The sequence below is a fragment of the Papaver somniferum genome, chromosome 10, assembly GCF_003573695.1.
Source record: "Papaver somniferum cultivar HN1 chromosome 10, ASM357369v1, whole genome shotgun sequence".
Lineage (NCBI taxonomy): Eukaryota > Viridiplantae > Streptophyta > Magnoliopsida > Ranunculales > Papaveraceae > Papaver > Papaver somniferum.
The window spans coordinates 12,733,290-12,805,378 of NC_039367.1; the positions used below are offsets into that span (position 1 = coordinate 12,733,290).

General features: G+C 37.8%; 1 protein-coding gene and 1 pseudogene across 2 annotated transcripts; one reads left to right on the forward strand and one right to left on the reverse strand.

The window, feature by feature from the left end:
* Window positions 1-11,865: 11,865 nt before the first annotated feature.
* Window positions 11,866-15,177, forward strand: LOC113319303. 2 transcript variants are annotated; one of them, XM_026567566.1, is made up of 7 exons: window positions 11,866-12,292; window positions 12,381-12,464; window positions 12,564-12,740; window positions 13,332-13,502; window positions 13,736-13,948; window positions 14,055-14,143; window positions 14,287-15,177. In XM_026567566.1, the coding sequence occupies exons 1-7, from the start codon at window positions 12,208-12,210 to the stop codon at window positions 14,989-14,991; spliced, it is 1,524 nt and encodes a 507-aa protein (XP_026423351.1). In that variant the 5' UTR covers window positions 11,866-12,207; the 3' UTR covers window positions 14,992-15,177. The 2 variants fall into 2 exon arrangements, with proteins under 2 accessions (XP_026423351.1, XP_026423352.1); XM_026567567.1 differs by having other exon boundaries at window positions 11,866-12,288.
* An 18,160-nt stretch (window positions 15,178-33,337) lies between these two features.
* Window positions 33,338-50,809, reverse strand: LOC113315331 (annotated as a pseudogene).
* Window positions 50,810-72,089: the final 21,280 nt, after the last annotated feature.

The window sequence follows — 72,089 nt, forward strand, 5'->3', positions numbered from 1 at the left end:
AAAAGGCGCTACCCATCTTCTTTATCCCGTATCATCAGTTTTATTCCCTCGTCTTGGATCTAGTAGCAACACCACGAGCATACTCCAGGTATGTATTCCAACGTTCATCCTTTAGGTTGTTCTTCCATCTTGGTGCAAACCCTAGCCGTAGGCATGTCCGCCGTAGTTTTATGGGTGACGCTGTCCTGACCGCGATAAGTCCCCAGTCATTCCTCGTCGTGTGATAACTGATAACTGAGACATTGATTCCCGAGCGGATTGTTTGCTTCTACCATCTTGAGATCGGAATTGAAAGGTGAAACTAGAAATTGGAAATCGATATTACAACCGAGAGATTGATCTCCCACTGTGGTCGCCAATTGTTTGAGGGTGAAAACGGTTTCTGCTGATTTTGGTAATTTCTTGTATGGGTGAGAAACGAGTCTAAACCCTAAATAATGTACTACACGGGAGTACTTTAGATTCGAGATATCAATCTGTACAAATCCGGCCTAAACCAAGAAATGGTCGTTCCAGACTTGTTTCGTTCACAAAGTGAAGGAGAAGGGTTGGTCTTGGGGAGGGAAGCGGATAGAGTGTTGAGACCAGAATAGTTGATTCTGGAAGAGTGGTTGTTTTACGACTTGTATCAGAAAGTGGAAAGCTAACAGATGGGAAAGATAACAAGTGATTCCTGAGTGTTGTATTCTCCTGACCAAAACTTGTTCTTTGGTGGAAATAGGTGAGACCTATTTATACAAGTCGCAACGAAACGTACCCTGGTCTCGTAATAAGTGGAAACAGTTGAGTAAATGGAAGAAAGCAGTAACGGGTAACGCCTGGAATTGATGTTTCCATAATGAAGGAAACGTTTCACCATTACTTCTTGTATTTACTAACCGCCTCACTCTTATGTCACTTTCTTCTAACGGGCGTAGTGTACGCCGCACGCTTTAAACCGCCATACCAATACCTTGATGAGCATCCCCCAGTTTGTGACATGTTTTGATGTCTCGAGTGTTTTGTGTAGCATGTTACTATTATTTGGCAAGTTGAGCTTGGGAGGCTTGCCGGCTAGGTGGTGACCTTCGACAGTCGAGATTTTGCATCTTGAGAGGAAGGTTAGCCGTTGATTGTGGTTACCTTCCGTTGGTAGCCAGTGGCGTTGCCACGGTGCTGGCATGGCTTGCGCATGCTCTTGGCGTGGCTAATTAGGGTTTGGTGCCGTGACCATAGAATTAGCATAGCTAAGTGTGCGCCGTGGCCAAAGAGTTGGAAGCGTAGCCGAAAGTTGCCACAAGTCGTTCGGTTTAGTGGCGAGCTTGTACGGCTGAGATTTGCATCTCAGAAGGAAGGATAGCCGTCGATTGTTGCAACCTTCTGTTTGGAAGCCAGCGGCATGGAGGCATGGCCGGCATGGCTTTGGCGTGGCCAAATTAGGGTTTTGGCACCGTGGCCAAGAGTTGGCACCGTAGCCAAGAGATTGCCACAAGTCGTTCGATGCCAATTTTTCTCTCTGAGATTTTCATCTCAGAGGGAAGGGTAGCCGTTGATTGTTGCAACCCTCCGTTTGGCAGCAGCGGCATGGAGTCATGGCCGGCGTGGCCAAATTAGGGCTTTGGCATCGTGACCAAATTAGGGTTTTGACACCGTGGCCAAGAGTTGGCACCGTAGCCAAGAGATTGCCACAAGTCGTTTGGTGGCAAGTTTGTACGGCTGAGATTTGCATCTCAGAGGGAAGGGTAGCCGTTGATTGTTGCAACCCTTTTTTTGGAAGCTAGCGGCATGGAGGCATAGTCGGCGTGGCTTTGGCATGGTTTAGGCGCGGCCAAGCTAAGATTTTGGCATAGTTTTAGGCGCGGCCAAAATTAGAGTTTTGGCATAGTTTGGCGCGGCCAAAATTAGGGCTTGGCATTGGGCCAAAAGTTGCCACGCGTTTGGTGGCGAATTTGGACGGCTGAGATTTGCATCTCAGAAGGAAGGGTGGTCGTTGATTGTTGCAACCCTTCGTTTGGCAGCCAGCGGCATGGAGGCATGGCTGGCATGGCTTTAGTGCGAAGGTGTGGCTGGCATGGCATGCCATTGGCACTATGGTGCAGCTGGCATGGTTGGTATGCCGTTGGCGCAGAGATGTGGCTGGCATGGCATGCCATTGGCACGGTGGTGCGGCTGGCATGGTTGGCATGCCTTTGGCGCAGAGATGTGGATGGCATGGTGGTGCGGCTGGCATGGTTGGCATGCCTTTGGCGCGGAGATGTGGCCGGCATGGCATGCCATTGGAACGGTGGTGCGGATGTCATGGTTGGCATGCCTTTGTCGCGGAGATGTGGCTGGAATGGTGGTGCGGCTGGCATGGCTGGCATGCCTTTGGAACGGAGATGTGGCTGGAATGGCATGTCATTGGCACGGTGGTGCAGCTGGCATGCATTTGGCGCGGAGATGTGGCTGGCATGCATGTCATTGGCACGGTGGTGCGACTGTCATGGTTGGCATGCCATTGGCACGGTGGTGCGGCTGGCATGGTTGGCATGCCTTTGGAACAGAGATATGGCTATTAGGGTTTAGCGAGTTGAAACCCTAGTTTAAAATATGTGGCACGCGTGATTGGCACGTTTGGCTAGGATGCACGGCTGGCATGTGCAGAGATGATGTCAGTCAGTAACGAGGGCTCTGCGGTGGAGCAAGACATATAAAAAAGGTACCCCGGTAATTTTACGCAGACATGTTGAACGGTTCAATAAATGTGCTAGTGGCGACATTATTACTCAAGTGTGACGTCACTGTCTGACTAAGGTTTTACGATTTTAACCCTAAGCTAAAAACCACCATCAACAGATGTAGGCTCAGAATGTTTCGTATTGATCAGTTGATCACTTGAAAATTGCTTATAAGCTAATAGTTTGTGTGAGACAGCTATTATCGTCTTCTAAGAATGTTTCAATGATTGAAATGGGAGTTAAGAGCTAAAACCTATAATGTCTGGATACATTACGGTTTGTGTACTTAGTGTACGAACTGTTTTGATGGAATCCAGGACCGGAAGTTTGCATAACCGTTCGCAAACTTATTTAACTATTTAATTCAGGGTACTTAAGTTTGCATACCCGTTCACAAGCTGATTTAACTGTTGAATTCTGGGAACCAAGTTTGCGTACCCGTTCGCAAACGGTTTCAACTGAGTTCGATCCGGAGATAAAGTTTGCTTACCCGTTTGCAAACTATCGGCTTGTGACCAACGTCCGGAACTTAAGTTCGCGTACCTAAGTGGTTCAAGTTCTTAAATCGGTTAAGTATAATTTCATGAACAAATACATTTATAAATTAAGGAATGCAATCTTTGCAAACCGTGGCTAAAATATTCATGAACTGATTCTTTTGAATTAATCTGATTTTGCTTCAATTGTGTCTTGTATACTTCTATGATAATATAAACAATTGAACAACTCTATGAGTAACACAATTAGATTCATTTGATTATCAATTGATCTGGAAGTGTTAAGATTAACAAGGTTAAGAGAAAAGTTTTCATATGGCTAACTTCGGTTAACTGTAATTGAGCCAACTCAATATACACGTTTAGGTACGGTTACCGATATCTAAATGAAGGTATATTTCATTTGTGTATAACAAGCTAAAGATCATCTAACAGTGGAAAGATATTAGCTTGAATCTTAAACCAGGTTTCATCTAACGGTGAATATTGATTGCTTTGTTCCAAAGTTATCAAATCCTGATTTGAAGACTGGAAACCTAATCCGCACACCTCCTGTGTGATACTAGTTGCGACTATAGTCGATTCTCCTTTAACCTAGTTTTTTCCTAAAACATTATAGGTTAACGACTTAAAGACTTCATTGGGATTCTGAAGCCATACCCAACTATTTTATCTGTAGTTGCGTGTCATGATCTTACTTTGTTATATCGTATTGAGTACTATCTTCTCTAAGATTTACTCGAGATTTATCTCCGATAAGTAAGATATAAAAAGTAATCACAAATCTCTTCTTATCATTCTTTTTGATTCCACAATAACTTGTTCTACTACCATATCGTTAAGTTATTGTGAGGTGATTGATATTTCTAGGATATTCTTCGGGAATATAAGACTGGATTATCAGTTGGTTCCTATTCACCTTGATTTATCAAAAGACGTAACAAAACTTCGTAGGTAGTTTTGTGGAAGACAGATTTATCTATTCAAACAGACTTTTCTATGTGAGACAAATTTGTTTATCAAGTCTTCAACTTTGGGTCGTAGCAACTCTTAGTTGTGGGTGAGATCAGCTAAGGGAATCAAGTGCATAGAGTCCTGCTGGGATTCAGAGGCGTAAGGAATGCGACTGTACCTTAATCAGTGTGAGATTGGCTAGGGCTCAACAACATTCCAGTCCGAAGTTAACTTGTAGTAGGCTAGAGTCTATAGCGGCTTAATATAGCGTGGTGTCCAAATCTGGACTAGGTCCCGAGGTTTTTCTGCATTTGCGGTTTCCTCATTAACAAAACTTCTGGTGTTTGTGTTATTTCTTTTCCACATTATATTTTCTACATAATTAAAATATCACAGGTTGTGCGTAATTCAGTGGATTGGTAAATCCAACCTTTGGTTGTTGATTGAAATTGATTGACGATTGTATATTGGTCTTTGATGCCATCCAAGTTATTTCTCATATTGATCTGGCTCACAGATTTCTATCTGTTCGATTGTAGATTGTTTTGACAAACTGAGATATAACTATTGGATATATTTTCCTTGATTGAGTATTACTGTCTAGTTGATTCTCTTGGAATTATATTGGACTTAGTCCATACAGATTGCCTAAACGAAATATTGAGTGTGGTTGTTAGACCCCCACTTTTTCAAATACTAATAGAGGACTTTTTAATTTGACTAACTAAGATGCGTAAGATTGTCCCCTATGGAAGTTATTATGAAGAATAATCCTAATGATTTAGCCTTGACATATTCGTATTGCTGACATACACTCAGTGTCATACCATGTTAAATTCAAATTAGATCGAGACGATCAATGACAAATTTCTCTCAACCCTGGAAAAATGATACAAGCGATCATGAAATGAACTACTTGAAGGCGCAACGACAGATTATCGTAAAATAATTCAACACAGGGTCTATCTCCATCGAAAATGATCACATTATTTAGACATGTTTTACACGCCACACAATCTTCAAATTATAGCTAAATTCATTTATTTAGGAATCAAATCTATTTATTGTTGTTGTAGAGAAATTTTATTTTCTAGGGAAAGTTTGTTCAAGCGCCACTAAGAAGGCTTAATTGTTCGGGTCGCCGTATTCGGTATTTTAGAGTTTTATTTTGCACAATATTCGTTACTCGGTAAAATCTTAAATTTGTTAAAAATAACAAATTTTGATTGTTATTTTTTTCCTATTATGTCCAAATTAGAGATTTATTAAGTATATCTAACAGCCCGTTCGGTTGGGAGAATTGGAAACCTAAGAATTCAATTATGGGGTAATCCAACTCTTGGAATTGGATTCCAAGGAATGCAATTCAAATCCTAAAAATTAATGTTCGGTTGAGGTAATTCAATTATCTTTGTTTTTACCCCAGAATCCAATTCCATTGCACTATTGGACCAATACAATGGAATTCTACTATTTTAGAGGGATTGGATTTCTAGGAATCAAAATTCTTAACTACAAAAAGTTCATTTGCACCGTTCGCTTCAAGAAATTGGGTGCATTCCCTAGGAATTGGATTCCCCGAAATCCGATTCCTTGAAACGAACATGTTGTTAGTGTCTTAAACTTTTTATACAACATAATTGAGCTTGATTAGTAATATTATTGATTTCGTTAAACTTGTGCCATGTAATGCTGATTTTTATGGCCGCGAAACCGATATTTAAATAGTTATTATTCGTTCGTAGTCTGTTATTTCAGTAAACGTTTTTGTTTCCTACTTGATTTTTTATTTTATTATTATATCTCTCTCTTTAATATCTGGTTTTTTATATTCTTGTCCTCTAATGTGAAGTTATCTTCGACCTTTATCAGGTAGGTAAATAATCATTTTCCTTGAACAAATGGTTTGTGATGAATGAAAAGAAACTAAGGTCTTACTAAAGAAAATGTAAATGAAAGCCGGAAATCTCAATTTCATCGTAGAAAAATGGAAATAATTCGAGTCTTGAATTTTAATTGTGATGTGTTAAGTTTGTTCAACTTCTTATGCAACAATGTTCTCTTTACTCTAAGCGATTGAGAACCCGTTAACCGAAAAACTCTTTCTAGTTAGATTCGCTCATTTGGAGCTGGTCTGAGCAGTTTCAAACCATTCTAAACCTCTTCTGTTAGAGCATAGCTCGGTTGAACCCACCAAGCGTTGGTATGTCAAGTTTGGTTGTCATATTTTAGTGAGCCAAAACTCATTTAAGAGTCGCTTGATTATGTACTAGAGTCAACTTCGTATAGGTTAGCTTGAAAGTATTAGGATATGAGATATTACAAGTATTGCGAAGACTTGAAAAAGTAAGGATCTACAACGATAACATCATCCTTCCACTTGAGGTTAGTGATATTTGACTTGAACTGTTTCATTGCCTAACGTATCTTTCAAGTCGTGCATATTGAAAACAAAACCGCGAAGCATGAATGATTATACTCTAGTTAGACATAGTATTAAGGAATACAATACGAGGTTTATTGCTTAACCATTAAATTTTGTAGATAAGACACCGACATAATCGTTTGAATGCTATTGTGATTATGTATGGGTATAAGGTGAAAATTTCATCCTATGAAACAATGTTTTACATTTGTTTTAAGGAAGTGAATTCATGAACTTGTTTTGTGAATCGAAAGAGAAATTGCCAGGCATTATTGGTATTGTTATTCATTGCATATATTTTGAACTACAAATATGTGTGATTAGTATAACCGCTCATGACTTGTTTATGTTCTTGGTAAAACTATTCACAAAGGCCTGACTTTTGTATTGGTATGACTTTTATTAGTGAAATCGATCCTAAGTAATCACCTGAGATGGTATGATCGATTTTGTGTTATTGGTATGACCGACTCTGGGTAAAGGGGAACCGATCCTAGTAAGAGGTGCAACCTATCACAAAGGGGAATCGATCCTTGTATGAGGTGCAACAAGTTTTTAGCAAAAAGGGGAACCGATCCTATAGACATGTGCAACACATTTTTAGGCAAAGGGGAACCGATCCTATGGACATGTGCAACAAGTACAAGTTAGATATCATATATATGTGGGGAACCGATCCTAGTACCTAGTCAACCGAATTTTAGAAATCTAGTGTGACTATGCACAATACTCACCTGGAGGTAGAACCACAACTTGTTTTTGTAGAACCGTTAAACCCATGATTTGTAATTGAGTGTTCTTGATCAATCACGTAGTTCTTGAAAGTCAGATGAACCAATTCTAAACTTGTTTGGAAGTGTGGAAAATCGGTTTCAAGATTGTAAGTATGAAAGAGGACTTACAAAGTAAGGATGTCGACATACTTTGAACATATGCAATGACGCTAATCTTTAATTGTTCAAAGTTATTCCTTAATAGCTAAAGGAAGAAAATCCCGGATCGAATAAAATAAATTGAGAATCTTTTATTTAAGGTTTTTATTTTTATTTTTGGAAAATGAAAATTAGTAATGTGCATTTGCTAGTTGGAGATTTTCTAAGAGATTTTCGGTCAATATTTGGACGAAGCATTTCCAGGAATTATGGAAACCGAATCTGGAATATATTGCATATGTTGATATATTTTTGGTTTTGGAAATTCCTTGGTGTCCAAACTTCCTTGATCTATAAATATGAAAGTTTGCATTTAGAGCAAACTAATCCTCGTACAGCAAGAACTATCTCAGTTGTGCTGGTACTGGTGAAGCCGCCTATTCGGAGAGGAGAGTAACCTAATTAGGCGAAATCTCTTACGGCCGCTCAGTTTAAAATATTCTTTGGGATTGATAAGCTCTATTAGTACCGTTGGTGGGAAGCTAGATAATTGTGGTTTGTCTTTTGTTTTCGATTGATTTGATTGACTAACGGTGGTTGAACTTTGATTGCATCTAGTTTTCTTATGCTTGAGAATCTTCTCTTGTGATATAAGATTCACTCAAACTAGATCGAAGTTTCGACGGGAATTTTTAGACTGTTTGTAGATCTAAAGACGTCTTGTGATAATCCATTGTTAACAGACTCCATTTTATGCGTGATTGATCACAAGAGATTCAAGTTGATTGTGTGCAGGTGTTTATTGAAGATCTAAGAAGATTTGAAGACAAAGAAGACTTTGAAGATTTCTGATTTGGGATTCATAATATTTGGTGTGCACAGTACTTGTTTCGGTAAAAGAGGATCCAACTATAATCGGTTTATCCTTGTGGTAGATTAGATTGATTAATTGTGCAGATCGGCATCAATACAATTCTTTGTGATTAAAAGTATTGATTGCAAAATCTTAACAATTACTTCGGTAGTTAATAATAAGATAGATCTAACAACCTGACGAAGGAGTTTATTGAGATATACAGAAGAGCCTTTGTCGAACTCATATCACTTGGTTGAAAAGAGTTGATACCAAACAGGTTTGTTGTTCCTTTACTGTTTGGAATACGAACCAAAGGAATTGTTCCAAGTACGTAACTTATTACAGGTCGGAGGCGTGGGAATACAGACGGAACTAGGTGGACTATAAGTTTAATTGCTTGGTCTCAACTATACGAAGTTGGTTTGATTTTGTATTGCGGCTTAATCCTGAGAGTATTCAATTCTGGACAAGGTCCCGAGATTTTTTTGCATTTGCGGTTTCCTCGTTAACACAATCTTGCTGTGTCATTTACTTTTATTTTCCGCAATTATAATTGTTGTTATTATAATTTAAAATAAATTACACAAACGTTAATTCCTATTTACTTGATAAGTAATCATATTGTGTTTGGTTAAGTCCGAACCTTTTATCAAGTAAACATACTTCGTTGTTGTATTGTCTCGATCTCGTATCCATAGACGATCACACAAAGTGTGAACCGATTTGTTGTATTGTCTCGACTCAGTCCATAGACAATCACTTTCGGAGAAAGGACTTATAGGTGGAAAAGTTTTAGATTGAAGTATATTTGGGTACCCTCGTCTTTTCATCTTTTTTCTGTAATCTCCATCCTCATCTAAGCTTCTAACACCCCTTTTTAGGTTTTCGGCTTTTTTTTTCATTTGATTTTAAATCCAGTTTATGTTCATGTGTAATTATTTAGGGTTTGCTTTGATCTCAAATTAGTAGGTGTTTACTTTTCTCGTATTGTTTATGCTAATTAGGGTATAGGTTTTAGTTTTGTTAACAAAAACAAAATCTTTAACAACAAAAAGTAAATCTAATACAACACAAAAAGTAAATCTAATAGAACAACAAAAATATCAACATTAAAACGAAGATCATCGACAACTTCATCAACTATAACAACAATATCTACTAAGAATTCAATGCCGGTTCAGACCGATTACGATTGATTTCAACCGGTTCAGATGACCCGAAAGACTTTTGTTATTATTTCCAATTTAGAGTTAGTTTTAGCTTGCGTTACCTTAGTTTAAAAATCAATAGGTAAACCTGGTCGAATTTGATCCTATTGGTGCTATGCGCAATAATGCAAATGAGTCTTGTATTTCATTAAAAAAAACTTGCTTTTCCTATTGATGCGAAAGTTAGAGAAAAAACCTGGTTGAATCTTTTCAAGACCCATCATTACTTTACGTAGTGATGCAAATAAGTTTTTCTTGGTATAGCTGGAACAATTGTAATGTCAGAAGTATCAATCAAGAATTGGTGTTGTATAATCATATCAAACTATGTAATAATAGTTATATTAGGGCTTTTCTAAGAAAACAAAAATATTGGTCAACCATGAAGTGGTGTGATTGTTGGCATGCTCTCTACCTCCGTATCACAATCGTAAGAAATAACTCCCTGTAAGGAGTTACGATGTAGCCCAAAGCCAATGTTCGCGACCATTACAAAAAAAAAAAAAAAAAATATATATATATATATATGAAAGAAAAACTTAAACTGTGACAACCAATAAACCAGTTCCATAAGACATACCCTTCTTCCGGAGTCCACCACCTTATCACTTGGTAAAAACTTAAGGGATGAACAAGTAGCCTAGGTAACATGAAAACATGTGATGTGAGTATAATATTCATTCAGCCCACCAAACTAGCTCTTTTTAGTATTTAAAGTCAAGTTAGGCACTTACCATTGCAAATCTAGAGAAAGAGAGAGGGTTTTGGATGGGGAACGGCTTCAACATCATCATCTGCTAACACTCGAGTAGAAATCATATTGTATGACTCATTACTGCCATCTTTACGTATGAGATTCTAAGGCAGGCACGTGTTATGGGGAGAGCTAAGAGACACTAATTTCTGATTAAGTTGTTATTAAACCTCTACTTATGCCCCTAAAGAAGCTCATCAGGGAATTTCTAAAAAAGAAGAAGAATTGAAATGTGATAAAAAGAGGCAGTGACTAAATGCAATCCCTCCTTATGTTAAATACAACCTTTAACTTAAAGCAAAAAGTTTAGTAACCAAATTTAATATGGGTAAACCGCACCCATCTTCATCGTCCCACACATAATTTCACACAGTACGAATAGGGATTCTCTTTTAAGATTTGTTAACATCCTTGGTTGTGGCCATCATTCTTTGCTTTGGAATTTAACCAGCATGGATGGATGGATGGATGGATGATGTTGTTTGAGCCGAACTTTCGGTATGTTGGGCAGGGGTGTGTTGGGAGGCGGATTAGTGCGGAGATTGAAAGCGAGATGAAAAGCCGAACTTTCGGTATCGTTGGTTGAGCGAAGAGTGCTCCCCTTGGACGGTTATCAGCCTTGGGCGTTGAGGCGATCTGGCCACGCCGGTGAGACATCAAATGTCTGCAGCACTCACGGTCTTATCGGGGTGGCTTAGCTCCCCCTCCCAAAACCACCCAACCTAATAAGCATAAAGGGAATCAAGGGTAATTTTCATAGGATGATGTTGTTTGAATTTCACTAGGTTTTTCCTAACGCTAGGTCGTAAATGTTAACTTCACTTTGAACGTCATTATTGACAAAACCATATGCAATCTTGATAAATAAATTTTTATACCACCATCAATATTATTACGTGGCGTTCTTCACAATCTACATAAACACTGACTTTTCATCAAAACCCAGAGTTTGATAGATTTTATTTTTTTATTATTAGTCGTTTAGTTAATTCTCTAGTTTAGATTTAGAATAGTAAGTTAAGAAATCGTTGTAAATTTATGCAATCCAATCGCATCTACTTCAAAAAAAAAAATTGAAGGAAAAAATAAGAAGAAAATGATCATATTCATGTCCGGTAATAATGAATCAGATCCCTAATTTATTTTCAGCAGAAAGAAAAAGAAACATTAGTTTGGTTAATCCCGTAACAAGTCCTACAACAGGTTTTGATTACCCACTTAAAGTTGGTTATCAAAATTTATTATCTTTATGGAGAGGTTGTATTTAATCAAATTTAGACTTGTATTTAGTCACTGCCTAAAAAGAAGTAAAAAGCTATTGTGCCTCGAGCTTTTTCTTTTCTTGTATTACCAATTTCTTCCGGAGAAGAAAAAATTACAAAAAATATATATATTTGTAATATCGCTGAATATTTTGAAGTGTGTGAACAAGTGGGTAGTTAATTCCTTACCAATCCGAAAATTTAAAGAATGTCTTTAGCAAGCCATTTTTTAACAACTTTAGTAATTCGTATCAGAAAATATTTATTATTAATGGCAAGAAGAAAATTAAAGTTTAACTAAGCCAAAATAATTAGTACTAAGATAGGAAAGTAAGAACTGAATTAAGACATAACAATCAGAAGAATACGATTCTTTCACTGTTAAAACATTCAAATCTTCCATACTCTTTACTTTCTTTACTAAATTAATCTTCTTCAAGACTTCAACACATCTTGATAACTAAATTTCCTATTAAAAATAAACACATCCTCTTCATTGTCTCTTTCTAACCCCTCTTTGTCCCTCTTCTTATTATTACCCCCACTCACTCAACAAAGGTTCTTCTTCTTCTTCTTGTTCATCACTAACAACCCAAAAAGCAGCATAGATAACCCATTTCAGATGAAGGGTTTCCTCTGATGATGAACAGCTTGAATATCAGATAATTTTGAGGATTTGTATCATGGGGAAACATGGGGTTGCTTTAATTTTCATCTTTTTCGTTTTATCTGCTGGTTTCTCTTCAGTTGCAGCGGAAGCTCCTGTAAGTAAGTAACTTTTTTCTCTTTTTTCTCTGAGTGTGTTTTCTTTTCTGATTATGACTCAAAATTTCATCTTTTATTTGTTTGTTTGTAGTAATTGTGAGCAGATTTGTGTCAACTGCACTATCTCCACTTATAAAATGGTTATGGTCACTAAAATCTAGTAACACCAAAACAGGTAAAAGGGTCTAAAACATGCCACATTGTTTTTGTTTACTTCTTTTGATTAAATTCTAGTGGTTATTGCTAATAATTGTTAATGGGTTTCGTGTTACAGCAATTTCTGGTCGTTCAATGATGAAATTCGAGAGTGGGTATAATGTAGAGACAGTTTTTGATGGGAGTAAACTTGGGATTGAGCCATACTCAGTTGAAGTGTTGCCTACTGGAGAAGTTTTGGTTTTGGATTCTGCTAGTAGTAATCTTTATAAGATTTCACAACCGTTATCTCGTTGTAAGTGTTGTTTCAATTTTATCTACTCCTGGCATTGCTTGATTTTGTTGAGACAGGATTGTTTCTTGAATTTGATATCTTGGTACTGCAAATCAAACACTGGATCCCAACTTCATTGGATCTTTAAGTTGGTTTTAGTGAATATCCAAGTACATCAGTTGTACTCTTTTACTTTTCTTTTTGTAGTTAAGATTCTCTAATTGCTTTCTTCTTCTGTTTGTGAACCTTTTTTCTTTTATTTTGTACTTAGATTTTATATGAAGCTTCTTACTTTTGTTTTAAGTTAAAGTTAAAGCTCTACTCTTGCTGAAAAGCTTTTTCGTACAGCTGCTGCATAGACCGCCAAACTAACTTTGGAACATTAAAGTTCTGATCTTTGTAATGGCATATATATTGATTCACCATTTTATCTTAAACTTTGATGTCTTGGTATATGTACAGTTTGTAATCTGTGATTTTCTGAAAGATATGCTTGTATGTAGGTCCTCTCGAGATCCTAATCAGTTTGTAGCATACGGTTTTGTTGAATTTATATGTTTAGTTATTTTCATTTCATTGTTGCTTCTGGTTTAAAAGAACGCGTAAATGCAGATAGCAGACCGAAGCTTATAGCCGGTTCCGCTGATGGATATTCAGGGCATGTAGATGGGAAGCCAAGAGAGGCAAGGATGAGCAATCCGAAAGGGCTTACAGTTGATGATAGAGGGAACATTTACATAGCTGACACTACAAACATGGTAATAAGGAAGATTAGTGATACAGGTATATATAAGTTCTATATTCATCTGGAATCAGTATTTATTTAATCCAAAATAAAGAATCTTAATAGCTCATCTGGTATGAGGGATGTATTTGTTTCTTCCGTCCTTCTTTTTGTCCTCTACCGCTGAGGCATAAATTAAGAACTTAGATACAGGACAAAAAGAACAAAATGCAGCCGGACTCGCAGATGTGAATTAGTCTGATTTACTCCATTTCTGTTTTGGTGTGTGTAGGGGTTACAACAATTGCTGGAGGGAATTGGGGCAGAGGTGGGGGACATGTCGATGGGCCAAGCGAAGATGCAAAATTTTCAACCGATTTTGATGTGTTTTATGTAGGAAGCAGTTGTTCCCTCCTGGTCATAGACAGAGGTAACCAAGCAATTCGAGAGATACAGCTCCAAGACGATGATTGCACCAACGAATATGAAACTGATTTTCCCTTAGGTAACTCGAAACTGTCAAACTTCCAACTATCTGAGTTTTATATGTTCTTTGTTAACGTTGGAGATGGGTTATTGGTTTTGTGGATGACATGGAGTTCCCACTGTAGGAATTGTGGTGCTAGCTGCAGCAGTATTCTTTGGTTACATGCTAGCATTGCTTCAACGCCGAGTAGGTTCACTGTTCTATTCCCAAAGAGTAAGTACTCACTCTTCTTTTCCTATTCCGTGTCTTTCCCTGTTTGGGTTGTACTTTGTTGTTGCCATTTGAGTATCTTACATCCAAATGTACTTTATAGAGAAAAGTTGCAAACAAGCTCATACGTTCATTTTCTTTTCTAGGACCCAGCAAGTTATAGAAAAGCGAACTTCCCCGCCAGCCACTATGAGAAATCACTGAGACCATCAGTAAGGCCACCATTGATTCCTAATGAATATGAAGAGAACCAAGAAGAAGGCTTCTTTGGTTCAGCGTGGAGGCTCGTCTCTGTCACAGGAGCAGTGATCACTGAAATTATTGGAGGGGTGTTTAGTTTTAGAAAGAAGGCTGTTAACTTTCAACAAGAACAATACTACTTCCAGCAAAAGCAAAACCTTCAGAACCAGTGGCCTTTGCAGGAAAGTTTTGTGATACCTGATGAAGACGAACCCCCACCTTCATTAGAAGCGAGGACTCCAAGAAAATCTTATCCTTTTATGGCTAAGGATACAGAGAGAAGTTATCCATACTGTCAAAGCCGAGGTCATCAGCACAGTGGATGGAACAGTGAATTTCATCCACAACAGCAGCTTGAGCAGAAACTGCAGCATAAGCAGCAACAACAAAAACACCATAGGCATCAGCAACAGCATTATCCATCAGGCCCACAGACAGTTTATGAGCAGAGCAGTGAGACTACCAAGGAGATTGTCTTTGGGGCAGTTCAGGAACAAAATGGAAGGCATGAGGCAGTTGTGATAAAAGCTGTCGACTACGGAAATCCTATGTATAATCATCATAATATCCACTCGCGGATAAATTATATGACTTATAATAATGGTTACTGATAACTAATGTTTAGTATATGAAAGCTAGGACATATGGTGTTAGTCATTTCCAATATTTCGATCCTCAAAATCTTAGATGTGATATATATGTATTTTAATTAGCCGTTTCTTCGATTTCGTCCCAAGGGAGAAATTTTGTATTCACCTCTGCTAGATTGGTTTACCTAGTCTATCTCAGATTTCACATACAGTTCTTAAACGGTTTGCAGAATAGGCAAGCATATTTAAACAAACATAAAACAAAAGAGATTGTTCACTATTTTGGTGGAAGAGGCAAACTCCTGTGTTGTAGCAGCTACTTGAATTGTGCAGAATTATACTCCCTCTGTTTTTGGAAAAGAAATACTTTCACTTTTGCATTTTAGACTAAAAATAAGTTAAATTGAAAAAGTAAAAGTATCTCTTTTCCAGAAACAGAGGGAGTACTGTATAGGCCGTCTTGTAAACTCACTTTGAATCGTCTTTTCTCTAAAAACGGTGAAGATTCAGGAAGGAAAAGGAGGCATTGTGCCTTAAAATCTGCATGGTGATAGGTAGTATACATGTAGCTAGTGCTCGTGGGCTAGCCACACTCAGGCATGGCGGTACACCTGACGTGAAATTTCAGGAATTCTCTGAAAATCTGGCATCTCTAATCTATAGACCTCCCCCGGCACTAGCTATGTAGTTTGAAATAACTTAGTATCACCTTCTACCACGACATACATGAGACATTATCAGTTTGGTAGCAGAAAGGGCAGCTAAGCTTTATGCTTCATGATTTGCGTTCATCACGGAAGTAACGACTATGTATGAGAAAAATGAGAAACTATAATCATCACTGGAAACACATTATTAAGGTTATGTAACTATTAGAGTGTATCTGTATAGTCAAGTCAACTAAATATTGACTTGACTAAGTCCTGTAATAAGTGTCAAATAAATACCTCCTATTCTGGTGTCTGTAAGATTATCAAATCATTATCTGTAATAATACTTTACTACTTTCTTTATCATCTTCACATGGTATCACTGAAGGTACGACCTAGGTCAAATTCTGCAACATTTTTCAACAACTTTTTCAACAGAATTGTGATTATTTCACTCTATTAAGATCAAATATCCTTCTCAATAATTTTATGATCTTCATTCAACTTTGATTGCTCAATTTTTCATCCAAAGTTTTCAAAATCTTGATCTTCTTTGAGTTTTGAATCTTGGTTCTTTCTTCATCTTACAATGCAGAATACCAGAGGTTCAATGAATATTCAACACATTCAACAACAACAACCACAACAACATCAAGAAATTCCAGATTCACAGAGTGGAATTCCTAATTCTGCTGCTCATATGTCTGGTAATGATAGCTATTTTGCTTTGCCGTTCAATAATATAGGAAATTTTGTTTCTTTGAAATTAGATCACACCAACTTTCTTCTATGGCAAGATCAATTCGAATCTGTGTTGATTTCTACTGATCTATATGGTCATGTCACTGGTGAGATTGTGGAACCTCCATCTCAAATTTTAATCAATGTTGTTAGTAGTGTTAATCCAAGATGGGTCTACTGGAGAAAGGCATATAGGTTTTTTGTTTCTTGTTAAAAGGCTACATTTACTGAAACAATTTCTGGTGATGTTTTTGGGTTGTCTACTGCTCGAGAGATCTGGCAATATCTTGAATCTAGTTTTCGATCTCAATATGGTGCAAGACGTGATATGCTACTCCAACAATTATACGGTATTAGAATGGTTTCTCAATCAATTTGTGATTACTTACATAATTTGAAGCCAATCACGGATTCTCTGGCTGCTATTAATGATCGAGTTTCAGATGCAGATTTGATGATGTATGTTCTTAATGGTCTGGGTAGGGAGTATGATACCTTTGTAATCTCTGCACAAAATCGTGAAACACCATATACTTTTGGTGAATTAAAAGCTATACTGTTAACACATGAACAATGGCTAAGTGCACAAACTCAAGATTCAAGTATCTTTCTGGATAACCCATCAGCCTTTTATGGGAGAAATGTTACTACTGGTAACAAGAATGGGAAGAATAAGGGAAAGAACAAGAACAATCAAGGGCATTTTTCTGAATCTGGTTCTAGTAATGTTCACTTTAAGAGTGTTGCTGGCTCTACTAGTTCAAGTGAAGATGCTTCAGATGGTGGTTCTAATACTATCCTTTGTAGATTTCTCTAATGTTGAATGTCAAATATGTCGTAAAACAAGACATTATGCTTCTAGATGTTTCTTCAGATACCATCCTCCACCTAGTTCTGAGACAAAGTCTACTGCAAATGTGGCTTAGGTTGAAACAACTTTTAGTGGTGTGCAAGTTCATACTGCTGATTTGTGTGATGATCCTTCTGGTGCCTCTACTTCAACAACTTGGATTTCAGATTCTGGTGCATCAAGACACATGACTAGTGACAAGGGGTTTCTTCAAAATACTTCTAATTATCATGGAAAAGATCAAGTCATTGTTGGTAATGGTAAGACCTTACAAATCTCTCAAACCGGTACTTCTATTTTACAAACACCTGAAGTTAGTTTTGACCTTAAGCATATCTTACTAGTACCTGAGATCAAACAAAATCTTTTATCAGTTGCACAATTTACTAAGGATAATTGCTGCTATTTTGTTTTTGATCCATGGAGTTTTGAGATTAGAGACCTAAGTTCGCATGCTCTTTTAGCTCAAGGGAAAATGGTTAACAACTTGTATCCTCTCTCTCATATCTCTGTTTACTTCATATTCATCCATTATTGCTTCTCCATCCCTGTGGCATAATAGGTTGGGTCATCCCTCTAAGAAAATTATTCAACACTTGCATTCCACTAAAGTCATTTCTCTTAATTCTGATCATGAGAATCAATTATGTCATCCTTGTCAAATTGTTAAAAATAAAAAGTTACCATTTCATCTCTCTACTTCTCATGAATCTAAGCCATTGAATCTTATTCATTGTGATGTTTGGGGACCCTCTCCAATCACTTCTCATGCTGGTTTTAAATATTATATTCTTTCTGTGGATGATGCCAGTAGATTTCACTGGATTTATCTTATGAAACTCAAAACCGATGTTGTTCATTGTTTTACACATTTCAAAACTCTTACTGAAAACTTGTTTTCTACAAAGATTTTGTATTTTCAAACAGATAATGCTTGTGAACTTGCTAAGGGATCTTTTAAACAATTTCTTGATTCTAATGGAATTCATCTTAGATTGTCTTGTACTAATACACCTGAGCAAAATGGCTTAGCAGAAAGAAAGTACATGCATATTACAGAAATGGGTAATACCCTTTTGTTTAGTTCCTTAACTCCTAATTTTTTTTGGTATGATGCTTTTCTTACTGTTACATATCTTATTAATAGAACTCCTACTCCTGTTTTATCTATGAAATCTCCTTATGAAATTTTATTTCAAACTCTTCTAGATTACTCCTTTTTAAGAGTTTTTGGTTCCATTTGTTTTCCTTTTTGTTGATGGTGGATTTTCAGCAACGGTAAAAATCGTAAAATCATGATACTGCATGTTTCTGACACGGCTTCAGGAATCCATGTGACGATTCATGTTTTACGAAGTATGATGCATATGTCGCTCGAAAGGCCTCTCCGGAGTGTTCGACACCGGGCATGTCATCGTAGCCTCTATGTAGAATAACGTAATTGGGCGGTTCTCCGTAAGATTGAGAGCTTAACGCCTTCAGTATGTCGGTGACACTCACTGTTCCCTGACTACATAGAGGAATTCGCCTCTACATAGAAGAACGATTGGGCGGTTCTCCGTAAGATTGAGAGCAATAACGCCTTCAGGAGGCCGGTGACACTCATTGTTCCCTGACTATGTAGAGTGTCCATGTATAGACTCAAGCGGTCCTCCATACATGAAATGTTGAGAGGGCAAAACTTCTTCGGGACATTGGCAACACTCTCTGATTCACTGACTATACGCAAGAGATTAAATTCTATGTCATATTCACCTCTGAATTCCTAGAAGATAATATATCTTATCTCATTACTCCTATTTCATGATCGAAATGGTAATAGATAAATGTATTACTCCGACTTCATGATCGAATCCGCGGCTGATCTCATGAAATTGTAATAGATGTTACTCTGATTTCATGGTCGAACCCTCGGCTGGTCTCATGAAATGGTAATATCACCACTTATTTTATTACTCCGATTTCATGGTCGAATCCACGATCCCATGGAATGGTAATACCTATTTTATTATTCCGAATTCATGGTCGAATCCACGGCTGATCCTATGGATTGATAATAAAAAACTACTCACTTTTATTACTCAGTTTCATGAATCATTCTCCACTGAATTTCTTAAATTAGTGATAAATACTCAACAATCGGGCATATGGACCACCACTGACTAGTAAGCCCCATAAAGTGGTGCAAGTGTACTCGACAATGATGCATGACTGAGCACTCGGATGCACAAACGAGTATTCAAAAATATGGAAAACGAGGAATCCTTTACAAAACAGGAGAGATAAACAAATAATATAATAAAATAATGGAAAGGCGCCCACCGGCCGTGCTCTAGCTGTGGCCGGTCCCATGCCTCTCCCATTATTTTTCTTATTTTATCATTTTCATGAACTCATGAAAACTCCCTCATCCCAACAACTTTCCTTGTTTGAGCAAAACTCAAGGTTTCTCCATATTTTGATGAACTCATGGAAAATAATATAAAATTAGGAAAAGGTGTGCGGGACCGGGCAACATAGCCGGCCGGCCATGCCCAAGCCGTGGCCGGTCCCACACCTTGCCAACCCTAACTTTTCAAAATTATAATTTCACTCAACTCATGAAACTCCCTTGTTTCAACAAAAACTCATGGATTCTCAATAACTTCAAAGATTCTCCATAACTTCAAGGATTCATGAAGAATAATATTATAAAATAGGGAAAGGTGTGCGAGATCGGGCAATCTATCCGGTCGGCCATGCCCAAGCCGTGGCCGTTCCCACACCTTGCAAATCCTAACTTTTCATAATTATTATTTTCCTCAATTCATGAAACTCTTGGGTTTGAGCAAAATTCATGATTTCTTCATATTTTCTCATATATTGCTCAAATCACGAAAACCAAAAGCCAACATGGTCACACAACTGGCTAGCCTCTCACAACAATTTTTAATATTAAAAGACTTTTATTTTAATATTTTCAAAATATTGATGAATTGAGCATACATGCTCATTCCAACAAAAATCAAGAATTTCAGTCAAGATGAAACTCTTCTGAAAATTCACAATGTTGCTCGAACGCACATCAGAAAATACTGAAACTCTCAGTACGGAGATACGGACACCACGGAAACACGTGCATGCCTTCATGACCAACCAGAGTCATCCCTAGGTCTTGCAAAAAGCTAGTCCCGCACGTTTTCATAATTCTGACCTAATTTGCTCAATTGCTCATATTAGGCCCAAACTCTCTCCAACCAACCTGGGGATTGCTCAAACGGCCAACAACTGGTCACGTGCCCACCAAGAGCTGGTCACATGCTCTCTTGGCCGGTCCCCATCTTTCATACCTAGGTTTTATCATCTAATGCTGAACCCAGCAATATTTCAGTAAATGATGAAACTGACATTTAATCATCATTCTTTCACCAACTCTCGAACTGAGGACCCTGGTGCATGCTCATTCGAGCACTGGGAACCACATGGACGCCCATCATCCCATGTGGTCGGTCCCAATATCACTGATGACCTATTTTCATCGACCCATCAACTATGATCTGAAATTAGGGTTTCGAATAAAATGTTCTACGAATCATCATTCTGAGCAAGATTCAAGAACTAATGAATTTATAGTGATTCAGCAACCAACGTCTGAATTAATCATATAATATTTGGTAATCTACCAATATTTTAATATTTTATTGGGTCATGTCACCAATAAATATTTCGTCGAATTGAGCATACTTGCTCAATTGCTCAAATATTGATCCAGCTATCAATATGTAGTGAATTATCAGTAATTTGTCGAATTGAGCATACTTGCTCGATTGCACGATAAATTATCAACATTTAGTATTTTGTCGAATTGAGCAATACTTTCTCAGTCGCTCGTCAAATTCTCAATATTCAGTAATTCATCGAATCGAGTGATACTTGCTCTCGCTGGTCAGTAATTCATCATTGAATCTACAATACTGACACCATTTCAGAGAATTACATGTTCGATCCATGAATCGCTGAGCATTCACCACTTATGCTCGATTCAACAAAACCTAGAGTCATTGTCTAATCAGTCAACAACTGACTAATAAATACACGTCTGTCACTCAGACTCCACGATTCGTGAGACATCAATCACGTCAAATTGGGGGATAACAACTAGGGTTTTGGTCTGGCGTCCTACAACACGTGGATTCATCCACAACGAGAAATGTGAGTAAGTCGTGTCAACAGTTGGAGGAGTTAGCAAAGTAGTGGGTAAATGATCAACCCAGTGTCCGCACGACCTGGAACTGGTTGTACCACGATCTCCCACTTTCCCACTCTTTCACTCAAGAAACCGTTACACTTACAGGGATCAAGGTGTTCACAACTATGATAATATAAATAAGTCTCTGAATCCATGATTGAAGAAGAACAAACAAGGAACGATCACTAGTTATCAACAATCGTCCAGAATTTCTCGAGTAACCACTCTCAAGAATTCATCAATCCATCAGAACTTATTCGAACTTACCAGTTCATCAATATTGCAGAAACCCTCAACACACTCACAATCCTTGATCATCATTGATCCCACGCAATTCTCAGCTTTTCTCCTAAATATCAACCCATTTTCCTCTTTGCGACTGAATTGACTCTGGAACGGCCATTGTCTTGGTTTAGCCCGGAGTCATACAGATTGATTTCCCGAATCTAAGCACCCCCTTTGCAGCGGTGCATCTGTGTGAGGTCAAATAGTTTGCTCGGTTGAGGAGTCCTGACTTACGCTCGGCTCTTCGTTTCCCTAAAAACCATCAAATCGTTTTTCCCCATCTACAGATTGGCGACCACAGTGGGAGATCATTCCCTCAGTTGCAATCTCAATTCTCACAAAAATGGTCCATCTTAGGTCTGTTTCAGTTACCAATCCGGGTTCAACACCCGACTCTAACATCGCAAGTTCTAGTGGTGCTGCCACCGCAAATACTACTGCTCTCAACGTTGCAGGCTCCAGTAGTACCACTAATACCACTCCTCCGCCCAGCAATGTCACGCCACATGTTACTACCACTCTTACGAGTGCTGGTGCTCCAGTGATCACTCTTGTCAATGCTGCAAGAAATACTACTAGCACTATCAACAATTCACCTCCTAGATAATCTCCTGAAGAAACCAGAGGAAAGATTATCTCATGAAGGTGTAAGAGACTCTCGCCAAAAACCAGATTGACATGGCTGTAAACCAAAAGAGTTGTGCAATCATCTCAAAACCCTCACTGAAAAGATGTCAGAGAAAACTCAGGAGAAGGGAAAATCCAAAGAAACATCTTCGACTGCTGATCCTGAAGCCACTCCGATCCATGTAGTAGACGATGATGAAGTTCACAAGTCTGCATACAATCCACCAACGAAGAAACCTACATGCTTCATCACCCGTGAAGTCCTGGAACGCTTTATGGAGGATCGATGAAAAGACAAGACACCGATTCATCGTCATCAAATTCCATATCTTGCTGCTACGCAGAGAATTCCTCTCCCGAAGGGATACACTTACCCAACGTCCACACTACAACGGAATAGGAACACTCGAGAACACGTCTGTCGATTCATGGAGGCATTAGAAGAGCATGAAAACAACAGAATGATCCCAATCTACAGAGCCCTGCCGTAGAATCTGCGATTCCATACTTTTTCAGAACTTCATGAAGCAGGCAAGCGATCAGCAACTACCGCGCATGCTTTACTGGAAAGAGAAAGACCTAGACTGAGAACCTCGTGATACTCAGCGTCTCTTCAACAGACAATACAACCTCCAACCTTCCATGAACATTGTTGCTGAAGGAAGCAGAAGGAAAGCTGAAGCACCACAGCAAAAGCATACTTCTCCAATCTCTCAGGATCCTTCGGAAGCGCAAAGAAAGGTAACCAATCCTGAAATGCACAAACCTCAACCCTGCATCAACAAACAAGGAGATGCACGACTGGGGACTGCTTACCAGTCCATCTCAGAGGAAACGAATTCGAAAGAATGTTGATCGATGTTGTCACCGTCATCAACATTGTTCCACTGAAAACCCTCAGAGCCGCTGACATCACTCGAAAAGAATCTACTTGTCATCCCATCATTAGAGCACTTGGAGAAATTTTGAACTTTGACGAGATTGAAGCAAGAACCTGCAAAATATGCATAGACATTCATCAAGAGGTTCCGCACTCAGGCAAGTCTCATTCCTTCCATTTCTATGTCATTTATTTCCTCACATGTTATCCTATCATGGGGACTCAATTCTGTTAGTAACTTTGCAATACGTCATGAATGGTAGCTTCAACGCATTAGTATTTCACCAAGTGGTTGAATATGACACCGCTTCGAATCGAGCATCTCACCAAGACATTCACTACTGAGAGTGATGATGGAAGCATGGAAAAGAACGCTTTGGGAATTTCTCCATAGACTTGTAGGAATGTCCACGAGTATCAGAAATCTCTGATATCTACACAAGTGTTGGGTCCCGCTATCGCAACAGAATGTCGAATCAATAGAAGATACACGGGCCGAGACGATCAAGCCTAAGACATTCGACACCTCAGCGCTCAAGCATATAAGAAGCCTTCACTATCCCATGATAAGACTTCTGAAGTAGATGCAACATCGTTCATCAATGGATGCTACAAACTCCTTCAACTCTTCTAAGTGAATGAGGGATGCACTGGGGACTTGATTTTATTGGAAAATATCAATTCAATATATTTCAATAAATATTATCCACATAACAAGTCACTGCAACCTGATGTGATTCCATGAAACATCATCAAACGAAACCTCTCTATATCACAAGCCCCTACACGACTGAGGAACTTCATCTCTTCACCAATCACATCCAGAACGAAAACTGCCGCTGTTATCTGCCACGACAACATCGATTCCCTAACGAAGCCACTAATGGAGGAGCAAAGACAATCCTTTTCGGTCTCTGAAGCAACTCCAAACCATAGTATCGGCATCGACAAGGATATGTGGAGGAACCCCATTCATGGTCTCAGCATCAACAAGAATTTCTGGAGAAAATTCAATTGTGATCTCAAGCATCAGTCTCAGACGCAACATCCGGCTTCATCAACTATTCATTCTCTGAAGCGTTACTCTATGGATCGTACTTCTTTAAGCCCTAATGATTCATATCAAGATGTGTAAACATGAAAACATGCTAACATGAGTGTATTCCCAAATCTTTCCCAGCAGACGGGCACAAACCAAAATCTTCTACAAGATGTTCTCATCGCCTCTACAAGTGAGATACGACATGCTCCAGGCCATGGGTTTACAAAAAAGTACTAATGGGTGAGGAATGGGACAATACTTCCTCAACAAAAGATGTTCGCCTATGTCTCTTCTACAACATACCAAAAGGGCGCATCAATCGGGCATACGAGCTGAAAGATATGGCCTTTACTGTCAGGTCAACAACATCTGAAAAATTTGTACGGGATTACAAATTAAAAATGTGCATGCTTCGTTGGCTGACCTATGCAACTCCAAATTGAGTGATTCTTTGCTCATGTGATAACTCAGTCTCTTAGCTTCAAAAATTGGGGTCAAGCATCGAATTCCAACGTCGTATGAGGTTCCTACAGCTTCCAGATCTTACAACATGCAAGCAGCAATTCTTAGACAGTATTCAAAACCTCCACAGTCAATCGATGTCCACCAAGTCCTTCCGCTAAATCCTTCATCAAGGTACCTCCAACTTCGACCACCTAGGTCTTTACATTAATTTTTCTACCTGGGTCCTCTATCTAGGTCTCACCAGAAGAAGAGAAAACGAAAGGGAGAGACTTAACAAAATACTGGGGACTGACGGTCCACTGGTCAAGACGATCGATTTCACAATCCAAAACCAATCAAGAAATCAAAACCAAAATAAAACCTCGCATCTCTCAGAAGTCCAAGGTTCAAGATATCATGGAAAGAAAACTAATGAAAGTCAGCAAAATAAGATTTATGCTTTTATGCATCCTCCAAGACTTACAAAGCAGCTTTCTCCGCCCCCAGCTTCTTGGTCAGCTCAGCAACTTCATCCATCTTCTTCAACACGGCATCAATGGTGGTGAAAGGAGTGTCACCTTCCACTACTTTTCCTGATAGCATCAATCTTTTGACGAAGCCACTTCAGATTGAAGCTAAGTTCTTCAGCTTTCTTCAAGTTATACTCCCAATCAAAGAGTACATCCTGGGTGACAATATTTTTAGTTATGATGCGGATATCATTTATAACACGCAAGATGGATTCTACTTGCCTCGTCAAGAAATAGCTATGCTCCGGATCCTTGGTAACGACGATGTGCCCATACATCTTCCGCAGGTTCTTGTACATAGTAGCATATCCAATGGGAACACTAAATCCACCAACAAACCTGTGATATAGGATTATCTCACCAAATGGAGGAGTAAAAGCAGTCCATGCGTTGGGATACTCATGCACTATTATCCGGATCTCAGTCGCTGGAGTAGCGTCAGCAATCATAGGAACAACTTCGGTTGGAGCAGCTTCTTCAGTTCTCGATTCGGGTTCCACCATCTCACGCACAATTGGAGTTTCAGTCACCTCCACGGCATCAACAACAAGTGTTACATGACCTTGAGGTACAGGTATGGAGGTCTCATTATCAACGGCTCCATGGTTGCTCAAGTCATCATTGTTGGATCCATTATTCCCAACTTCAGCATTTGGCACCTAATGTGAAGATTACATGGGATTAGAATGATTCAAGCGTGGAAACGCAATACAACCATAAAATCCAGCATGTAAGTGAACTAAAATCATCTAAGTTCTTTACTACGTATCTAAAACATGAGCAAATAGTGTAGAAGCCATGAAACACGTTTTTCAAACAAGCTCGTCCGAAGAGATTCTACACTTCCGTAAATTAAACGAAGAACTGGGAGCAATTGGTAAGAAATTTAAGGTTGGGTCATATACCATTCTCTTCGTATGGATGTTTTCTATAACATATCAAAATTTCATAGCAATCGGATGAACGAGCTAACAGATGTGGCCAAAACATCGGACAACATGCAATCTGGATTCTACAGCGAAAATCCGACTTCAGACGAGGATTCTACAACGTTTCTAGTAAAATCTGAAGTCTGAAATTTTCTGGTGACGTATTTCGGCAAATTTATCCAACATGGATTCTCACTCATTCATTCACAAATAAAAAATTTCATACTTATATGAATAAATTACAGGATATATACTTACTAAGGGAGTCTCTAAATCATTTGAAGGCTCGACAATGCCGGAATTTCCGTTGACAACGCCGCTATCTCCATTCGGTTCGGGATTTCAGGAATTCTCCATATTCCCATGTCCCAAAGAAGAGTGCGCTTCATTAACATGTTGATTATCTACAATGGTTTCTTCCTGGATTCATCAACAACAATTATTATTATTTCATGCAAGGAGATGCCACAATCGCCTGCACGAAAGAGATACTTACATCGACTTCTTCATCAGTGCTGGATTCCTGAATTGTTTTCCCGGTAACAAGTTGAAGACCGTCAATCGATGGATCAAAATTTTGAAAAGAAATAACAAACCTTGGTCTCGTGATACTAATTGCACGGGTAGGGAAAATTCATGACACAAGGAGCGCTAACAACTCACCAAAGAAACGGCTGGGGACTGCACGTCATTTGCTAACATCCTATAGTCCTTACTTCTGGGTTCTCCGCTCCCCTATACTTTCTTCCATTTCCGAGGAGTCCAGTTGATCCGGTATCTCACTACACGATCATCCTGTAGTAATGCTCATGGAATAATCAGGAGTACAACTCAGTATGAAGGATCCCTCACCATCACTCAGAGGTCCCAGAAATACCATTTCTTGAAGTTGCATCCGTAGAGATGTCATATCTGGAAAAACCATCTTTGGAAGTATCATCATGGGAGTCAGTCATTCGTGCAAAGTGGCTATTTCAGAAAATCGTTCATACAAAGCGCAAGATTCGACAAAACAATGAATCATTGAATAAAGGTGCTCACAACAACGTCTACAAAAATGGTAACCATCCAACTCTTACCTATTTACAATTTCACTAGCTGTAGTAATTACAATCTCGAGAATTTGTTCGCTCCTTCAAACATGCAACGGAAAAAAATCGTTATTCAAAACCATAACGTGATTTTCATATAATTGTGAACAATTCACGAAACTTTCACATTATTTTCACCGTGTGAGCGACTCCCACCGAGTGAACACCCGTTGGTTTTGTGCATACACTATCAGATCACAAAATCCATACAAATAGTATTTTATCAAAAATTGTTTACTTCTAGCAATTGTTGAAAATCAAAAACTTAATTTCACATAAATTTTTCACTGTGTGAACATTCGCTGGTTTTTTAAAAATTGGACAAACCTCCATTCTACAATTGTGAAAAATCACATACAAATATTATTTCACCGTGAATAATTATCTACTTTCAACAGTTGTTCAAAATCAAAGAATTGATTTTACAAAATATACATTTTAACGTGAAACTCACGTATCATTGAAATATATGTATATATTCTTGCTCTCTCTTTGAAACGAGAGTTTATTCCTTTTTGTGAAATCTCACATATTTAAAAAAATAAAATTTTGGATTTCGTGAAAACGCACAAACAAATTTTTTATCACTATATTTTGTTTATTTCTTAATTAACAAATGAACGAACGTCTGTTCCTAAAACAAGGATTTCCTTTTTTGGGCCCGGACCCGTAAATCCTAAACCGACCAAAACTAGACCTTCGGTCGCTCAAATCAGCAGTGCCTCATCTCTTCGTGCTCACGGGATGACGCTCTATCACATTACCAGGGTCTCCACCTGAACATTTGCTCGCATATGGCGTCATTTGAGTAAATTGGAGATTCTGATTATGCCTTTGTAGACAAAGTTCAACCACTGATCTCTCGTCGACTGAAAATCACCATCTAGTGCTTACTACGGAACATGATTGTCCCTCACTAAGTAGGGGACTTAATGTTGATGGTGGATTTTCAACAAAGGTCAAAACCGTAAAATCATGATACTGCATGTTTCTGACACGGCTTCAGGAATCCATGTGACGATTCATGTTTTACGAAGTATGATGCATATGTCGCTCGAAAGGCCTCTCCGCAGCGTTCGACACCGGGCATGTCATCATAGCCTCTATGTAGAATAACGTAATTGGGCGGTTCTCTGTAAGACTGAGAGCTTAACGCCTTCAAGATGTCGGTGACACTCACTATTCCCTGACTACATAGAGGAATTCGCCTCTACATTGAAGAACGATTGGGCGGTTCTCCGTAAGATTGACAGCAATAACGCCTTCAGGAGGCCGGTGACACTCACTGTTCCCTGACTATGTAGAGTGTCCGTGTATAGACTCAGGCGGTCCTCCATACATAAAATGTTGAGAGGGAAAAACGTCTTCGGGACATTGGCAACACTCGCTGATTCATTGACTATACGCAAAAGATTAAATTCTATGTCATATTCACCACTGAATTCCTAGAAGATAATCTATCTTATCTCATTACTCCTATTTCATGATCGAAATGGTAATAGATAAATGTATTACTCCGATTTCATGATCGAATCCGCGACTGATCTCATGAAATGGTAATAGATATTACTCCGATTTCATGGTCGAACCCACGGCTGGGCTCATGAAATGGTAATATCACAACTTATTTTATTACTCCGATTTCATGGTCGAATCCACGATCCCATGGAATGGTAATACCTATTTTATTAAACGGATGATCCTATGGATTGATAATAAAAAACTACTCACTTTTATTACTCAGTTTCATGAATCATTCTCCGCTGAATTTTATAAATTAGTGATAAATACTCAACAATTGGGCATCTGGACCACCACTGAGTAAGCCCCATAAAATGGTGCAAGTGTACTCGACAATGATGCATGACTGAGCACTCGGATGCACAAACGAGTATTCAAAAATATGGAAAACGAGGAATCCTTTACAAAACAGGAGAGATAAACAAATAATAATAATAAAATAATGGAGAGGCTCCCATGGGCCGGGCCCACCGGCCGGCCGTGCTCTAGCCGTGGCCGGTCCCATGCCTCTCCCATTATTTTTCTTATTTTATCATTTTCATGAAATCATGAAAACTTCCTCATCCCAGCAACTTTCATTGTTTGAGAAAAACTCACGGTTTCTCCATATTTTGATGAACTCATGGAAAATAATATAAAATTAGGGAAAGGTGTGCGGGACCGGGCAACATAGCCGGTCGGCCATGCCCAAGCCGTGGCCGGTCCCACACCTTGCAAACCCTAACTTTTCATAATTATTATTTCCCTCAACTCATGAAACTCCCTTGTTTCAACAAAAACTCATGGATTCTCCATAACTTCAAGGATTCTCCATAACTTCAATAATATTATAAAATAGGGAAAGGTGTGCGGGACCGGGAAACCTAGCCGGCCGGCCATGCCCAAGCCGTGGCCGGTCCCATACCTTGCAAATCCTAACTTTTCATAATTATTATTTTCCTCAATTCATGAAACTCCTGGGTTTGAGCAAAATTCATGATTTCTTCATATTTTCTCATATATTGCTCAAATCACGAAAACCAAAAGCCAACATGGTCATACGACTGGCTAGCCTCTCACGGCAATTTTTAATATTAAAACACTTTTATTTTAATATTTTCAAAATATTGATGAATTGAGCATACATGCTCATTCCAACAAAAATCAAGAATTTCAGTCAAGATGAAACTCTTCTGAAAATTCACAATGTTTCTCGAACGCACATCAGAAAATACTGAAACTCTCAGTACGGACACCACGGAAACACGTGCATGCCTTCATGACCGACCAGAGTCATCCCTAGGGCTTGCACAAAGCTAGTCCCACACGTTTTCATAATTCTGACCTAATTTTCTCAATTGCTCATATTAGTCCCAAACTCTATCCAACCAACCTGGGGATTGCTCAAACGGACAACAACTGGTCACGTGCCCACTAAGAGATGGTCCCATACTCTCTTGGCCGGTCCCCATCTTTCATACCTAGGTTTTATCACCTAATGTTGAACCCAGCAATATTTCAGTAAATGATGAAACCGACATTTAATCATCATTCTTTCACCAACTCTCGAACTGAGAACCCTGGTGCATGCTCATTCGAGCACTGGGCACCACATGGACGCCCATCATCCCATGTGGTCGGTCCCTATATCACTCATGACCTATTTTCAGCGACCCATCAACTATGATATGAAATTAGGGTTTCGAATAAAATGTTCTACGAATCATCATTATGAGCAAGATTCAAGAACTAATGAATTTATATTGATTCAGCAACCAACGTCTGAATTAGTCATATAATATTTGGTAATCTACCAATATTTTAATATTTTATTGGGTCATGTCACCAATAAATATTTCGTCGAATTGAGCATACTTGCTCAATTGCTCAAATATTGATCCAACTATCAATATTTAGTGAATTATCAGTAATTTGTCGAATTGAGCATACTTGCTCGATTGCACGATAAATTATCAACATTTAATATTTTGTCGAATTGAGCAATACTTACTCAGTCGCTCGTCAAATTCTCAATATTCAGTAATTCATCGAATCGAGTGATACTTACTCTCGCTGGTCAGTAATTCATCACTGAATCTACAATACTGACACCATTTCAGAGAATTACATGTTCGATCCACGAATCTCTGAGCATTCACCACTTATGCTCGATTCAACAAAACCTAGACTCACTGTCTAATCAGTCAACAACTGACTAATCAATACACGTCTGTCACTCAGACTCCACGATTCGTGAGACATCAATCACGTCAAATTGGGGGATAACAACTAGGGTTTTGGTCTGGCGGCCTACAACACGTGGATTCATCCACAACGAGAAATGTTAGTAAGTTGTGTCAACGGTTGGAGGAGTTAGCAAAGTAGTGGGTAAATGATCAACCCAGTCTCCGCACGACCTGGAACTGGTTGTACCACAATCTTCCACTTTCCACTCTTTTACTCAAGAAACCGTCACACTTACATGGATCAAGGTGTTCACAACTCTGACAATATAAACAAGTCTCTGAATCCATGATTGAAGAAGAACAAACAAGGAACGATCACTAGTTATCAACAATCGTCCAGAATTTCTCGAGTAACTACCCTCAAGAATTCATCAATCCATCAGAAACCCTCAACGCGCTCACAATCCTTGATCATCATTGATCCCACACAATTCTCATCTTCCCTCCTACAGATCAACCCATTTCCCTCTTTGCGACCGAATTGACTCTGGAACGGCCATTGTCTTGGTTTAGGCCGGAGTCATACAGGTTGATTTCCCGAATCTAAGCGCCCCCTTTGCAGCGGTGCATCTGTGTGAGGTTGAATAGTTTGCTCGGTTGAGGAGTCCTGACTCACGCTCGGCTCTTCGTTTCCCTAAAAACCAGAAAATTGTTTTTCCCCATCTACACTTTTCTTGGTCATTACAGACCTGAAAAATTGTCTCCAAAATCTGCAAAATGCATCTTTATTGGCTATAGTCCATTACATAAAGGATACAAATGTTTTGATCCTGTCTCTCATAAACTATATACATCCAGACATGTCATTTTTGATGAATGCAATTTTTACTATAATTCAACTTCTTCTTCACCTATCATATCAACTTATGACTCTGATTTGGATAAACTTTCATCTGTGAATGACAATACTGCTTCTTTTTTACTTCCATCTGCTTCAGGTCCCCCTTCTTCTATAACTACTAGATCATCAGATGCTATCTTTCTAACTCAACAAAAATATACATTAGAGCTTATTACTAAGGCAAAAATGTTGGATTTCAAGCCTTGTGACACTCCAGTTGCAAAGGGTAAAAGGTGTTCTATTAATGATGGAGTCTTATTGCCTGACCCACTAGCATATAGGACAATTGTTGGTGGTTTACAATATCTTACTCATACAAGGCCTGATATCTGTTTTGCTGTCAATTATGTATCTCAATTTATGCATGCTCCTACTGATCATCATTTCCTTCTTGTCAAAAGAATTTTACGATATCTGAAAGGTACTTTGGGTACTAGAATTACTTTAAAGAGAGGGAATATTCATACTTTGACTGCATATACTGATTCTGATTGGGCTGGCTGCCCAGATACAAGAAGATCTACTTCTGGATATGTAGTGTTTATGGGTGAGTCTGTTGTTTCTTGGTCTTCAAAGAAACAACCAATTGTCTCAAGGAGCTCAGCTGAAGCTGAGTATAAGTGCTTAACTGTGGCTACTGCTGAACTGCAATTTCTTACATATTTATTAACAGAATTGAATGTCTCAGTTGCATATCCTATGCAGTTACTATGTGATAATCAAAGTTCCATTTTCCTAGCATCTAATCCAGATTTTCATGTCAGGACCAAGCATGTGGAGATAGATTACCATACTCTCAGGGAACTGGTGGAAGATTGAATTATTCATGTTAGTTATGTAGTGACAGAGGAGCAGTTAGCTGATGTTATGACTAAGGGTCTTTGCTATCCAACTTTCTCAAGACTTCTACAAAGAATAGTACATTCTTCAGCTGGTAGTGGTTCTGCTTCAGTTTAGTTTTTTTTTTTTTTTTTTTTTTTACTTCTTGTCAGATTGGCTCTTGTTGAGCATCTGCTATGTTTCTTAGGCTCTTGATTGAGTATTGCTTTGTTTGTCAGATTGGCTCTTGTTGAGCATCTGATATGTTTTTTTAGATTCTTGTTGCGTATTTTTACAGACTGTCTCTTGTCAGGACTCTGTCTTATTTCTTTACAATCTGTACTTGTTTCTTTACTTGTTCAGATTAGGGGGTATATTAGAGTATATCTGTATAGTCAAGTCAACTAAATATCAATTTGACTAAGTCCTGTAATAAGTGTCAAATAAATACCTCCTATTCTGATGTCTGTAAGATTATCAAATCATTATCTGTAATAATACTTTACTACTTTCTTTATCATCTTCACAGTAACTGCTAGCTAGTCTGTGTTCTTTAGAAAAACAATTTGCTTTATTGCTTTTTTGTGTAAGTTATATTTCTAGCATTGCCGCAGTATAACTCATACATATATTCCATCTACCATCACCTCAGCTTCAGCGTTGCTTAATTGCAGGGTGGTCCAGTTTGACTCGAAGAGTTTTGTTGGTCTGGTTCAGAAGATGAAGCTGCTGCCATCATCTTCATTCGCGAGTTTGCCTTTTCAACCTTCATATCAAAATAAAAATAAAGCAAATTAAGATCCGTAAAAAGAGTTATAAACAAATATGTTCCAGTTTATATATTTTCGGACGAGTAATTACCTGCACATCCCAATCACATTTAATGTTGATTATAATCAAAATCAAGGTTTGAAGGGCAGTACCACCTATCATCCCACTCCATATACCCTGTCATAAGAAGTTGCATTTAGCTTTGGTGAATATTTGTAATGTCATTCAGAGGTGAAGTTTGCCAAGTATCTATATTTTGGGATACATACTTGAACACCTAGATGGAAAACCCATCTAAGGATAGCTCCAAGTGGAAGCCCGACAATATAGTAGCAGCCGAGACTTACGTAAGATATCGAGGCTTGACACCCTGCTCCAATGGATACCCCTGATGATTTTGCAGAACTTATATTAGCTTATTCCACGGAAAGATAGAAGAAGGGTACGAGATGGGAAAGATCTGCAAGTACCAGAGAGTACTGGCTGAATACTGTTGAGGAGAATTACTTGGAGAATGGCATGGCTTGAGGTGAAAAATATTGCCAGCTTTTCATGAAAAATCATTATCAGGGTACTAAAGCAAACCCCTATTACCAAAGACGTAATCACCGAAACTATAGAAGCAAATTTCGCAGCTTTTCCATTCCCTGCTCCAAGCTCATTTGAAACTCTTACTCTGATCGGTTTATAGCACAATACACAAATTTAGATGTTTACAGAAGGAAACGCTGCAGAACAAATGCATGCATGTATGTTTGTAATATATGAGACTCAAAGCTAGTCAATTACCCGGTTGCAGCCAAGAAAGCAAGAGGAATCATCATCTCCAGTCCATTTATGACCATACTGTATACCGAAATTAAGGAAAAAAGCTTAAAAACTATTAACACATGCAAATATATAAGAATATCAATACATATTAAGTACATGCAATGAAGAATATGGAAACAATATTAGTACATGCAAAGAATAATATGTGATTGAATACATGCAATGTAGAATATGGAAACAAAGATTAGTACATGCAAAGAATAATATTGATGTAATTAGTTTTAATTTCTTTGATTGATCTATAGGAATAAATTTAATTCTCTTGATGTAATTATAGGATTAGGATCTTCACTCATTCAATGTATTTGTACAAGTATATATACAAAATAATGAAATTAATCTCAATACAGTTGTGTGAGATAGAAATCCCAAAATCCAATATTGCAACATGGTATCAGAGCTAGGTTAGTTTTTTTTTTTACCTGCAACTGTATCATCATGACTGTTGAAGATGACATCCAAATACCTCCATCTTCCAGTAATCCTCCACCTAATAGAGAATTAGGTCTTCCTCAATCAAGTCCCTATTATGTGCATCCGGCTGACAACCCTACCACTGTCATATTTACTCCTCTCCTCACAGATGATAACTATTGCATCTGGGAAAGAGGAATCAAAAAATCCCTAAGTGCCAAAGCCAAGCTAGGTTACATTGATGGAACCATCACCAAACCCACAGATCCAACTGATCTCCTCCATTGGACTCGTGCAGACGATTTGGTTGGTAGCTGGGTTGAAAACTCAGTCGATCCATTTATCAAATCCAGTGTCATGCCTTTCCCATATGCACGTGAACAATGGTTAGAGATTAAGAATAGGTTCTCTCATAAGAATGCACCGAAACTGTATGCCCTGAAACAATCGATTTCATCTCTGAAACAAGAAAATCAAAACATTGCATGTACTTAATATGTGTTGATCTTCTTAATATGTGTTCAATATTGGTTTCATCAAAATGGAATTCTCCATCAAACCAGTTGTATATATACGCCACAGCAAAATGGTATTGTTGAACGCAAGCATCGCCACTTGCTCAATGTTGCAAGGTCTTTACGCTTTCAAGCTAATTTACCCATCCAATTTTGGGGAGACTACATTTTAGCTGCAACATATTTGATTAACAAACTGCCAACACCGGTATTATCTCATAAATCTCCACATGAGTTACTTCTCAATTCGCCACCAGATTATTCACATCTCCGAGTGTTTGGTTGCCTTTGTTTTGGCAGAAATATACGTATTTGTAACAAATTCGATGAACGTGCTAAGCCTGGCATTTTCATCGGATATCTGCATGGCCAGAAGGGTTACAAATTTTTTGATCTATCATCAAAATCTGTGTATGTATCACGCGATGTAGTGTTTCATGAACATACATTTCCTTTTAAAGATATGTCTTCATCGGCATCAGTTCCTGTTGAGCCTTCACAGCCTGATTATTCTTATTACGACTCCATATTTCAGTCTCAATCATGTGGTGATATTCCGAATCCTGAGTATTCTATCCCATGCTCTCAGTCTCAGTCGCATTCTGAGCATTCAGATCCTGTCGTACCTTCTCATGATTCTGCTGCACAACCAACTTTTGCTACACGCAATTCCATGAGTGGCTCGTCTTCTGTCCGTTCTGCAGAATCAATTTATATCGATATTACTACTGTTCCAGTAGTTCAGTCACCTATCTTATTTTCAGGGCAATCAGCCACATCTCCACCTATTCAGGTGCCTATCTCTCCAGCGATTCCATCATCAACAATACATTCACATCCATCTCGTTCTCGTAATCCACCATCCTATTTAAAGGATTACCATTGTTTTTCTACTAAGGATGCATCTTCATCACTGTATCCAATGACAAATTCACTGCTTCACACAAAGCTTTTTTATCTTCAATTATTCTCACTGATGAACCGAGATCATTCTCTCAGTCAAATAAACGTCCCAAATGGCGCGCAGCCATGGCCAAAGAAAGCATTGCTTTGGAAGCCAACAATGCTTGGATATTAGTAGATTTACCACCTAATAAAACAGCCATAGGCTGCAAATGGGTTTTTAAAATCAAGTTCAATGCTGATGGTACCGTTGAACATTACAAGGCTTGACTGGTAGCCAAAGGCTACACACAACAAGAGGGTATAGACTACTATGATACCTTTGCACCAGTAGCTAAGTTGGTTATTGTTCGTGTCTTATTATCTATTGCAGCTATTAAGGGATGGTCTCTTCATCAACTTGATGTCAACAACGCGTTTCTTCAAGGTGATTTGGATGAAGAAATTTACATAAAGCTTCCACCAGGTATGGCACGTCCAGGTGAGTCCAAAGTTTTCAAACTCAAAAAATCTCTCTATGGTTTAAAGCAAGCCTCTCGCCAATGGTTTGCGAAGCTTTCTTCAGTTTTGTTATCTGAAGGATTTGCAAAATCCTTATGTGATAATTATCTTTTCACATATCATCGTCGTACAACCTCTATATTTGTTCTTGTCTATGTTGATGATATTATCATCACTGGTACAGATAATAACTTCATTAATTCTCTCAAATTGCGTCTCGCTTTTCATTTTTCAATCAAGGATCTTGGTAGTTTGAAGTATTTTTTGGGAATTGAAGTTTCTCGCTCATCCAATGGTATATTTCTATGTCAAAGAAAATATATTCTTGATATCCTTAAGGATTCCGGCCTCACAGGGGCTCGTACATCAGCTTATTCAATGGATACAAAACTCAAGTTGCTTCCTACAGATGGTACGGAATTGACTGATCCAAGCTGCTTTTGTCATTTAATAGGTCGTTTGTTATATCTTACGGTAACACGACCAGATATCACATACTCAGTTAATTATCTGAGTCAATTTTTGCAACATCCAAGATCAGCTCATATGGATGCTGCTCATCGTATTCTAAGATATCTCAAGGGAACCATTGGACATGGCATATTCTTGTCCTCATCCAGTTCTCCTTCTATTCATGGTTACACTGACTCTGATTGGGCAGGCTTCCCAATTACTCGTCGTTCTACCACTGGATATTTTGTTACCTTAGGTAATAGTCCAATTTCTTGGAAATCAAAGAAACAGCCTACTGTGGCTCGTTCATCAGCTGAAGCTGAATATCGTGCTTTGGCAAATATAACTGCTGAGCTTCAATGGTTAGTTTATCTCTTCAAAGACATGCACATTTCTTGTCCTCTTCCTATCACTGTTTCTTGTGATAGTCAAGCAGCAATTCATACTGCTCAAAATCCGGTATTTCACGAACGTACTAAACACATCGAGATTGATTGCTATTTTGTTCGTGAAAAGTTAATAAGTGGATTGATTCTACCAAAACATCTTCAGTCGTCTGATCAACTGGCTGATGTTTTCACTAAGCCTCTGGGAGCTCCGCAATTTGGTCGTCTAGTTGGCAAGTTGGGCGTTCGTTCAGGCTCTACCGCTCCAACTTGAGGGGGGTATTAACACATGCAAATATATAAGAAGATCAACACATATTAAGTACATGCAATGAAGAATATGGAAATAATATTAGTACATGCAAAGAATAATATGTGATTGAATACATGCAATGTAGAATATGGAAACAAAGATTAGTACATGCAAAGAATAATATTGATGTAATTAGTTTTAATTTCTTTGATTTATCTATAGGAATAAATTTAATTCTCTTGATGTAATTATAGTATTAGGATCTTCACTCATTCACAAGTATATATACAAAATAATGAAATTAATCTCAACACAGTTGTGTGAGATAGAAATCCCAAAACCCAGTATTGCAACAAAAACCAAATGAGATTTTTATCTCATTGACCCGAAACAGAATTGTTATGTGATAACTAAGTTGAAAATACACACCGCACTGAAAGAGCTGAGACGGCAATTGTAGCGTTGTTCAAGCTTCCGGTCATTAAAACCAGAATTCTCTAATACCAGCTTTCCACACTGTACACAGATTCCATGTACCGTCAAATTAAGCCACAATAATGAAATCAAAGGACACCCAAAATGAAGACATTGAGAAAGGGACTTACCATATCATGACACCAGAAGCTGCAGAGAGTTTGAAAAAGTCCCAAAGGCCAGAAAAGGCTTCGAAAGAAAAACCTGTCCATGTTTCAGGGCAGCCGCCAAGAGCAACATAACAGAACAAGCCCAAAACCGTAATCCACCACGAGAAATTCATAGTAGCAGCAGCTCCAATAACACCAAAACCAAGCTTGTAAATGAATAGCCAACTCACAAATATATGAACAACTAGAGCTACCAAGCAAACCCAGACAATAACAAGCGTCTTTAGTTGACTCTGAAGGAATCTTTGTAATGAGAACTGGAAAACAAAGGCGCAATGAAAAGGAATCATCCCGATAGTCACTCGGCCTGTTAAATTAGCTAGATCATCTGGTTGTCCGAGAAATTTAAGAATTGGTGCAGCGAATATGTAAATTGGTGCAAGTAAATTCCTGACATGCGGTGTTGTTTAGCTCCATATGCTTGCCCGCACAAAGTCTCTAATGCACTCGCCATTCCCAACTACATGAATAGTGCGTTTGGTTCAAGTTTTTGGAAGCCCAGGAATTAGATTCCAGGGAATTGGGCCCAATTACCTCCAACCAAACACTCCATATATTCTTAGAATTAGATTCCTGGGTAATCCAATTACCCCCAAATCCCTCTTTTCCATTCCCTCACCACACCTATGGAAAAGAATCCAATTACAAAAAAAAAAACGGAGGAAAGGAATGGTCGAAATTGACCTTCCAACAAATAGTAACCCTAGTGAGGAAAGACGGGGAGAACAGAAGAGATCGAGGAAACGGAGAAGAAGAGAACAGAGGAAGAAGAGATCGAAGAAGAGATCGAGGAAGACGGAGAAGAAGAGATCGAGGAATAATCATGGAAATCGACCATGATTGAGGAACGATTCTATTAGGTTCGTAGAACTAAAGCCTTTTCTTTACCTCTGTTTTCTTTGTTCTTTGAATTGAGATGGGTTTTTTTAACTTTTTGATTGAGATGGGAAATCGACCATGATTGAGATGGGCTTTTTGAACTTTCTGTATGAAATTATTTGATTTAATAGATTATACAGTAGGTTTGTTGTTAATTGAAGTTTAGATGTTGTATGGATTTTAATTTTGAATTCATAGATTAGGGTTTACCCCTGTTCTTCCCCATTTTGGAATTAGGGTTCCCGCTTTAGAATTTACAGATGATGAACAATGAATATGAGGTGATTTGAGAATTAAGGTTATGGTAAATTGAAGATGAATTGGGTTTCTCCTGTTTGATTTGAGTTACAGGAAGAATAGTTAGATGTTGTTGGAGAAGTTAGGTTCTAGGTTAAATTACAAGAGGTGCAGATGAGTTGAATTGATGGTGATTATTCAGTAGCAAAAAGATTTATATGTTGTTGCTAGGCAGTATATGCATCATATCCTCATCCAAGATGGCAGTATGGCACAACTCTGTTTTACATGATTATATGCAAGTTAAAACATTTCATTCTCTGCAACAACCAGCATGATTTATGTATTTTTACTGCTACATTTCCGTATCCATAACAAGGCTCTGTTATAGCTAGGCTCCTTGCACCATACAGTACTAGGAATTAGAATAAATAATGTTTCTGTTGGCAGCAAGGATTTCACTATCTTCGTCTGCGAGGATGAGTGCACGTTTAAATAGCTGAGACACACCTATTTCACGCCTGCCAGTACCAAACTGTATGTCTGCAAAAGCTGTATTTAGGTTCTTAGTATTGTTAATCCCATACTTTATTGTTATTAGTTGTATTAATATAAGCTTACGAACTTGGTGCTTAATTTACAGACTAGCATTCATCTAACATTCTAGATCGAGTTCTGAATATTATTAGAGTATATCTTGATCATCTCTCCTGAAATGACTTCTCTCCGTCTATATTTAGTTTTTCCTTTTAACTGTTTCTTTCGAGGCTAAAGCACTTGGAATATTTTGCTTCATTAAAATGGTTGTTGCTTCTGGTTCTGCATTGTTACCAGCAACCAATCAGGTGGGATTACAACCCTCTTTTGTAAACATATATCATTTTCTGAAACTGCAAACCATTGAAGGAAGTTGTTGATGGCGATTTCTGTTCAGTAGCATTTCTGTTTCTGATTGAAAATACTAAGAAAACATTTTGATTTTGTTAATGAAATATTTATGGTAGGAGTCTGATTGAAACTTCTCTAAGAAATTCCTTTTTAACACTCACTGAGATTGGAAGACATGACCTTGTAAATTGATTGTCATCTGCTCTATCAACACTCAAAACCTTTGTCACAGTGGATTTCAGTACTTGTTTTATGAATGTTTAACAAGTTACAGAACCATTTTCAACATTTTTGCATAACTGGATTATTATTACATTGGTTTATTACATATTCTTCTTTATCAATTGGATGCACCATTTTGCCATGCTTGTATCTGTATGTTGTAATTATGCTTGTATCTTGTTTAACCTGATGACGCTGCAAACCTGCCATGTGAGTTTCCTGAATACAAATAATTACAAGGTTTCCAATTCCTGATGAGAACTCTAAGGTTTTCAAGTTTCTGTTTGTCACCTAGTTTGGTAACAAGTTTCTGTTTGTCGTTTTTGTTCTTGCAGTCTCATACAAATGCAAAGGGACTGTATGGGAAAGCATTCCCTCATTTAGATGCATTAGTTGAGATATTTGCTGAAGATAGGGTAAATAGTAAAGGGGCTGCTTCACTTGCTGAAGAGCTAGAAGAGATCGAGAAAGAAGACGAACAAGAAAAGGAAGAAGAAAATGATCAACAACAAAGTAATCAGTCCGAGTCAAACAGTGGTAAAGGTAGAAGGAAAAGGGTACGTTCATCATCTTTTGACATTGTATCCGGTGAATCAAGTGGAGATTCAAATGGCCTTAGTTTGATGGCTAATTCGTTTAGCATTTTTGTGACGGGTACACTTGATCACTTTGAAGCGGTTCGTGGGTCCCTTACTCAAGAAGCCGATGTCAATAAACGCTTGTTTGAGGAGTTGAATAAGATAGATGGGCTCACTGAAGATGAGGTGATAGATGCCGCATCTATTATTCTCGATTCATCTACAAAAACAAAGGTTTTCTTCGGCATGGGGGAAGAAAAACGATCCAACTATGTGAAGAACAGGATTCTTAAGTAATGTAGCTTATGTTTGTGAGTGATGTTAGGAGGAACTACTAGAAACAATACTTTTCAGTCCTTGCTGTTTTAGTATTACAACTTGTTTGTTTTGAATTTTTTGAATTTTTTGAATTTTTTGAACTACTAGAAACAGTATTTTGGTTTAGAAATTTGAAATTCAAACTTTTAGAATTGGTTTGTTCTTAGCTATCAAAGTTTCAAAGGGGAGGAAGGGTACTAAAGTGATTTGGCATTTATTGATTACCCTGTAATTGAATTATGTCAACCAAACAATAATATTTGAATCAGGAATCTCATTCTTAGGAATCCAATTCCATGAATTGGATTACCTTGTAATTGTATTCCCGGGCTTCCAAAAACTTGAACCAAACACACTAGAAAAGAAAAGAAAAGAAAAGAAATATAATCAGTAAGATACGGATATTAAAAAAAATGACACCGTACGAGTATTTCAAGTCTTCAAGAGAGAATACCAATAAGCCAAAGGTAAAACCAATGATAACAGTATTGGCAATGGAAATGGAAGCAAGCTCAAGGTCACCCAAATGACCAGCAAAAACTTGGGTGACAACATTCATGGAATAAGAAGCAATACGACTGAAGATTGATGGACCAACAATATGCCATAGTTTTTTTGATTCGATCCAAAATCTCCTTGGCAAATCATCTTGAACTCGATTATGTTGATTGTTGGAAGATGGATATTCTTCCTGTACTCTTACACCACTTTCAGTACCTTCACCATTCTCCATGATTTGTACTTCTGTTTCTCACCACTTAGGAGCTACTCTGATCTATTTTATTTATGCAGTCTATTTTCTTCTCATCTCTCGCCTAACAAATAATAGGAGAGGAATTAATGACAAAATGATGAATTGATATACACTTATACACTTTCGGGGTAACTAATCTTCTTATTAAACATAGATGGCAAGAACAACCACAAAAGGTCAATACAAATATGGAGATCTCTTTATGTGCATCAATCAATGGTTTTTTCTGTAAGAAGAGAAGTTGTCCAAATACTGACGACGGTATTAACGAGATTGATTGCATTTATATCAAACCGAAGCTGATATGGATGGAGTTGCCATATATATCAAAATTGCATATATATCAAAGAAGGTTGGTAGTGGAATGGAGTTGCTATATCTATGAATGTCGCATTTCATTTTTTATCGAACGAAGATCATAGTGGAGCTGCTATATCTAGCAACAAACAATGCATTTATATTAAACAACGATAGTATACAAACCTCGCGTGAGTTGAACTTTGCACTATAGGCAGGATTTAAAACCCAAATAACTCTAGGCCGCTAGGCGGATCCTGCTGCCTAATATCTGGAGGGGTTTGAACTTTGTAATAACTCTTCCTCGTATACATAATGCCACATCTCCGTTTTGTGTTACCAATTTCCACATACATCGACGTAGTGGATGCTACAAAGCTTTTACCTTGCATCCACCAATCTTAAAATTCACTACTTCGACAAGTATTTTACTTGTGATTCTCATGGTTTTCATCAGGGACGGACCCAGGGACGGAGGGAAATGGAGACAAATGGGGTCCCCAGCCCCCACTTGATTTTGAAATTTCTTTGGTATAGGCTTACCATTTTTGTAATTTACGGATCTTGCGGGGACAAATATGCTAAATAGAGTTGAATTTTCATTTTTAATGGGATCAATACTGTAAAACTAATATCAAATTCATAAAAATACATCAAATGTATGACTTAAAAATAAAAATTCATCTAAATTTCTATGTTTAATGTAATTAAAATATTTTGCGACTTCATTTTCACTTAGTAAAAACTAAAAAGTAAATAAAATTGTCAAAAAAAAATCGAGCGGCATTCGGCCGCTTACTCGCTATTATGCACAGAAATTTACTATATGGATTCGCCCCCATTTGAGAAATGTCTGGCTCCGTCACTGGATGGACCCAAACTTTTCCTTTGGAAAGGGCTAATTGTGGCAGTGTCACCAAAGCGGCCGAGGACGGCGATTTTTTTTTTTTGAGTCGAACCGCGTATTTGGTGTTGTGAAAGAATAATAGTCCCACATCACTAGAATCCGCATAATGAACTTAAAATAATATAATATGGAAGCGCTACCCCACTCATTGCCAAGTGGTTTTGATTTGGATGTCAGTTGATTTATTTTTTTGATAAATCTCATAAATTTCATTCATGATAAAGTAGAGATTATATGGACTTCGAACATCAAGATCAAAGATCGAAATATAATTAAAAGGTACTAACAAACAGTAATCTGCGGAGAGAAGTAACGAACTACCAACAAGAGTACCAAGCAATCCGAAGATTGAAAGAATGGTTTTTGAATTATAATCCAACCATTTTGATAAGGTTTTTTTTCTTGAAAAAGAGATCTACTCACAAAAACATGAGAGTAATATGCCCAAAGTCTTGAATCTTGATCGCCACACGTGAACTTCCATCCAAAATCTCCATTAGAATCACAAAGGAACGCTATGAGAGCGCATTGAGAATCTCCATAAAGGAGAAGACATAAATAAAAAGGGCAAAAAAACCCACAAGAACACCATAAAATCTCCTAAAAACAATGGAGATTGAAGCAAAAACTAAAACAATTCAGTTTCCTGCGGTCCAGGTTACATCTTTCATATTTTAATTCAGATCATAGGGTTGTTTTAGTTAATTTCAACCCTCCTTCTAGGCCTGAGGCAATATGGCTTGAGGATCCTCGTTTTGAGCATATAGTTAGTCAATGCTGGTCTTTTTTGTATGCTACTTTAGTTAATCCTACTATCTTTGATACGTTTGTTTCCTTGCGTAAACATGCTTGTATTTGGAATAAAGTAGTTTTTAGACAGCGTAGAGATAACATTCAAGGTGCAAAATATGATTTGCATATTGCTCAAGAACATTTTGATTCTGTTCGTTCTGAATTTAACAAATCTGTTGTAGATGATTGCCTAAAGTTATATTTAGGTATCTACACCTTGGAGGAATTTTTTTGGCATCAAAAATCTCGTGTGAAATGGATTCAGGCTGGTAATTTGAATACTCACTTTTTTCATGTTTCCACTCTTGTTCATCCACATAGAAACCAGATTAACTGTATTAAGAACTCCGATGATAATTGGATTATGGATTCTTTAAATGTTTCTGGAACTTAATAAAACTTACTTGGCTTTAATTCCTAAACTTGAAAATCCTTGTACAAATAACATTTTCGTCCTATCAGTTGATGTAAATTTTGTTATAAATTAATAACTAAGATCACCAGTTCTAGGTTGCCTCCTTGTTTGGATAATATCGTGTCTTCTTCTCAATTTGCTTTTGTTAAAAATAGATCAATCTTTGATTTTGTTTTGATTACTAATGAGTTATTCCATTCCTTTAAGCACAACAAAAGGGAAATCTTGTTGGTTTAGTTTAAAATTAGATTTTGAAAGGCATATAATAGAATAAGTTGGGATTTATTGCATTTAGCTCTTCAATCTTTTGGTTTTCATCCTACTCTTATTATGTGGATTATGTCTTGTGCAACTACAACTTCTTTTCAAATCCTTGTTAATGGTTCTCCTTCTTGCTCTTTTACTGCCTCAAGAGGTCTTCGTCATGGAGACCCTCTATCTCCAACTTTGTTTTGTGTTTCTTTGCTTATTGATTCTACAATTGCTTTAGAGTATTTATTTGGTTTCAAAGCGTGACGAGGAGCTCCAATGATTACTCACAAATTTTTATGCAGATGATAGTATCATCTTTTTGAAATCCACTTATACAAATGTTGCTAATCTTTATTCTCTTTTGGATCTTTTTTGTAGCTGGTCTGGTGAGAAAATAAATTTTCAAAAATCTTCGATTATTTTCTCTTTTAATGTTTCTACTTCTGTTGCTAGAAATTTGGCTAGGGTTCTCAATGTTAAGATTGCTCTAAATCCAGGTAAGTATTTGGGCACTCCTAGTCTCTGGACTATAAATAATGTTCAAACTTTTAAGGATGTTCTTGAAAGAATTGCTCAACATTTTTCTGAGTGGAAGAAGCGTTCTTTAAATTTTGCGGGTCGTAATGCTTTGATTAAAGTTTCTATTGATCCCATTTCCAATCATTTAATGTCCACTCTTTCTATTCTTGTTGGCGTTATTAAGGTTATAGATAACATGAGCAGGGCTTTACTTTGTAAGATATTAATGGTCACCAAAAAGTTCATTCTGTAAATTGGGATACTATCTCCCACCCAACTTACATGGGTGGTTTAGGTATTAGGAACTTGTTTTTTAATAATTTTGCTTTTTTTGAGTAAAATGTCCTGGAGAATTTTCATGAATACGGATTCTTCCTTACGTAGTTTAGTTAAGGCTAAATATTTTCCATCCCTTTTTTCTGGTACTGTAATAAAAAGCAAAGACACTCTTACTTTTGATCTTGTATTTTGAAAGGTAGAGGCATTTTGAGAGAAGGTATTAATTGGAAAATTGGCAATGGCCTTTCAGTTAATTTTTGGCATGATATTTGGGTTCAAAACCTCCCTTTAGCTTCTTTTTTGAGTCCTGGTATTCCCTTTGATCCAAATTGGAAAGTTTCAGATTTTATTAATCATAACTCTGGTTAATGGAAACTTTCTTATGTGGCAGGTATTCTACCTTCTCATATTTTGAATCTTATCTCTTTTCTTCTTGTTTTAACTATGTCTTTTGTTCCAGGTATAGTGGTTTGTCTTGCTTCCAAGTCTGGTTTACCAACTGTTTTAATGTTACTTCTACAGATAACTCTCTTTGGAAAGAACTTTAGCACTAAAAATGTTTTTAATAGATTGAAATGTTTTTATGACTTCGGGCCTATAAAAAGCTCTTGAGTAGAGCAAACTTATCAAAAATTGGATTAGATATAAACCCTCTTTGTCCTCTTTGTCATTTGCATGATGAGACTTTGGATCATTTGTTTGTTAATTTTCATGTGTCTGCACAGGTTTGGATGAAGATCCAGGATTTTTGGAACGTTTTTTTAGCTATCATGCATGTTGAAAAAGCGGAGGTTTAACAACCACACTGAAAATGCAGGGGTCTAAAAACCACACCCAATAATTCGTTTGGCAATCTGAGAGGACTTACTCCAATATACTTTCTAGAGAATCAACTAGACAGTCAGACTCAATATAGAATAAAGTATATCAAAGAGTGTAATATCTCGATCTCTCGGTTTAATTCTTACTCAAGAAAATAGAAATATGTGAGTCTAATTAAATGCAAGAGAGATAACTTGGATGGTACCAAAGACCAATATCCAAATGTCAATCAATGTAAATCAACAGCCAAAGGTTGGATATTCTAATTGATTGATCTAACGCACAACCTGTGATATTTCAATTATATAACAAAATATAATGCGGAAAAGAAGTAACACAGACACCAGAATTTTGTTAACGAGGAAACTGCAAATACATAAAAACCCCGGGACCTAGTCCAGTTTGAACACCACACTGTATTAAGCCGCTACAGACACTAGCTTACTACCAATTAACTTCGGACTGGACTGTAGTTGAACCCTAATCAATCTCACACAGATTCAAGGTACAGTTGTGCTCCTTATGTCTCTGATCCCAGCATTATACTACGCACTTGATTCCCTTAGCTGATCTCACCTACAACCAAAAGAGTTGCTACGACCCAAAGTCGAAGAATTGATAAACAAATTTGTCTAGCACAGAAAAGTCTATAGGGATGAATGAATTTTCCTCCCACAGAAATACCCAAGAATTTTTGTTCCGTCTTTTGATAAATCAAGGTGAACAAGAACCAACTGATTAACCGGACTTATATTCCCGAAGAACAGCCTAGTGTTATCAATCACCTCACAATAATCTAGAGAAAATATTATCTCATGAAGGTGCAAGAGACTCTCGCCAAAAACCAGATTGACATGGCTGCAACACAAAAAGAGTTGTGCAATCATCTCAAAACTCTCACTGACAAGATGTCAGAGAAAACTCAGGAGAAGGGAAAATCCAAATAAACATCTTCGATTGTTGATCCTGAAGCCACTCCGATCCATGTAGTAGACGATGATGAAGTCCACAAGGCTGCAGACAATCCACCGACGAAGAAACCTGCAGGCTTCATCACCCGTGAAGTCCTGGAACACTTTATGGAGGATCGATGAAAAGACAAGACACCGATTCGTCGTCATCAAATTCCATATCTTGCTGTTACGCTGAGAATTCCTCCCCCGAAGGGATACACTTCCCCAACGTCCACACTATAACGGAAAAGGGAACGCTCGAGAACACGTCTGTCGATTGATGGAGGTATTATGAGAGCATGAACACAACGGAACGATCCCAATCTACAGAGCCTTGCTGGAGAATCTGTGATTCCAGACTTTTTCAGAACTTAATGAAGCAGGAAAGCGATCAGAAACTACCGCGCATGCTTTACTGGAAAGAGAAAAACTTAGACTGAGGACCTCGTGATACTCAGCGTCTCTTCAACAGACAATATAACCTCCGACCTTCCATGAACATTGTTGCTGAAGGAAGCAGAAGGAAATCCGAAGCACCAAAACAAAAGCATACTTCTCCAATCTCTCAGGATCCTTCGGAAGCGCAAAGAAAGGATAACCAATCCTGAAATGCACAAACCTCAACCCTGCATCAACAAACAAGGTGATGCACGACTGAGGACTGCTTACCAGTCCATCTCAGAGGAAACGAATTCGAAAGAATGTTGATCGATGCTGACACCGTCATCAACATCGTTCCACTGAAAACCCTCAGAGCCGCTGGCATAACTCGACAAGAAGCTACTTGTCATCCCATCTAGAGCACTTGGAGAAATTTCGAACTTTGACGAGGTTGAAGCAAGAACCTGCAAAAGATGCATAGACATTCATCAAGAGGTTCCGCACTCAGGCAAGTCTCACTCCTTCCATGTCTATGTCATTTATTTCCTCACATGTTATCCTAGCATGGGGACTCAATTATGTTAGCAACTCTGCAATACGTCATGAATGGTAGCTTCACCGCAGTAGTATTTCACCAAGTGGTTGAATCTGAAACCGCTTCCAATCGAGCATCTCACTGAGACATTCACTACTGAGAGAGATGATGGAAGCATGGAAAAGAACGCTTTGGGAATATCTCCGTACACTTTTAGGAATGTCCACGAGTATCAGAAAACTTGATGTCTGCACAAGTGTTGAATCCCGCTATCACAACAGAATGCCGAATCAATAGAAGATACACGGGCCGATATGATCAAGCCTAAGACATTCGACACCTCAGCGCTCAAGCATATAAGAAGCCTTCACTATCCCATGATAAGACTTCTGAAGTAGATGCAACATCGTTCACTAATGGATGCTACAAACTCCTTCAACTCTTCTAAGTGAATGAGGGACGCACTGGGGACTTGATTTTATTGGAAATATCAATTCAATATATTTCAATAAATATTATCCACATAACAAGTCACTGCAACCTGATGTGATTCCATGAAACGTCATCAAACGAAACCTCTCTATATCACAAGCCCCTACACGACTGAGGAACTTCATCTCTTCACCAATCACATCCAGAATGAAAACTGCCGCTGTTATCTGCCACGACAACATCGATTCCCTGACGAAGCCACTAATGGAGGAGCAAAGACAATCCTTTTCGGTCTCTGAAGCAACTCCAAACCATAGTATCGGCATCGACAAGGATATGTGGAGGAACCCCATTCATGGTCTCAGCATCAACAAGAATTTCTGGAGAAAATTCAATTGTGATCTCAAGCATCAGTCTCAGACGCAACATCCGGCTTCATCAACTATTCATTCTCTGAAGCGTTACTCTATGGATCGTACTTCTTTAAGCCCTAATGATTCATATCAAGATGTGTAAACATGAAAACATGCTAACATGAGCGTATTCCCAAATCTTGCCCGGCAGACGGGCACAAACCAAAATCTTCTACAAGATTTTCTCATCGCCTCTACAAGTGAGATATGATATGCTCCAGACCATGGGTTTACAAAAACGTACTAATGGGTGAGGAATGGGACAATACTTCCTCAACAAAAGATGTTCGCCTATGTCTCTTCTACAACATACCAAAAGGGCGCATCAATCGGGCATACGAGCTGAAAGATATGGCCTTTACCGTCAGGTCAACAACATCTGAAAAATTTGTACGGGATTACAAATTAAAAATGTGCACGCTTCGTTGGCTGACCTATGCAACTCCAAATTGAGTGATTCTTTGCTCATGTGATAACTCAGTCTCTTAGCTTCAAAAATTTGGGTCAAGCATCGAATTCCAACGTCGTATGAGGTTCCTACAGCTTCCAGATCATACAACATGCAAGCAGCAATTCTTAGACAGTATTCAAAACCTCCACAGTCAATCGATGTCCACCAAGTCCTTCCGCTAAATCCTTCATCAAGGTACCTCCAACTTCGACCACCTAGGTCTTTACATTAATTTTTCTACCTGGGTCCTCTATCTAGGTCTCACCAGAAGAAGAGAAAACGAAAGGGAGAGACTTAACAAAATACTGGGGACTGACGGTCCACTGGTCAAGACGATCGATTTCACAATCCAAAACCAATCAAGAAATCAAAACCAAAATAAAACCTCGCATCTCTCAGAAGTCCAAGGTTCAAGATATCATGGAAAGAAAACTAATGAAAGTCAGCAAAATAAGATTTATGCTTTTATGCATCCTCCAAGACTTGCAAAGCAGCTTTCTCCGCCCCCAGCTTCTTGGTCAGCTCAGCAACTTCATCCATCTTCTTCAACACGGCATCAATGGTGGTGAAAGGAGTGTCACCTTCCACTACTTTTCCTGATAGCATCAATCTTTTGACGAAGCCACTTCAGATTGAAGCTAAGTTCTTCAGCTTTCTTCAAGTTGTACTCCCAATCAAAGAGTACATCCTGGGTGACAATATTTTTAGTTATGATGCGGATATCATTTATAACACGCAAGATGGCTTCTACTTGACTCGTCAAGAAATAGCTATGCTCCGGATCCTTGGTAACGACGATGTGCCCATACATCTTCCGCAGGTTCTTGTACATAGTAGCATATCCAATGGGAACGCTAAATCCACCAACAAACCTGTGATATAGGAGTATCTCACCAAATGGAGGAGTAAAAGCAGTCCATGCGTTGGGATACTCATGCACTATTATCCGGATCTCAGTCGCTGGAGCAGCGTCAGCAATCATAGGAACAACTTCGGTTGGAGCAGCTTCTTCCATTCTCCATTCGGGTTCCACCATCTCACGCACAATTGGAGTTTCAGTCACCTCCATGGCATCAAAAACAAGCGTTACATGACCTTGAGGTAAAGGTATGGATGTCTCATTATCAACGGCTCCATGGTTGCTCAAGTCATCATTGTTGGATCCATTATTCTCAACTTCAGCATTTGGCACCTAATGTGAAGATTACATGGGATTAGAATGATTCAAGTGTGGAAACCCAACACAACCATAAAATCCATCATGTAAGTGAACTAACATCATCTATGTTCTTTATTATGCATCTAAAACATGAGCAAATAGTATAGAAGCCATGAAACACGTTTTTCAAACAAGCTCATCTGAAGAGATTCTACACTTCCCTATATTAAACGACGAACAGGGAGCCATTGGTAAGGAATTTAAGCTTGTTACATATAGCATTCTCTTCGTATGGATTTTTCTATAACATATCAAAATTTCATAGCAATCGGATGAACGAGCTAACATATGTGGCAAAACCATCGGACAACATGCAATCTGGAAAAGTTCTGAAGGTCTCCTGGAAGTTCACTATTTCGACTTTTTCAGGCCCTAAAAATGCTCAAAATTCAAAAATCTTCGTCATTCAGGCTTGGAAATTTTCTGGGCTTGAATATACATATGCATATCGCGAAAATACGATTTCGGACGAGGATTCTACAACGTTTCTAGTAAAATCTGAAGTCTGAAATTTTCTGGTGACGTATTTCGGCAACGTTATCCATAAATTTACATGGATTCTCATTCATTCATTCACAAATCAACAATTTCATACTTCTATGAAGAAATTACAGGAGATATACTTACTAAGGGAGTCTCTAAATCATTTGAAGGCTCGACAATGCCGGAATCTCTATTGACAATGCCGCTATCTCCATTCGGTTCGGGATTTCGGGAATTCTCCATATTCCCGTGTCCCAAAGAAGAGTGCGCTTCATCAACATGTTTCTTATCTACAATGATTTCTTCCTGGATTCATAAACAACAATTATTATTATTTCATGCAAGGAGATGCCACGATCACCTGCACGAAAAAGATACTTACATCGACTTCTTCATCAGTGCTGGATTCCTGAATTGTTTGACCGGGAACAAGTTGAAGACCGTCAATCGATGTAGAAATTTTTTGAAAAGAAATAACAAACCTTGGTCTCGTGATCCTAATTGCACGGGCATGGAAAAGTCATGACACAAAGAGCGCTAACAACTCACCAAAGAAATGGCTGGGGACTGCACGTCATTTGCTGACATCATGTAGTCCTTACTTCTGGGTTCTCCGCTCCCGTGGACTTTCTTACATTTTCGAGGAGTCCAAGTTGATCCGGGATCTCACTATACGATCAGCCTGTAATAAAGATAATGGAATAATCAGGAGTACAACTCAGTATGAAGGATCTCTCACCATGACTCAGAGGTCCCAGAAATACCATTTCTAGAAGTTGCATCCGTAGAGATGTCATCTCTGGAAACACCATCTTTGGAAGTATCATCATGGGAGTCAGTCATTCTTGCAAAGTGGCTATTTCAGCACATCGTTCATGCAAAGCGCACGATTCGACAAAACAATGAATCATTGAATAAAGGTGCTCACAGCAGCGTCTACAAAAATGGTAACCATCCAACTCTTACCTATTTACAATTTCACTAGCTGTAGTAATTACAATCTCGAGAATTTGTTTGCTCCTTCAAACCTGCAAAGACGAACAAAATTATTTATTCAAAACCATAACGTTATTTTCATAAAACTATGAACAATTCACGAAACTTTCACATTATTTTCACCATGTGAGGACTCCCACCGAGTGAACACCCATGGTTTTGTGCATACACTATCAGATCACAAAATCCATACAAATAGTATTTTATCAAAAATTGTTTACTTCTAGCAATTGCTAAAAATCAAAAACTTAATTTCACATAAATTTTTCACTGTGTGAACATTCACTAGTTTTTCAAAAATTGGACAAACGTCCATTTACAATTGTGAAAACTCACATACATATACTATTTCACCGAGAATAATTGTCTACTTTCAACAGTTGTTCAAAATCAAAGCATTGATTTTACAAAATATAAATTTTAACGTGAAACTCACGTATCATTGAAAATATATGTATATATTCTTGCCCTCTCTTTGAAACGAGAGTTTATTCCTTTTTGTGAAATTTCACATATTTAAAAAATAAAATTTTGGCTTTCGTGAAAACGCATAGAAAAAATTTGTATCACTATATTTTGTTTATTTTTTAATTAACAAACGAACGAACGTCTGTTCCGAAAATAAGGATTTCCTTTTTTGGGCCCGGACACGTAAATCCTAAACCTCCCAAAACTAGACCTTCAGTCGCTCAAATCAGCAGTGCCTCATCTCTCCGTGCTCACGGGATGACGCTCTATCACATTACCAGGGTCTCCACCCGAACATTTGCTCGCATATGGCGTCATTGGAGTAAATTGGAGATTCTTAGAATGCCTTTGTAGACTAAGTTCAACCACCGATCTCTCGTCGACTGAAAATCACCATCTAGTGCTTAATGCGGAACATGATTGTCCCTCACTAAGCAGGGGACTTAATGTTGATGGTGTATTTTCAACAAAGGTCAAAAACGTAAAATCATGATACTGCATGTTTCTGACACGGCTTCAGGAATCCATGTGACGGTTCGTGTTTTACGAAGTATGATGCATATGTCGCTCGAAAGGCCTCTCCGGAGCGTTCGATTCTGGGCATGTCATCATAGCCTCTATGTAGAATAACGTAATTGGGCGGTTCTCCGTAAGATTGAGAGCTTAACGCCTTCAGGATGTCGGTGACACTCACTGTTCCCTGACTACATAGAGGAATTCGCCTCTACATAGAAGAACGATTGGGCGGTTCTCCGTAAGATTGAGAGCAATAACGCCTTTAGGAGGCCGGTGACTGATAGACACATTTTTGTGTCTAATTTTTCCTCAATGTTCTGTATTGCTGGTACTCGATTTCGTACTTATTATGGTATTTTATGTGTTTGTAGGTATTTTTTGGGAAATGAACATTTTTGGAAAATTCGGCTCGAAAAGTTACTCGGGGCACCCCCCGAAAAAGTACTAAAGGCAACCTCATTTTGGATAAGGGACACCCCAGGGCACCCCAGCTGTTAAAGGCGCCCATGTTTTGGATCAGGGCACTTCATCCTCAACATTTTGAATTTCAAATTTGGCGGGAAAACTTGTGCAGAATCAAGAAGATTTAGAGTTCGTGTTTTGAAGGGGTTTTAAGCAGACTCAATGGCTAAAATTGTTTGGGAAGACTTCTTAATGATTAATAGGCGTGTTTTGGTTATTGGTGTTGATCAAAAGTGGCTGAATCATCGGGATTGATTGAAACAGGGACTTACAGGTTTTTCTTGAGAAACCCGAGAGTTGTTGTTTTTGATCTTGGAGACTTATGGAGTGATTCAATCACCCAAATGGATTGGTATGGGCATGTTACACCTAAACAGGGTCGGTAATGAGCCAAGAATTAACTAACTTGGGCTACGTCATCGGATTGAAGAAAACAGGGTAACACGTTCAGGCAAGAGGTATTTCACGGGACTACTTGGGTTTTGGAGAGTTTAAACGATTTTTGCGCATGTTGGTTAACTCGAGCATCAGTTTGGATCGTGGCAGAGATAAAAAAAGGAGATTTTTGCAGCTGGCAGACGCGTGCAGGAGAAGAAAAAGGAAAGAATATCTTCCGTGTCTGGAAGAGCAATGGGGGATTATTCCGTAGTTATTACTGTGACTTTGAGGCCCTGTCGAGTATATATAGGGTGCTTTGGAGTTGTAGGAGGGGATGGAGAGTTTGAGGAGCAGTTAGAACGAACAGAGAGTCGAGGAATCAAAGTTGCAAGAAACGCCATTTATGTTGTTGCATAGCTGAAGAACACGAAGAACAGACCAATCAAGACAGTCGTTTATCAACAGTGATAACGACACACAGTCGTGGGTCTTAGAAGCTACAGTCTCAGCGATTGTTGCGCGACAGTCTTATTTGCTATAGTAACAACGACAGTCAACATATATCGTTCTCTGTAAATTTAATCATTCTCACACTTTCATTATTTGTAAACCATCTTTGAGCATAAATGAAATCAACTTTTGAGCGTGTTTTCAACATGATGAAGATCTAAACCAATCCTTGGGGCGACGGAGGAAGCTATCTTTCCAACGAAAAAGTGGTAATTCTTAATTATTTAATTTGTGCAATTTTTATTTATGATTATTTACCTAGATTGAAAATAGATTTTATGATCTTTGTTAAACAATTGTATTTTCTTTTGGTGGAACATGCTTAGCCTAGGGTTTTGATGTCTCATGCTTTGGATTAACATTTGTTGTTTCTAAAAATCTACTTTTGCAATAGTTGAGAATCAATTTGAACGTATGGAATTGCATGATTATAATTATTATCACTTTGGAATTGGTAAATAGTGGAATCCTAGCCCCAGTCTCACCATAATTCTCACAACACTCTTTATTCGAGTTTGTTATTTTTATTTATAAAAATTAAGTCTAAAGAAGCTGCTTTCACAAGTCTCAACGAACTTTTTACTACAACATCACAAAAAAAAATCACATCAATTTTTGGCGCCGCCAACGCGAACTTGTCTTTAGGCTAGAGTTTTTAGATTTCTTTTTCAGGTTTTTATTTGTTTTTCATTTTTATTTTATTTGTTCTTCTTTACTTTTTGGGTTTTTGTCTTTTCCTTACAGATTTTGGAGTTTGGAGCGAAAGAAAAATTTTCCAAAGCTTTTGGTGAATACTTAAAGATTTGGAGTAAAAGCAAAGCGAAAGGAGCGAAAGAAAAGAAGAATAAAAAATTAATTAAAAAAAAGAAAGAGAGAGAGACTTTTTATTTTATTTTATTTAGAATTTTTTTTTAGGTTATCTTTTTCTTTTGCACTTTATTTTTGGAGTTTGGACTGTGGACTTTGGGACTTAATTATTTTACTTTTTTTAACCCTACGGAAGGGTAGTTTAAATATAAATTGTTTGCAGAGAATGACGGCGATTACGATATCGCCTCGGCCCCTCGGGTTCGTATATGACATAGGAGTCGTGGACCGAGTCGACTTCAGCGGTTCTTCGCCCGTCTGGTACGGGAGGTAAGTTTGTCGAAACACTCGTGAATCCCCTGTCAGCGAGTTACTGTATTCCTTCGTTTGCATATATGCTGAGGATTTGAAAACGGCTGCTTTAATTTCCTAGTAAAGGGGAAGGACTGGCCATACAAGATAAGGGTTCGTATTTCATCACCGTTCCCTTCTTGCCCGCTTTAGGAAAACGAAACCAAACGCGAACCTAAGCCTAAAATTTGACTAGAACGAGACCTATAGGGTAACGAGATTAATAGGAAAGTCATTCGAAAAATATTGGTTACTCTTTTAAGCATGCTTCAAAGTTCATGATGGTTTCTGTGAGTTGAATACGCCGCCTTGTAACGCCGGTGAGGCCTTGGGTATCAAAGCTCCACTGAGCTTCCCTCGTCTCGATTTTAGCCGGTCGGCCATGCCCAAGCCGTGGCCGGTCCCACACCTTGCAAACCCTAAATTTTCATAATTATTATTTTCCTCAATTCATGAAACTCCTGGGTTTGAGCAAAATTCATGATTTCTTCATATTTTCTCATATATTGCTCAAATCACGAAAACCAAAAGCCAACATGGTCACACGACTAGCTAGCCTCTCACGACAATTTTTAATATTAAAACACTTTTATTTTGATATTTTCAAAATATTGATGAATTGAGCATACATGCTCATTCCAACAAAAATCAAGAATTTCAGTCAAGATGAAACTCTTCTGAAAATTCACAATGTTGCTCGAACGCACATCAGAAAATACTGAAACTCTCAGTACGGAGACACGTACACCACGGCAACACGTGCATGCCTTCATGACTGACCAGAGTCATCCCTAGGGCTTGCACAAAGCTAGTCCCGCACGTTTTCATAATTCTGACCTAATTTGCTCAATTGCTCATATTAGGCCCAAACTCTCTCCAACCAACCAGGGGATTGCTCAAACGGCCAACAAATGGTCTTGTTCCCACCAAGAGCCGGTCCCATGATCTGTTGGTCGGTCCCCATCTTTCATATCTAGGTTTTATCACCTAATGCTGAACCCAGCAATATTTCAGTAAATGATGAAACCGACATTTAATCATCATTCTTTCACCAACTCTCGAACTGAGAACCCTGGTGCATGCTCATTCGAGCACTGGGCACCACATGGACTCCCATCATCCCATGTGGTCGGTCCCTATATCACTCATGACCTATTTTCAGCGACCCATCAACTATGATCTGAAATTAGGGTTTCGAATAAAATGTTCTACGAATCATCATTCTGAGCAAGATTCAAGAACTAATGAATTTATATTGATTCAGCAACCAACGTCTGAATTAATCATATAATATTTGGTAATATACCAATGTTTTAATATTTTATTGGGTATTTCGTCGAATTGAGCATACTTGCTCAATTGCTCAAATAATGATCCATCTATCAATATTTAGTGAATTATCAATAATTTGTCGAATTGAGCATACTTGATCGATTGCACGATAAATTATCAACATTTAGTATTTTGTCGAATTGAGCAATACTTGCTCAGTTACTCGTCAAATTCTCAATATTCAGTAATTCGTCGAATCGAGCGATACTTGCTCTTGCTGGTCAGTAATTCATCACTGAATCTACAATACTAACACCATTTCAGAGAATTGCATGTTCGATCCATGAATCGCTGAGCATTCACCACTTATGCTCGATTCAACAAAACCTGGACTCACTGTCTAATCAGTCAACAACTGACTAATCAATACACGTCTGTCACTCAGACTCCACGATTCGTGAGACATCAATCACGTCAAATTTGGGGATAACAACTAGGGTTTTTATCTGGTGGCCTACAGCACGTGGAGTCATCCACAACGAGAAATGTGAGCAAGTCGTGTCAACGATTGGAGGAGTTAGCAAAGTAGTGGGTAAATGATCAACCCAGTCTCTGCACGACCTGGAACTGGTTGTACCACAATATCCCACTTTCCCACTCTTTCACTCAAGAAACCGTCAGACTTACAGGGATCAAGGTGTTTCCAACTCTGACAATATAAATAAGTCTCTGAATCCATGATTGAAGAAGAACAAACAATGAACGATCACTAGATATCAACAATCGTCCAGAATTTCTCGTGTAACTACTCTCAAGAATTCATCAATCCATCAGAACTTATTTGAACTTACCAGTTCATCAATATTGCAGAAACCCTCAACACACTCACAATCCTTGATCATCATTGATCCCACGCAATTCTCAGCTTCCCTCCTACAGATCAACCCATTTTCCTCTTTGCGACCGAATTGACTCTGGAACGGCCATTGTCTTGGTTTAGGCTGGAGTCATACAGGTTGATTTCCCGAATCTAAGCGCCCCCTTTGCAGCGGTGCATCTGTGTGAGGTTGAATAGTTTGCTCGGTTGAGGAGTCCCGACTCACGCTCGGCTCTTCGTTTCCCTAAAAACCAGCAAATCGTTTTCCCCCATCTACACTTCTCTTAGTCATTATAGACCTGACAAATTGTCTCCAAAATCTACAAAATGCATCTTTATTGGCTATAGTTTATTACATAAAGGATACAAATGTTTTGATCCTGTCTCTCATAAACTACACATATCCAGACATGTCATTTTTTATGAATGTAATTTTTACTATAATTCAACTTCTTCTTCACCTATCATATCAACTTCTGACTCTGATTTGGATAAATTTTCATCTGTGAATGACAATACTGCTTCTTCTTTACTTCCATTTGTTTCAGGTCCCCCTTCTTCTATAACTACTAGATCATCAGATGCTATCTTTCTAACTCAAAAAAAAATATACATTAGAGCTTCTTACTAAGGCAAAAATGTTGGATTGCAAGCCTTGTGACACTCCAGTTGCAAAGGCTAAAAGGTGTTCTATTAATGATGGAGTCTTATTGCCTGATCCACGAGCATATAGGAGAATTGTTGGTGGTTTACAATATCTTACTCATACAAAGCATGATATTTGTTTTGTTGTCAATTATGTATCTCAATTTATGCATGCTCCTACTGATCAGCATTTCCTTCTTGTCAAAAGAATTTTACGATATCTGAAAGGTACTTTGGGTACTAGAATTACTTTAAAGAGAGGGAATATTCATACTTTGACTGCATATATTGATTCTGATTGGGCTGGCTGCCCAGATACAAGAAGATCTACTTCTGGATATGTAGTGTTTATGGGTGAGTATGTTGTTTCTTGGATACTGCTGAACTGCAATTTCTTACATATTTATTAACAAAATTGAATGTCTCAGTTGCATATCCTATGCAGTTAGTATGTGATAATCAAAGTTCCATTTTCCTAGCATCTAATCCAGATTTTCATGTCAGGACCAAGCATGTGGAGATAGATTACCATACTGTCAGGGAACTGGTGGAAGATTGAATTATTCATGTTAGTTATGTAGTGACAGAGGAGCAGTTAGCTGATGTTATGACTAAGGGTCTTTGCTATCCAACTTTATCAAGACTTCTACAAAGAATAGTACATTCTTCAGCTGGTAGTGGTTCTGCTTCAGTTTAGTTTTTTTTTTTTTTTTTTTACTTCTTGTCAGATTGGCTCTTGTTGAGCATCTGCTATGTTTCTTAGGCTCTTGATTGAGTATTGCTTTGTTTGTCAGATTGGCTCTTGTTGAGCATCTGATATGTTTTTTTTAGATTCTTGTTGCGTATTTTTATAGACTGTCTCTTGTCAGGACTCTGTCTTGTTTCTTTACAATATGTACTTGTTTCTTTACTTGTTCAGATTGAGGGGGTATATTAGAGTATATCTGTATAGTCAAGTTAACTAAATATTGATTTGACTAAATCCTGTAATAAGTGTCAAATAAATACCTCCTATTCTGGTGTCTGTAAGATTATCAAATCATTATCTGTAATAATACTTTACTACTTTCTTTATCATCTTCACAGTAACTGCTATCTAGTCTGTGTTCTTTCGAAAAACAATTTGCTTTATTGCTTTTTTGTGTAAGTTATATTTCTAGCATTGTCGCAGTATAACTCATACATATATTCCATCTACCATCACCTCAGCTTCAGCGTTGCTTAATTGCAAGGTGGTCCAGTTTCACTCGAAGAGTTTTGTTGGTCTGGTTCAGAAGATGAAGCAGCTGCCATCATCTTCATTCGCGAGTTTGCCTTTTCAGCCTTCATATCAAAATAAAAATAAAGCAAATTAAGATCCGTAAAAAGAGTTATAAACAAATATGTTCCATTTTATATATTTTCGGACGAGTAATTACCTGCACATCCCAATCACATCTAATGTTTATTATAATCAAAATCAAGGTTTGAAGGGCAGTACCACCTATCATCCCACTCCATATACCCTGTCATAAGAAGTTGCATTTAGCTTTGGTGAATATTTGTAATGTCATTCAGAGGTGAAGTTTTCCAAGTATCTATATTTTGGGATACATACTTGAGCACCTAGATGGAAAACCCATCTAAGGATAGCTTCAAGTGGAAGCCCGACAATATAGTAGCAGCCGAGACTTACGTAAGCTATCGAGGCTTGCCACCCTGCTCCAATAGAGACCCCTGATCAATTGCAGAACTTATATTAGCTTATTCCACGGAACGATAGAAGAAGGGTACGAGATGGGACAGATTTGCAAGTACCTAAGAGTACTGGTTGAATACTGTTGAGGATAATGGTGATGGCCAATAGGTACGCAAGCTTTCCAAGGATTTAAAACCTAAATAACTCTAGGCCATTAGGCGGATCCTGCTGCCTAATATCTGGAAGGGTTTGAACTTTGTAATAACTCTTCCTCGTATACATAATGCCACATCTCCGTTTTGTGTTACCAATTTCCACATACATCGACGTAGTGGATGCTACAAAGCTTTTACCTTGCATCCACCAATCTTAAAATTCACTACTTCGACAAGTATTTTACTTGTGATTCTCATGGTTTTCATCAGGGACGGACCCAGGGACGGAGGGAAATGGAGACAAATGGGGTCCCCAGCCCCCACTTGATTTTGAAATTTCTTTGGTATAGGCTTACCATTTTTGTAATTTACGGATCTTGCGGGGACAAATATGCTAAATAGAGTTGAATTTTCATTTTTAATGGGATCAATACTGTAAAACTAATATCAAATTCATAAAAATACATCAAATGTGTGACTTAAAAATTAAAATTCATCTAAATTTCTATGTTCAATGTAATTAAAATATTTTGCGACTTCATTTTCACTTAGTAAAAACTAAAAAGTAAATAAAATTGTCAAAAAAAATCGAGCGGCATTCGACCGCTTACTCGCTATTATGGACAGAAATTTACTATATGGATTCGCCCCCATTTGAGAAAATGTCTGGCTCCGTCACTGGACGGACCCAAACTTTTCCTTTGGAAAGGGCTAATTGTAGCAGTGTCACCAAAGCGGCTGATTAAAGATTTTTTGATGGGGTTGTAGTAATGAAGGTTCGAACTCTAAGACTTGTGAAGGTGAAGGATTTTTAGATTTATAAAAATTATATACAAAAATATTGACAAATTGGTAGATAGGTACTGGGTCTAATGATTAGGCCAATCTTCATAACATATGGCTCAATGATTTATTCTCAACAATAATCGCTCAAAACATATATGGACTCTTATTTTGCCAAAGTAGATTCTCAAAACATTGATTGTAAATGTTAAGCATGGAACATCAAATCACCTAAGCTAAGCATGACCCATCTAATCAAGTAACACCCAATTTAATCAAATCATATTTCAATTAATTTTTAATGCAAAAGTTTTAAAAAGAATTAATAAAATTACCCATGTATGAAGCTCGGCCTCCTCCGTCGTCCCAGTGTTGGGGTTTAACTCATCATAGTAAAAATGCTCTCAAAATAATTTATTATGGCTCAAAAATGGTTTACAAATGATGAGAATATGAGAAATACAATAAAACCAGAGAACTACGACCCTCAGTGATAAAATAAGACTGCTGAATCTCTGTCGCAAATGCTGTGGAAAATAAGACTGCATGATTACGACCCACAGGTGTTAGTCGTTTCTACTGTAGAAAAACGACTGTTGTTGCAGGTCCGTTCTTCGTGTTCTTCATCAGCAGCAGCAGCAGAAACCGAGTTTGGGAAAACTCGAATTTCTTCTTCTCTGGCTCTCCTCAGCCCCCCAGACTCTCGACACCCTCTCTGCTCAACCCCAGCAACCTATTTATAGCCAACATACCCATCGAATCTCGCCCATTCACTCCATATAATTCTCCATTACTCGGAAAATATTTTTTTCCATTTTCTTCACTGTCAGTCGAGATATGATCTTCTCCATCCCCTCTGCCTGCGCATGTGAGCTGTAATACTTCCATAGTTGCATAAACACTTAAGAAGATCAGATATCTTCCCCATTTAGTCCACAAAACTTCCCAAAAATTCCTCTCACAGAGAACTCGAGCGTATCTTCCCTGTTTAACTCTCGATTGAAAGTTAGCGGATTCTAGCCAAATTTAACTCATTCCAACGCGCAGAATAATCTTGTTATACTCAATAGATATGACCCAATTAATTCCAGCCATTTAGTTTCTCCACAAATCCATCGAAAATCAATTTGAAAATCTGCCAGGGAGAGAATATATTTTCCCGCCAAAAATGAAATTTGAATTATGAGAAGAAAAGTGTCCTCCCCCTAATCCTGTACGGGTGTCCCTTTAGCAATTGGGGTGGAAATAGTAATTTTGGGGTGGACATAGTAATTTTTCTGGGTTCCTCCGGTACATTTCTGGGACGCTTCCGGTGCATTTCTGAGGTGCCACCGGTACATTATCCTGGGGTGTAAAACACTACTTTTCGAGCTCATTTCGCCCGCAAAGGCTTATTTCTCTAAAAACATTTACAAAAACACAAAATAACACAATAAGTACTTAATCGAGTCTAACAATACATAAAATTAAGAACAAAATAGACACATAAATGCGTCTGTCAAATACCCCCAAACTTATTATTTGCTAGTCCTCGAGCAAAAATAAAAAAATAAAACCGAGTTAATCTCGGGAGGGCTTACAAGAGATATACCCACAAAACCTTAATACTCCAGACCCTAGCTATCTACAACGAACCTTGGAAGGCACTAAAGAATCTCCTTGTTTGGCATACTTATTGACTACAAGAGGAAGTACCCTGATGCGAAATTCCAATTGATGTACACGAGTTTGCACTCAAGCATACTAAAATTCATATATAAGTGACAGAGCTCTACTCAGATAGTTGCACTATGGACATCATATTCAGAGTCAAACTAATCACATGGAAAGATTAAGAGATGGATATAGAAAAACATAGATGGTTTTGATGTTTACTAAGTGAACGGCGTTTCCCATATCTGTCTGAAGGCCACTGCCAGAATGAACCTATCCTAATGGACTGAGATACCGGTCTGACTAATATCAACACAACTGGCATATACAAGAGAACCAGTGGTAAATAACTTAAATCTAGATCAACAAACTGGCAAATACAAGGGAACCAGCAGTTGACTACACAGAACAATAACCATTTTTTTTTTTAACTTAACGGCATGAATAGATATTTTTGATCCAAGCGCATGCTTCTTGTCAGCAGATTACACGATAGTTCCCACGGGTTCTGCATTCCACGCTTGCTTAGGCGACGGAAACAGGGAGAACACACGCATATTGCTATCCAAGTGTTAATACTTATTCCGATTGGTCTAACTGGTCCGGTCTTTTTTTTTTTTTAGTAACTCAGTCACTCTAATTCACCCTAGCAGTGGTAACAACTTGAATCGTGTGCCCCACCTAATCACTTAGAGTACATAGTTTAAAAACAAAATAAAATAAAAATAGAAGTGAAAATGACTCAACGAGATATGGTGAAACTATCATGTTATTTCTAACACCTGAGCTCTGTGCTTTTATGAATAGACTCTTTAGATGTTTCCATCTAATCAGATTGGTTCCTCAACTCCTACAACCAAAATGATTTCATCCACTTAGATTGGTTAGTGCCATCCTAAATACGCATAAATTTCTAGGCTCTGGAGTTTATTTATTGCAACTAAAAAGTTTCTCCCATACCCCCAAACTTAAATCTAACATTGTCCTCAATGTTCTAAAGATAAAATTAAAAGCACGAACAAGGAGAAACTGTTACCATTTGAAGCAAAAGAGTTAAGGAAAGATATTACCGTGTTGCATGAGATTGGGTTACCTCCCAAGAAGTGATAAGTTTAAAGTCTTCAGCCAGACTTAGGAAAGGATTAGTCAACTCGAACCATAAAGTAACAGTCAAAATAACTGTGGGTCTTCAAAACTAAATAGAGCTGACCAAAGGAAACTGCAATGAACCAAGAAAGTGGACAAGAATAGCATGCCCTTACCTAGTTTCCTGAAAACTATCGCTAATTGCGGTTCAGGTTCAGGTTCTATGAAAGGGTCTAAATAGAATATTTTCATTGGCTGCGTTTCTTCATAGATGGGATCCGAATCACTAGGTCTTAGAGTCTGTAAAAACTAAAATACGAACTTAGAATCACGAAGTAATAACCTAAATAATTGCGGATCCTCTAAGTCAATCAGATATGACTTACATAGTTGACCACAGTGAGAGTAGTGGTCATTCTTAGGAAAATGTGTCGATTCTATTAACCTAAAGTACTTAGGCTTAGTCTCAGAACTTAATATTCGACTCATTTGAAACGTTCCAACAGTTGGAAGAAAACTATTTGGTGGGAAAACAAAGTCAATCTAGGTATCATAGCCTGGGAAACCACATCAACCAGAGGATGGGTTTCTAATAACTGAACTCCTTCATGGACATCATTAGGCTTGGGACAACGAGTATGAAGGTAATCTTGTAAAATGGTCGAGGCACAGATATCAAGTCCTAAGTGTGGGGACTTTCTGAGAGTTAAAGGTAAGGCACTAGGGAAGTGATAATCACCCCCAAACTTAGAGTTTTCAGTGTCTCTAGATAGACCTCTAATTATTTCTTGAATTTCCGTATATTCAGAGTCCTTAAAATATTCAAGAGATTCTTCTAAGTTATTATCAGGTAGTGCATCTTTACTCATCTTTACGGGTCTATCTTCTTCTTCCAAGACTATTGTTTCTAAGTCGCTAGACTTTAAAACAGTATTTTCGAAATGAACCCGTTCCTCTAAACCACTATCGGCTTCATAATCAAAAGGAAAATCTACATCGTCTAAAACGGTGGTATCCCTAATCAAATCCTCGTCCTTTTGAATAGGTGAATAATCATAAAAATTATTTGGATTTGAACTAGAAATAATATAATCACTATACAGCTCAATTGGATTATTAGACTCCTGATCACTATGCCTACATATTTCAGATTCTTCATTACTGCTACCCTCATCATCATAGTACGAAGATGATTGAACCTTATCTAAATAAGTAGTGTCTTTTATTCTAACCTCGTCCTCTAAATTAGGCAAATATTCACTATTTACATCAAGGGTAAAATTGGAAACACTTTTTTGGAATGTAAGATTATTTCAAGCAAGTTTTTCGTTCGTCTCAGCCATCATCTTGAGGGATTCCTCTATAAAAAGTTCACTCATTATTGTAGTTCTTTCGTCTAGAATTACACTATTCATCTCAGCTAACTTACGCGTCGACTCAGCTAACTCCCTGAGGGACTCTTCTAAAGGAGGAATAGGAACAGAGGGATCATAAAAAGGACTACTTTTCAATAGTTTGATTGTATCCTCTAGAGACGAAGAACTAGTACTATAATCTTCTTGCTCGTAAGACTGATGCATGTGTGGATAGTAATTGGGCTCACCAGGGTATGACCCATATCCTTCCAAATGATGGCGTTCCCAACCACTATTCCCAACATAGTCATAGAAAGGATGATGTCCATATTCAAATTCAGGTCGATATTCATTGTATTGGCTTCTATCATACCAGCTCGACATTCTTAAATGCAAGGAAATTCTACACAACCACAAACAAGGCCGACTCGACTCCACCAAAGCAAACCTAAGGATTTCTAGCAAACAAAAAGCATGATGGCTCCACTTAGATTGTTTTCTAGACCAGCTTCTATTCCTTCGAAAATGAATTCGTTACAATTTGAGCACACCCCTCTGGAATCAATCCGAGCTAATGTAAGTTGAATCGAGGCGAGGGAAGCTTAGTAGAGCTTTGATACCCAAGGCCTCACCGCATTAGAAGGCGGCGCAGTCACGCATTCAACTCACAGAAACCATCATGAACTTTGAAGTGTGCTTAAAGAGGAACCAATATTTTTCGAACGAGTTTCCTATTAAGCTCGTTACCCTATCGGTCTCGTTCTATTCCAAATTTTAAAGCTTGGGTTCGCGTTAGGTTTCGTTTTCCTAAGGCGGGCAAGAAGGGAGCGGTGATGAAATACGAACCCTTATCTTGTATTGGCCAGGCCTTGCCCTTTACTAGGAATTTAAAAACAGTCCAAATTCGTCCTCAATCAATGAATCACCTTAAGGAATACAGTAACTCGCTTACAGGAGATTCGCGAGTGTTTCGATGGACTTACCTCCCGTACCAGGTGGGGGATGAACCATTGAAGTCGACTCGGGCCACGACTCCTATGTCATGTACGAACCCGAGGGGCCGAGACGATATAGTAATCGTCGTCCTTCCCTGCACACAGTTTATATAAAAAAAATTAATAATACCCTTCCGTAGGGTAAAAAAATAAAATAAAGTCCAATTGTTTAAAGTCCAAAATAAATAAATAAAAAATTACAGTTTTCCTCACACACTCTAAAAAAAAAATTAAATCCTAAAATTGTCCTTTTTTTCTTCTCTTTTCGCTTTTCGCTTTAAGCTTTTTCCTCTCCAAGTCCTTAGTGCTCCACTTCGAACCTGTAATATAAAGACACAACCAAAGAGACGTAAAAAACAACAAATGGAATAACAAAAAAAATAATAAAAAAAAAACCTAAAAATTCTACCTAAGCACAAATCCGCGTCGGCGGCGCCAAAATGATTAAAGATTTTTTGATGGGGTTGTAGTAATGAAGGTTCGAACTCTAAGACTTGTAAAGGTGAAGGATTTTTAGATTTATAAAAATTATATACAAAAATATTGACAAATTGGTATAGAGGTACTGGGACTAATGATTCGGCCAATCTTCATAACATAGGGCTCAATGATTTATTCTCAACAATAATCGCTCAAAACATATATGGACTCTTATTTTGCCAAAGTAGATTCTCAAAACAATTATTGTAAATGTTAAGCATGGAACATCAAATCACCTAAGCTAAGCATGACCCATCTAATCAAATAACACCCAATTTAATCAAATCATATTTCAATTAATTTTTAATGCAAAAGTCTTAAAAAGAATTAATAAAATTACCCATGTATGAAGCTCGGCCTCCTCCGTCGTCCCAGTGTTGGGGTTTAACTCATCATAGTAAAAATGCTCTCAAAATAATTTATTATGGCTCAAAAATGGTTTACAAATGATGAGAATATGAGAAATACAATAAAACCAGAGAACTACGACCCTCAGTGATAAAATAAGACTGCTGAAGCTCTGTCGCAAACGCTGTGGAAAATAAGACTGTCTGATTACGACCCACAGGTGTTAGTCGTTTCTACTGTAGAAAAACGACTGCTGTTGCAGGTCCGTTCTTCGTGTTCTTCATCAGCAGCAGCAGCAGAAACCAAGTTTGGGAAAACTCGAATTTCTTCTTCTCTGGCTCTCCTCAGCCCCCCAGACTCTCGACACCCTCTCTGCTCAACCCCAGCAACCTATTTATAGCCAACATACCCATCGAATCTCGCCCATTCACTCCATATAATTCTCCATTACTCGGAAAATATTTTTTTCCATTTTCTTCACTGTCAGCCGAGATATGACCTTCTCCATCCCCTCTGCCTGCGCATATGAGCTGTAATACTTCCATAGTTGCATAAACACTTAAGAAGATCAGATATCTTCCCCATTTAGTCCACAAAACTTCCCAAAACTTCCTCTCACAGAGAACTCGAGCGTATCTTCCCTGTTTAACTCTCGATTGAAAGTTAGCGGATTCTAGCCAAATTTAACTCATTCCAACGCTCAGAATAATCTTGTTATACTCAATAGATATGACCCAATTAATTCCACCATTTAGTTTCTCCACAAATCCATCGAAAATCAATTTGAAAATCTGCCAGGGAGAGAATATATTTTCCCGCCAAAAATGAAATTTGAATTATGAGAAGAAAAGTGTCCTCCCCCTAATCCTGTACGGGTGTCCCTTTAGCAATTTGGGTGGAAATAGTAATTTTGGGGTGGAAATAGTAATTTTTCTGGGTTCCTCCGGTACATTTCTGGGACGCTTCCGGTGCATTTCTGAGGTGCCACCGGTACATTATCCTGGGGTGTAAAACACTACTTTTCGGGCTCATTTCGCCGCAAAGGCTTAATTCTCTAAAAACATCTACAAAAACACAAAATAACACAATAAGTACTTAATCGAGTCTAACAATACAGAAAATTGAGAACAAAATAGACACATAAATGCGTCTGTCAGCGGCCGAGGACGGCGATTTTTTTTTTTTGAGTCGAACCGTGTATTTGGTGTTGTGAAAGAATAATAGTCCCACATCACTAGAATCCGCATAATGAACTTAAAATAATATAATATGGAAGCGCTACCCCACTCATTGCCAATTGGTTTTGATTTGGATTTCAGTTGATTTTTTTTTTTGTGATAAATCTCATAAATTTCATTCATGATAAAGTAGAGATTATATGGACTTCGAACATCAAGATCAAAGATCGAAATATAGTTAAAAGGTACTAACAAACAGTAATCCGCGGAGAGAAGTAACGAACTACCAACAAGAGTACCAAGCAATCCGAAGATTGAAAGAATGGTTTTTGAATTATAATCCAACCATTTTGATAAGGTTTTTTCTTCTTGAAAAAGAGATCTACTCACAAAAACATGAGAGTAATATGCCCAAAGTCTTGAATCTTGATCGCCACACTTAAACTTCCATCCAAAATCTTTATTAGAATCACAAAGGAACGCTATGAGAGCGCATTGAGAATCTCCACAAAGGAGAAGACATAAATAAAAAGGGCAAAAAAACCCACAAGAATACCATAAAATCTCCAAAAAACAATGGAGATTGAAGCAAAAACTTAAACAATTCATTTTCCTGCGGTTCAGGTTACATCTTTCATATTTTAATTCAGATCATAGGGCTGTTTTAGTTAATTTCAACCCTCCTTCTAGGCCTGAGGCAATATGGCTTGAGGATCCTCGTTTTGAGCATGTAGTTAGTCAATGCTGGTCTTTTTTGTATGCTACTTTAGTTAATCCTACTATCTTTGATACGTTTGTTTCCTTGCGTAAACATGCTTGTATTTGGAATAAAGTAGTTTTTGGACAGCGTAGAGATAATATTCAAGGTGCAAAATTTGATTTGCATATTGCTCAAGAACATTTTGATTCTGCTCGTTCTGAATTTAACAAATCTGTTGTAGATGATTTCTTAAAGTTATATTTAGGTATCTACACCTTGGAGGAATTTTTTTTGGCATCAAAAATCTCGTGTGAAATGGATTCAGGCTGGTAATTTGAATACTCACTTTTTTCATGTTTCCACTCTTGTTCATCGACATAGAAACCAGATTAACCGTATTAAGAACTCTGATGGTAATTGGGTTATGGATTCTGTAAATGTTTCTAATGTCCTAGTTCAGTTTTTTAAAAACCTTTATACTTCTTTGGTTCTTCTTCTTGTTCTTTACCTATGCTTAAGTCTTTAGTTAAGTCTCCTGATTCAACTTATGTTAATGAAACTTTAATTTCTCATGTTTCTGATTTGGAGATCTCAAATGCTTTCCATAATATGAGTCCTTTAAAAGATTCGGGTCAGGATGGCTTTCAGGGTAAATTTTTTATTAAGTACTGACATATAGTTGGTTCTGATGCAACGAATCTAGTTAAATCATTTTTTGCTAATGGTGTTATGCTTCTGGAACTTAATTAAACTTACTTGGCTTTAATTCCTAAACTTGAAAATCCTTGTACAAACAACATTTTCGTCATATCAGTTGATGTAAATTTTGTTATAAATTAATAACTAAGATCACTAATTCTAGGTTGCCTCCTAATTTGGATAATATTGTATCTTCTTCTCAATTTTATTTTGTTAAAAATAGATCAATATTTGATTCTGGTTTGATTACTAATGAGTTATTCCATTCCTTTAAACACAAAAAAAGGGAAATCTTGTTGGTTTAGTTTAAAATTAGATTTTGAAAGGCATATAATAGAATAAGTTGGGATTTATTGCATTTAGCTCTTCAGTCTTTTGGTTTCATCCTACTCTTATTATGTGGATTATGTCTTATGCAACTACAACTTTTTTTCAAATCCTTGTTAATGGTTCTCCTTCTTGCTATTTTACTGCCTCAAGAGGTCTCCGTCATGGAGACCCTCTATCTCCAACTTTGTTTTGTGTTTGTTTGCTTATTGATTCTACAATTGCTTCGGAGTATTTATTAGGTTTCAAAGCGTGACGAGGAGCTCCAATGATTACTCACAACTTTTTACGCAGATGATAGTATCATATTTTTGAAATCCACTTATACAAATGTTGTTAATCTTTATTCTCTTTTGGATCTTTTTTGTAGCTGGTCTGGTGAGAAAATAATTTTTCAAAAATCTTCGATTATTTTCTCTTCTAATGTTTCTACTTATGTTGCTAGAAATTTGGCTAGGGTTCTCAATGTTAAGATTGCCCTAAATCCAAGTAAGTATTTGGGTACTCCTAGTCTCTGGACTATAACTAATGTTTAAACTTTTAAGGATGTTCTTGGCAGAATTGCTCAACGTTTTTCTGGGTGGAAGAAGCGTTCTTTAAATTTTGCGGGTCGTAATACTTTGCTTAAAGTTTCTATTGATCCCATTGCCGATCATTTAATGTTTACACTTTCTATTCTTGTTGGCGTTATTAAGGCTATAGATAAAATGAGCAGGGCTTTCCTTTGGTAAGATATTAATGGTCACCAAAAAGTTCATTCTGTAGATTGGGATACTATCTCCCACCCAACTTACATGGGTGGTTTAGGTATCAGGAACTTTTATTTTAATAATTTTTCTTTTTTTGAGTAAAATATCCTGGAGAATTTTATGAATAAGGATTCTTCCTTACGTAGTTTAGTTAAGGCTAAATATTTTCCATCCCTTTTTTCGGTACTGTGATAAAAAGCAAAGACACTCTTACTTTTGGTCTTGTATTTTGAAAGGGAGAGACATTTTGAGAGAAGATATTAATTGGAAAATTGGCAATGGTCTTTCAGTTAATTTTTGGCATGATATTTGGGTTCAAAACCTTCCTTTAGCTTCCTTTTTGAGTCCTGGAATTCCTTTTGATCCAAATTGGAAAGTTTCAGATCTTATTAATCATAACTCTGGTTAATGGAAACTTTCTTATGTGGCAGGTATTCTACCTTCTCATATTTTGAATCTTATCTCTTCTCTTCTTGTTTTAACTATGTCTTTTGTTCCAGATATAGTGGTTTGGCTTGCTTCCAAGTCTGGTTTACCAACTGTTTTAATGTTACTTCTACAGATAACTCTCTTTGGAAAGAACTTTAGCACTCAAAATGTTTTTAATAAATTCAAATATTTTTATAACTTCGGGCCCATAAAAAGCTCTTGATTAGAGCAAACTTATCAAAAATTAGATTAGATATGAACCCTCTTTGTTATTTGCATGATGAGACTTTGGATCATTTGTTTGTTAATTTTCATGTGTCTGCACAGGTTTGGATGAAGATTCAGAATTTTTGGAATGTTTTTTTAGCTCATGCATATTGAAAAAGCGGAGGTTTAACAACCACACTGAAAATGCGGGGGTCTAACAACCACACCCAACAATTCGCTTGACAATCTGAGGGGACTTACTCCAATACACTCTATAGAGAATCAACTAGACAGTCAGACTCAATCTAGAATAAAGTATATCAAAGAGTGTAATATCTCGATCTCTCGATTTAATTCTTACTCAAGAAAATAGAAATATGCGAGTCTAACTAAATACAAGAGAGATAACTTGGATGGTACCAAATACCAATATCCAAGTGTCAATCAATGTAAATCAACAACCAAAGGTTGGATATTCTAATTGATTTATTTAATGCACAACTTGTGATATTTCAATTATATAACAAAATATAATGCGGAAAAGAAGTAACACAGACACCAGAATTTTGTTAACGAGGAAACCACAAATACAGAAAACCCCTGGGACCTAGTCCA

What these genes read in the sequence shown, in the direction of transcription:
- LOC113319303 (XM_026567566.1), top strand. Translation starts at nt 12,208, where the DNA reads ATGGGGAAACATGGGGTTGCTTTAATTTTCATCTTTTTCGTTTTATCT. An exon ending in TGCAGCGGAAGCTCCTGTAA is followed by an intron (nt 12,293 to 12,380) that starts GTAAGTAACTTT and finishes GTTTGTTTGTAG; the next exon opens with TAATTGTGAGCAGATTTGTG. An exon ending in AAGGAAGATTAGTGATACAG is followed by an intron (nt 13,503 to 13,735) that starts GTATATATAAGT and finishes TGGTGTGTGTAG; the next exon opens with GGGTTACAACAATTGCTGGA.